The following is a 72,089-nucleotide window of genomic DNA, read 5'->3' as shown; positions in this document are numbered from 1 at the left end:
GCAGAAATGGACAACAAATTCCTCTTGATATCTGGCACATAAAGAACATCGGACAACTATTTTACAACTCCATCTGACTTGAGAGCAATCGTACCTTTTCCTTTTGCTAGACATTTTGCATCATTGCCGACAGCTACCAGGATGTCATTTCCTATTGGATATAGAGAGGTATACCAATCCTTCCAATTGGTCATGTGGCGCGATGCACCACTGTCAATAATCCAAGGTTCATCCGCAGGTACATGAACTACCTCCATGCAAATCTCCTCAATTACTATGAACACCTCTACTGGTACTACCTGCGCATTGTTGCTGGACTCTTTCTTTACTCCGTTCTTCTCATTTGCAATCTTCTTCCAGCACTCATTCTGCTTGTGCCTTGCCTTGTTGTAATAGAAGCACTTGATCTTCTTCTTTCTCTTTTTATCATCAGAAGAAAATGGGTTACCAGAGTCCTTACCCTTACCTTTCTTTGATCCAGCCGAGAAAGCCGAATCTTCTCATGTCCTCGTCTTTTGACGCATCTCCTCCTCTAGAAGCATAGCGCTGAAATCCTCAAAGTTGAGGGGTGGATTTCTGTTCTACGTATTCAACGTCATAACAAAACCATCGTACTTTGGTGGGAGAATCCGTATGTACCTTCGTGCTAAATTCTCGCTGGTGATGGTGATGCCAATCACAGTCATCTGATTTCATAGATTCTTCACCCTGATGATGAACTTCTCTGTCGTTTCAGACTCAGACAGTTTCTCGTTCGCGAGTTGAGTCTCTAGATTTTGAATCCGCATCTTATTCGTGGTCTCATACTGATTTTTCAAGACCGTCCATGCCTCCTCCGCTGTGGTGACATGTTGAATTAACGCCATGATAGAATCAGTTACACTGCAGACAATAGAACACTGCGCATTTGCATTTCTTCTTGTCCACGTGAGAATCTGATCTGCAGTTGGTACTATCTGTTGTCCTACATTGGCTAGATTTGGTCTCGCAACCGGCTTCATGTCCACCCCATTAGTAGTATCCCAAAGCTCGTATGCACTTAGGATGGTCTTCATCTTGAACTTCCAGAGTGGATAGTTAGTGCCATCCAACTTTCTACTTTTGCCGAACGGTGGGATTTGTAGTTTTGTGGGCTGGGCCATCTCTCACAATTTGCTCACAAACAAAAACACACTACCAAATCTTCTTGCTAGAGCCCAAGCTCTGATATCATGTAAGAAAACAATACAACGTCTGTGCTCAATAGATAACAGGATCTCGTATGCAAGAGAGAAAAGCAGATAGTATGGAGAATCAAAAATTTGATTACTGTAAAACTGATACAATAGATGGCGCTGCCTCAAAACCGTGCGCTCCTGTGTGAGAAGTTTTGATGGCATGTTGGAAACAGTAGAGGACGGAGGCTGGGTGCTAAGGAATCAAGGTTGCTATAGCCAGTGATGAATATGGGCTTCAATGGCTTGCTCTTATATAGCCACTAGTCAGTTAGACCCAATTGGGAGACCGACCCAATCGGCCCAAAAAGGCCGACTGGAGGTGGGTCCCGAAATAGGCCACCAACCACACGTTAGAACCGTGGTGTAGAATAGAGCAACTAACCTACGGTCTTCGTTCGATGGCCCAGAGCCATCCGGGATCATCTGGGGCCCCAAACGGGCCCCGCAGCCCGAGAGTGGGGGCTGCCCCAAGAAATGCTCCGTCTACCCTCAGTGCAAAATTTAGTCAAGGGATGCCTTCCCACACTTGCATGTAGCCTAGTAGGCAGTGTGCCAACTCTATCTGAAGCTGTCCAGCCATCAGGCCACACATGGCCCCCATCTGGTGTCCAAACCAGGACCTACCAGATAACCGAGCTACTCAAATGCCTTCTCCTCATATGGGGGGTTACAAGTAGAGTTAGTTGGATCTCGCATAGTTACATGAGAGTGGAGCATTGATATCTAACAAGGAGTTCATCAATGCCATGTGGAGAAACTTTCTGTGGATAACCACAAAGCGCCCTTTTGCTTGGCCAAGGTAATGTGCCAGTGAGTGATCTCGGCTGAAGCTACTGCGAACAAGGCGTTGCTGAGATGAGAATAGGTCGACCTCAAATGCCTCCTGCAATAGTCCAACATTACATTAGAATTCCATTAAAGCAAAAGTATACCAAGAGAGAAGAAATTCAAAGCTCATAGTTTCTTACCACTATGGAGTTATCATGCTCAATCCCTTCCTCTTTGTCAATGAGGATGGATCCAGAGGTCTCCTGCTGTCTGGAGTGAGATGTGGAGGCTTCTTCTGGAACATCAGGTAGGTCAGAGTAGATTGATGTCTCCGCATCTTTGATTTGGGCCAGTGTTAAAGTAAGAACCTCTTCTATTGAATCATCTGCTCCCAAAAACCCAGGTTCTTGCATAGTCATGTCCACCTCGTATCCACACAGGATACCAAGAGCTTCATCCTCTCGAAGACCAAACATAACCTCTATGTCATGGAGAAAGAGGTATTGTTCTCCATCAACAAGAAGGGGAGCAAGAAACCATATCATTGTTACGGGGTCAACAGAGGTGGTGCCCAAGGTGGATGGAATTTGAGAAGTAGAATGGGGTTTAGGAGGTCATTGAAGCACTTCCAGGGCCAATGTAGCTTCCCGCTCCTCAGCTTCTTCATCTATGGGCTCTTCATTGTAGATGTTGGGCTAATCTATAGAAATAAGAGGATCGGAAAGGGCAGGGGCAAGGTCAGGGCTTGAGGTCGAGGCCTCCTCTTCCATTTGTCCCTCCTGGAGAAGAAAAATAAAGGTCATTTCCCAAGATAGGAACCTATTTCCTGTGTTTCTGATGACTCCACATGCTAGGAGGTTATCAGTGTCCACCTCCCTAAACCCTAGGGGTGTGAGCTAGGCTCAAAAGCAATCTAAACGCTTCACGAACCTAGGTTCTTGATTGAACAAGTACTTCAAATAATCAATTGGGACCCATCTTTTTGTAGACTCATCAAGTTGATATGCAAAACTCACGATGTAGTCTTGCATGTACTTGATGAGGTCTTCAAAATCATCTCGGGCTCCCAAGTAGGTGCCTAGCACATCTATGCTCTTATCAAATATTGGAAATAACTCCTCCTCTCTATCAATTAATGGAGTATTGGAGATGAAATCGTGGAAGGCAGACCTAGCAGAATCCATGGTAGTTTGGTAGTTGGGAGAACTATGGCTATGATAGTGAAACTTTGAAGCTAAAGTAACTTTATAACCTATATATACCCAAATGTTCTAAATATAAAAAATAAAAAGAATTATAAAATTTTTGGGAAAAACTTGACATTGACATGAAACAAAACCATTCAAAACATCAATTAATTGCACCACTATTAATTGGAAAATGTCAAAATCCACAATTGTTCCACCCCACATTTTCTAGACAATCTTCAATATTGCAGGAGGGATAAAAGTGGCACTATGCACGAGCTTCTCTGCACGATTTCCTACCTTTTCACCATTTAAAGTAAAGTGAAAGGACTCAAACATGCCATCCTCAATGACCAATAGGTGTTCCCACACGTCCCTGAGAGCCCATTGTGACGTGACAGTCACATTCTTAACATCTCCTAAATGAGAACCAATACATAAACTTACCCCTGTATTATCATCATCGTTAGAGTCAAGGGGGAGCCAATTGTCACCTGTTTTCTTCCAGCACCTATATTGGAAAGCAAAATATAACATTTGGCAGGAGATGTGGTACTTGACAACCACATTGTCCTTACATACATGGCATTGAAACAAATCACTCTTTTGTTCACCTGACCTGCTTCCCCAATTCACCCCAAGCAATTCCTCAAGGGCATTCTCATGTAGGTACTTGCATGACCACATGGTTTTTTTTCTGTTCATCTGGATATTATGAAAACAAGAAGCAAAAATGTGCAGATGCATAAACCAAGACAACCTTATTGATTTAGAGCCAAATGTAAACTTCATGGCCATGCCCACATCCTTTGCAATCTTTTCCTTGTATGATTGCATTGTTCTTGTGTCCACCATGCTGCAACCCATGTCTTCAAGTTGTGGTGTTGCAATGCATTGAAGATGGCCATAGCCTGATGCCATCCTTGGAGTAATGTACTTGGCATTATACCAATAGATATTTCTCTGTTTCAAAGCAGAGGACTTCTCTCCAGCATGCATTTGCCTTCCTAAATCCTCATGAATGGCAGTAAACTTACCTAAGAAGCACTCGACTGGTTCCCACTCCTCAAAGTCTGAAGGAAATACATCTGCTATGCATAAGTGCTATTTCAAAATACAATTTCAAACTGACTCATTACACTGGTTCTATTTTAAAATACAATTTCAAGCTGACTCATTACACTTCAAAATCTTACACAAACTGTAGACTTACAATGCGATGGTATTGTCGATTGATTGCTTAACAGAGGAAGGCCCATGTCCTTCCCTTTGTCCTAGGGGCTACGATTCCACTGGGCTGGTAGTTAATTACTAGCCACCACAGTGGCCTACTCACCCAGCACCGAGCTTAAGCATGCATGATCACTATGAGTGCAGTAAAAATTACTAGTCGTCGGGCTTGCCATGCTTAGTAGAGTACTAGAGTGCCTAGTAATGAGTGATAAGTGGTGATTAGGCTTCATGAGTGGCTGCTACAAATTGCTCTACTGTGGTGTCTGGAACTTGCTCCACCGTGGTGATTGGAACATGTGTGGCTACTCTCTGCATCCTTCTTGGCCTGGGGAGCTGCCTCGTTGTCTTCTCCACCTCGACTGCTCTCTACCCCATCCTTCCTGGCCTTGAAGCTCTCTTGTAGTTCCTACATCACCTTTCTAGTTTCTACATTCTCCCTTTTTTTGTGGGAATTACTTCTCGATTATGGTGGCTCTCATCAGCCATGTCTGTCATGGCTAAGATTCCATTGGGCTGGCAGTTAATTATACTAGCCACCCAATTGGCCTACTCACCCACCATCGGGTGTCTGCTTCATGATTACCAGCCCGTCTGGGCTAGGTGGCACCTAAGATTCAACCGTAGTGGCCTACAATTAATATGGATGGAACCCCGAGCTCCAGCCACCATTGTGGCTTGAACTTTATAATATATAAGATCTGTGGCATTTGGCATTTTACTATGTTGCTCTCATCTGCCCCTCCTCTACTACTTTGCTCCACACCCCTCCTCTAGCTCTCTTTCGCCCCTACTCTACTTTGCTCCATGCTCCCTCCTCCAACTCTCATCACTCATCTGCTCCCCTTCTCATCTGCTGCTGCTCACCCACTCATCTTCACCATGCCTACTACCTACCCTCCTTGATGCACTATGATCCCAATGTTATCTGCCTTCTAATATAAGGTGATTGCATTGCACTCACCTGAAGTACAAATGCCGGCACCACCGGAGACCCTTCATTCCCACAATCGTTTCCCCCCATATCTGCATGTCACCACCTTAGATGACATGCTCATCTCTGGCCTCTTTATGGTTGTGCTATATGGGTTCCCCCTTGATGTCGATGAAGGCCTTAGTATTTTCACAATAGAGTACTCTCGACTTGTTGGGCGGGGGCATAATCTGAGTCTTGGCAATGTGCATGGTCTTCGGTCTCTCCATCATCTCCGCCTTTAGCTCCCTAAAAATTTTTAATGCAACGAGCTAGACTGGAGGAAATATTGAGTTGTAAAAATTTCATCTTGCTTATAGACGAGGCTCATAACGACTTAGCAATGGCTGGATGTAATCTTTTGGCCTCTAAGGCTCTCAATGGTCTTTTGGCTCACTGGATATTGTAATGATTTAGTCTTTAAGGCTCTCATCAATTGCTGAGTTTTTATTACATTTATGTAATCTTTCGGCCTCTAAGGCTCTCAATGGTATTTTGGCTCACTGGATGCAATGTTTTAGTCTTTAAGGCTCTCATCAATTACTGAGTTTTTATTACATTTATGTAATCTCTTTTTATTCAATTTGAGGCTCTCAGTATGCACTGTTGTTAACTTTTATATTTGAATGGTTATGGTTGCTAGCTGTAATCTTTTGGCCTTTAAGGCTCTCAACAATTTTGCGGAGATTTTATAAATGTAAGATCCTCTATTTACTTTTTGCTCAGTATAAGTTGTTAATTTTTATATAACCTCTTTTTGGATGTAGGTGTACATTGTAATCTCTTTCGCTCAATTTTCACTCCATGAATTATAGTTGAGTATCTATATGGCACCACTGAGCCTCCAGTCACCATGAAGGCTCAGAATACTTTTGCCTTCATTTATATTTACTTCAATAAGGACTAAATACCAGTAAAGCAGGATTACAATTTCCTTAGTTTATGACCAAAATAGCACTAAAATAGCTCCAACGACCCACCGTTGTGGTTGCATCATGGAGAAAAATACAATTAAACTTTCAAAAAATGCAATTGACGATATGGCCCTTGAGGGTCCCCTCTAGGGCAAGGCCCATATCGACATGCATTATACAATATCCAAGATGCCACTGGACATATATGGCATGTCGATATATGGCCCTTGCCCCTAAAGGGGACCCCTTAAGGGCCATATTGTCAATTACATTTTGCTTAGTTGCATAAGGAAATACATTTTCCTTGGTACACAAATATATAACTCCAAGAACCAATGTGATGGCTATCATAGATCTCCTTCTACTTGCCAGTGCACTGGTCCTCATACACCTCCTTCTATAATACGTAAAAATAGGTAACAGAGCTATAACTCCAAGAACCAGTGCAGTGGTCACTCCAAGACAACCTTGAATTTTGGGCGATGACAAGTCGTCAGGCCAGAGATTGCGGTGAGGCGATGCTTAGAATGATAGATTGCATCTCATTACTATGCCAAAAACCAGCACGGTGGTCTCTTCAAGCCAACATATGATTTGCATGGGCAAAGCTGTGGCAAAAGGCTATGCGATGACAGTTGGTCATGCCAGAGACTACACTGCCGCAGTGTTCAGAATGATAGATTGCATCTCATTATTACACCAAGAACTAGCATGGTGGTCTCTCCAAGCCAACCTTGAATTTTAATGATCTGCATGGGTGCGGTGCCCAGTGATAGGTAGCAAAGCAAAAGGCTACGCGATGATAAGTGGTCTGCACTATGTGAAGCAGTGCAAAGATGCATGATGTAGTGCAGAGCTGCCATGTGTCGAGCTCTGCAGTGTTCAGAATAAATAGATTGTCTCATTATTAGCTAGTGTGGCATCATGACGTCGGGAAAATTTTCAGCGAGAGCTCAAATCCACGCAAAATTTAAAATTTCACCCAGTAGTGCATCGCATTAAGGCCCCAAAATAGCCCTGAAAATAGTTTCACTTTGGTACACCCAAGCAAACGTTGACCTGCCACCTATGATACAAGGGTAAGTCCTAACCAAAGCACATTGCATACCCCTTTTTTTACAGGTATCAAGCCTCGTTGCACTACTCATGTGGGCCGGGGTAACAGGGGGGATTGACCCTATTTATGCAACACTTAACCCACATTTATTCAAAAAAACACTTAGCTCTTATTAATCCAGGTTTATCAGTCAAGCTAATCCTCTTAGGCATAACATTTGCCCCTACTGTTGGAGACTCCACATGAGAGAATTTAAATTTGCCAAGGTCCTTCTCTACAGAACCAATTCTATGATGCAATCTTTCTAACCTCCGTATTGAATTCATGGCAAAAGAATTGTACATAGCTTGTCTAACCTCCATCTAAAAAATACAGCACAAAATTTCCACATATTTACTCCCAACAAGCTTTGTTTCTAACTTAATGAGTCTGCCATGCCTAAGCCGTAACATGGTTACCTCGTTCCCAAGATTAGGTATGCCCTGGATAGAAAGTAAAAGCTTTACTGCATACCAATTAAAATCACTAAGAGGATATTATAGTGCTTAGATGAACCAGGCAAGAAGAATAGAACTGTAGTGAAAGTAGAGATATTGTTTGCGTTTTCAACCAACATAGAGAGAGATGGCCAATGGGAGCTCTGTAGAATGATGAATTCTATTGAAGCATCAGAAGGTAGAAGAGTTGATAGTAATAAAACTTGCACTGGAGGCCTTGAGGAGATTCAGCATAACCGAAACTTTGCAAACTATTTTCAAAACATAGAGGGCATTTGTTGAGTCAATCTTGTCAAAGGGTTGTTACAAACACTATCTAACTTAGCTACTATAATGGAGAACCTTTGGATAGCCAAAAAGCCCTTCTTTCTAAAACAACAAGAGCAAATGCTCCATTGCATGCAAAAGATTCCTGAACAATTGTATAGAAGGGGACTGAAATTGCAAAAAGGGCTAGTTGCAATTGAAGAGCCAAGTGTTAGGTGAGATTACGTCCCCATGGGGGGGACAGGTGTCAACAGTTGGAAAACTAGGTGGCATTATTTCCATTAGCGAGCAACCCACCAAAGATTACAAAGAAATCCTAGGCACCTTCCTCAAATTTTAGCATAAAAGATAATCACACTTTGTAAGGCTGCTATGGCTAGGCACATATTGGCTCATTTCATGCATGATTGATTGCTTTATTATAATGCATCATACATCATGCTCAATATGTATCAAAAAATAAAATATACAGATTGTGTGCACTCTTAAAAACAACATTTTAAATGACAAACACGAGTATGTCTAGGCTAAAGCATTTCTGTTTGGAGGCAGTGCCAACAAAGGCACTAACGCGCATGATGCATTAACTTAGTGAAACTTGAAAAAATATAATCCAGAATATGAACAGATACTTCTGAGTCTGGTCATACTGGAGAATCAGTCTTTGGTGTTGAATCATCACAATTTTCTGATATTGTCTCTTTTAGTGCCAAGCGTTCTTCCTCGTCTTCCTGAGCAACTTTCTGTGGCACCTGCTTTGCCTTCAGTTTCTGCAGTTTTGCGTGATTGTAGAAACATACACCCAGAAAAGCAAGCCCGTAACCAACCAAATTGATTGTTGTCACCCTATCTCGGATGACAGACCACGAAAACGCAATTAGAATCCAATCCTTTACCACTCCCGCAACATTCATCGTAAGGGCAGACGTCTTTCCAATCAATAAGAACACAGCCAAGTTTAGCGCAAACGCGCACAGAGAATTTCCTCCGAAAATCATGTAATCGAAGTTGAACGACGATCTTTCCTTCAAGACCGGAAACTCCATGAATAGCCACGGGACTGTTAGGAACGCAAAGCAGCAGGGAGCGACATAGTAGAGGGACGTGATCGGATTTAAGGTAATTCCTTTGGACGTGAGCAGAATTTGAATCAGTACAAGCCGAGTCGCCTCAAAGGCCACTGCACCCAACTGAAGCGTCACTCCCCAAACATTGAATTGTGCTTCTCCGTATGCTGCAATGGCGACGCCGATCGAAATGGCGACCATATTCGCCATAGTTTGAGGCACGTATGTGTCTTTCTTGAGAGCAACACCAATGGAATACACGGCTACGGGCATGAGAGCTTTGAGCATCTGGATGAACGAAACGGAGAGGTAGATGTAGGCAGAATTGGAGAACCAGAGGCTGAGGGAAAAGAGACCACCGATGGGAACGATGGAGGATAAGAAGAGTTCACGAGTCATGTCAACGGGTTCGACGAGCTTGAAAACTTTGACGAGGAAGAAAGCAATGACGGAGCAGAAGCTCATATGGATCATGGTGAGGCTGATGGGGAAAGGCCAATCGTACATCTTCTTGTCCAAGATGTACTTGTTGAAGATGATGACAGTGAAGCTGAGGAAGATCCAAATCGCGACATAGACGTAGCTCAAGAGCACCTTGGCGATGATGGAGGTACCTGCCGAGGATCCTTTTCCCATGATGCTCGCCAAACGTTTTGCTCGATTGCTATGTCCACACAATGCCTTCGCAGCTGAAATCTCTCCTGGCTTCCAAGTTCGCTGAATCAAGCAAAACTCGTTCGGTCGAAAGATGGCAGGAAAAATGAGACGACGCTGAATATATCAAGCTTCCGCAGACCTTGCAAAATTCAAAACTCCGTCGATCGAAAGAGAGCAGCAGGCAAAATGAGACGACGCTGAATCAAGCTTCCAGCTCAGACCTCGCAAATAATTCAAAACTGCTTCGCACGGTAAGCTTGCGCAGGCGTCGCAAATCGACAGTTCCTTGGATGGAATTAAACACTGCAGGAAAATTAATGTGTGCCCCTCTGCCGTTCCGCAGCAGCAACTCGAATGGATGTGACCTCTAAACCTCCATTCTCGATTCGAAAGGAGCTGAAGCCTGGACGAGACGGCGCCGAATCAAGATCACCGGGCAAATTCAGAGACGTTCTGTCGATCAACTCGATCGCTGCGAAATCTTTCCATCAAATTGTTGGAGATGCGCGAGATCCAATAATTCTGATCGCAGCGTTCCAATGCTCTTCTCCTCCTCACACTTGCACGATCGTCAATTCTCATCAAAATTGTGCGGGAGATGAGAATTGCGAGGATCGTGCAAGTTCAGGTTTCCAATGCTCGAAGGCTATATATAACGTGGCTCTTCCACGCTCCGGAATGCATTCCCACAAAAACGTGCCTACAACGTGTTATGGAATGCATTCCCTCTCCGCATAAAGTGTCCGAGGAGATTTAATTTCCGCCCTCCGATCCCACCACATTCAGAATCTCAATAGGAGTGCAGGAGGTCGGATTCCCAGCCCGATTTTCCAAAAAGCTGCAGCCATTTGTTGTATGAACACACTCCGCACACACTGCGAGCACCAATGAGCTCGCAACGGCCAGGCTGCGCACATGCCTCTCGCTACGTCACCGTCCGAACTCATCTACACTGTTCAATTGCCCCGTGCGATCTACCACCATTTCACCTCCCCAAAGCCCTCTACATGGGATAATGCGCTGTCGTCGGCCATTCTAGATTGAAAAGCAGTCGAAAAATGACTCGCGGCCGCCGATCTCTTGCCATTTTCAGGAAGCTTTCCTTCCGAAATGGCCTCCCCCCAGACGCGAGGAAGAAGATGCAGGCCCTGGAGCAGAAGATGGAAGACCACACGTACAAAGAACAAGATCCCAAGCTGGCTCAAATGGAGGAGAACCTAGTCAAACAAGAAGAAATCCTTGTAGCCCTATCACTACTCAAAAATCAGATCTTAAACTTGTTGTAGACTGTGCTAGCAAAATCCTCTTTAGAGGAGAGACACTAGCACCTCCCTTTTGAATAGGACTTTCCTTTGGTAATCCCCCCAGCATGTTGGGGATGTTGACTCTGCCTCCGGGCAGCGCTGTAATCTTTCTCTTTTCTTCCAATTTAATATAATCGCAGCTTTTCGGAAAAAAAAAAAAAGAAATGGCCTCCCCCCCTATACATCAAGGTGGTAACACTAGAAATTCGAAGAGCAAGGAATCCGCTCCGAGAGGTGGTTCCTACGAGGATGAAATTGGGCACCCAGCAACCGGTTGGTCGAGAGCAAGTTTCATTGGTTTTCAACCCGTTGCCAATGTCTACAACCGATGTCAGTTTTTGACTCTTGATGAGTGTGGGGGCTTGTTTCCACAGGCTGCGATGCGGTGTTTCTCTTCAAACCTGCTGGTGGCAGGAGGGTTGTTGTCACGCTTCAAAATGTAAAGACAGTAGCGAAGCTATACAAATGAACAGTGAGGAAGATTGGGCAGACTGCAACACCCAAGTGGCAAGATGAGTTCATGGGCCCAAGCTCGCACCCAAGTGCTCAAACACCCATCGCATCCAAATGTGTGATTGCCATGTGAATCAAACAAATGCTCTCACCCGCACCTAGATGTGTGCATTTGGATTGTGGGGAAACAGGACCTAGGAGCAAGAGTGATACTTGTCGGGCAGGGATAGGCGCATATGGAAAGTAGTGATGGATGGGTGCCAAGTGCCGAAGAGGAAGTGGTGGAGTCTATGGGTGATATTAACATATATGGTGGCTGGTATTGAATGGTAGCGCACATGGTGGGCGAGTATTGAATGGTGGTGCATATGGCAGGTGGGTATTAAATGGTGGTGCACATTGTGGGAGGGTATTAAATGACGACTGAGTATTGAATGGTGGGCGGGCAAATTTACTAGCACTCATGGCAATGCGGCAATCATGTTTGTGACATATTCGATCAATATAGACTTTGGTTTTTACCATTACAGAAGCTCGTTTGGTCCAACGGACCCTAGCCGTTGGCAACGCCAAAATAGAAGCACTGCCCAAGCTTATGGGCACTCCCAATTTTGTGCAATGAAGCAAAAAAAGTCCACAAAATTTAAGGATTTCATGTATTTGTTAAGTTGTCCCTATAATATTGGACTTCTATGACAAAATGTTACTTGAATTTGGATTTAATGGGAGATTATCATCGTTCTATTCCAATTGGAAGACTCTCTCCAATTTGTCTCTATTTCCACCCCATAAGCATACAATGTCATCTCATGATGGTGTATCAAATATCAAATCACACATAGGTTAAATTCCCTTAACGAGGGGAGTTGGACACTCTTTTGGGATTACGTTGATTTTTACATATGGCATTCCTATTGTTGAATTCCTTCACTAGATAGATTAAAATAGGCTTGATGAAATTTGGCTTTCCATAATCCATTTTGTGGTGAAACTTGGAGAGCAATGCACTTCCACTTCTTCACCTCATCCACTCAATTGCCTCCACATTCTCCACTTCTCATCTAAGGTCAAGATTTACCTGTCCACATCTAATGGTGTAAATATTCAACAGAGTCCTCTCTCCCACCTTCTCCACTTCTCTTCTAAAGTGAAGATCTACCCATGGGCCATGACCTATGCAATAAATCTTTCACCTATTCCTCTATCACATAATCGTGTTTCCATAATGCAAGTTACATGTTTTAATTGATCTAAAAACATATAGCACTATTGTAGACATGAAAATTCTTACCTAGAATTGAATACAAGGTTTCCATGGATAGTAATATCCATGGAAGTTGTCAACAACAATGGAGATCTAAATGTCTTACCCTAATAGGTTGCATTACAAACAAAGACCAATTATCACATAGGCAGTTGAGGCAAGGGAACATGAGACTCCAAAATATTTGACTTTTTGAGGTATGCATTTATGGATAGTAACATCCATGGCAGTTGTCAACAAAAGTGTAGATTTAAATGTCTTCATTACTACGAACAAAGATGAATGATCACATAATAAGTTAAGACAAAACTAGAGACTTGAAAAGATTTGACTTTTGATGTATGCATTCATGGATAATAACATCCATGGAAAAAATATATATGTAACTTGATCGGAGGTTGCATTACAAACAAAGATCAATGATCACATAAGACAAATGTCTTAACTTAATAGGAGGTTGCATTACAAACAAAGACCAATGATCATGTGAATCAAATGTCTTAACTTGAAAGGAGGTTGCATTGCAAACAAAGACCACCAATGATCACATAATACCAATGTCTTAACGAATAGGAGGTTGCATTACAAATAAAGACCAATGATCATAGAAGCACTTGCGAGAAGAGACCGAAAGGTTTGACTTTTGTGGAATGCATTTCCAATCATGATGTGCTATTATCATTATTAGAACATCTTCAATAGAATGGATGATACAAATACTTAGTTATTTAATTAAAGCAATGTCTTGGAAAATTTTCATCTATTGAAGGAGGTTTGCATAACATTAAGGGCTTCCCCCTTTTAGGCCCAATTTCTAGAAATTAAGGAATGACATAAAGTTGCCAACTTGGAGTGGACCAACTCTAAATCTTGCCATTGGATCTCTTTGATTTTTCATAAGAAATAAAGAACAATATTGAAGCACAACTTGATCAGAGGAATAATCCAGATCATATATATTTGCAACACACCAAACTTTGCACTAGATCCTAGATTTTAGGTAGATTCCAAGACTAAGAGATAGCCATTGGTGGAAGGTGTGAGGCCATCCTCAACCTACAAATGGTCATTTCGTCTCTTCTTGAGGTGGAGTCCAACACACTGTGTTGTAGCTACTCGTTCATTGGTGTTAAGATCCTTCTCACTTGAGTAATGTTCTCTCTATATAGGGTCCTTAGTGTGTATTTAAGGTTGTTTGCCTAATGTAAGACAGAGAGGAGAGACCACATCATTTGGTATCAAAAGCCTAGCTAGGGAGGGTGGTCTCCTTTTCTCATCCCATAGAAACAATGTTCTACTCCTCTTGAGCCTACAAGCTAGAGGTCCTTTAGATGATGAGGAGGATAATTCCTCTATGTGGGCAACCCAGTATTGCATAATGGGTGTGAGCACATGGCAACATGGGTTGTCCCTTGTGTGACCATTGTGTTTGGATGTAAAAGCTTTTGTGATGATTTTTTTGTAATCTAAAAGTTGCTTTCTGGCAATAGACATGATAAAGAAGAACAATCAAAATAAGTGCATAGAGTGTAGTAAAAATATGCACATAAGGCAAATATAGAGCTAGATTAGTTGTTGCCTAAGGAAAAATATGTAAACCATGAAGAGACCTTTGCACCAGTTGCAAAGATGACCATCGTCAAAAGTCTAATTTCTTTGCGACTCATTTTGATTGACCTTATTCCATCCATAGTGGATGTAAAAAGAGGCATTCTTAAAAGGTTGTCTAGAAGAAGTGATCTACATGACACAACTTGAAGGGAGTTTTGTAAAGGCAAGAGAAAAAAGTTTGCAAATTACTCAAACCCTAGTATGGATTGAAGCAAACATCAAGGGAATGGAATATTAGGACTCAAAATTGTTTTTTTAGTATGAAATTTCAACCCTAGAGATCCATTACTTTACATCAAGAACAAAACAAAAATATTACTTTTGTTGTGCTCGATGTTGAGGACTTATCATCACAAGCTCAGATGCTAGCTCATTTCAAAAGTCAAATGTCAACTCACATTTGAGTTTGAGATGAAAGATAAAGGATATCTCCATCAGTTTCTTGGCAAAAAAAATATGTAGAAATGAAAATGGCATCATGTTGCCATAGAGAAAGCACAACCAAAATGCCTTGATGCAGTTTTCAATTGCAGGATTACAAAGCCTTTCCATGGTAATGACACAAGCAACATACAACTAGCAAAGAATCCATTTTTTTCATTCCATAACAAACCACATTGAGGTGCATTATCATTTCATCATAGAAAAAGTACTTAGTGGTGAGAGAAATCTTGTTCATGCTTTGACACAAGAACAAGTTGCCAATATCTCCAAGAAGACACTCTCCCTCATCAAATCATCTACTTCCAAAATTTGTAACTTGGTATCTTCCAAAATTAGCTTAAATTTAATACACGTGATTATCTAGTCAAAATCTTCACCTTAATGAAGCTTGACTTTGTATACACATTTGCAACCTGTGTGTTTTTTATCAGATGGAATATTTGTCGATGGCTAAGTACAATTTTCAGGAGAGCATTGTATTCTTATCCTTGACATGATGTCATTTCAAATATTTGGTTACTTCTTTAAAGAATGATGGTTCCTTCTTGATTTCAATGACTTTGCACATTTTTGTTTACTTTTTGTCATGCAAAGACCTTGTAGTGTCATGTAACTTTCAAGCATTCCAATAATGGCTATGATGGTCAATGGTTTCCTAAATCTTTACCTCCCTTTGCTTTTTTTAGTCATGATATATTGGTAGATTGTCACTACAAGAATGTGCTAGTAAGGAAATCCTTTCTATCTCACTAGAGCGTTTGACATTGTAGGCACCAATGTCTAACACTAGAATGCTCAACATTGTAGGCACCAACACGGTTGTTGAATTATTAAAATATGATGATATTTAGCTAATAATGACATCTTTGGAGGCAAGAAGTCTTCTCTGATGGGGTCTTAAATGTGGTATGTCTTTAATTCTTCTTCATTGTGTAAACCATGAAAGCACATGGTAGATTTGGCATCAAGTTGATTTCTAAGCTCATCTGGAATACAAACATAGGCAAAAACTCTAAGGGTGGGTGCACTATTGGTGGATCCCTTGATGAGCTTAATGGAAGCAATATACTGGTTGTCTACCTTAGAAACAAGTTGAGACTTGAGTTAGAGAGAGAGCTTCTTCTATCATTTATCCAGCTTTGCAAGGTTCAAGAAACCATCAAATGTAGTGAGGTCCAAGGTTGTATCAATCTTGAAGCACTTGACCAAGTGAGTTCCTTGAGAACTTAAGTGGGAACCTCAAATACAAGCAATTAAATGTGTGTCCGCCTTAAAAATAGATTGAGACTTCAAGTAGATAGAGAGGCTCTTCTCCCATCGATCCAACTTCCCACGGTTCAAGAAACCTTCAAATGTTGTGAGGTACGAGGTTGTATCAATCTTGAAGCACTTGGCCAAGATATCTCCTTGAAAACTTAAGTGGGAATCTCATGGATGAGAGGATCCTTCTTGTAATGAAGAGTTGGCTCCTCCATGTATAGTAGAGCCATTGCCTTTTTTGAGAATGTGAGTTGGCTCCTCCATGTATAGTAGAGCCAATCGCCTTTTTTGAGAATGTGACATCCACCATTTCTTGCTCTATTTAGTACTTGCTAAGGAAGGGAGTTTGGAGTGCCACTTGAATGCTTGGTGGTCCCTCTTGCAAAGTGAGCTAGCTGGTCCATTGTTCACATCACTTTCCTTCTTGAGGTTGGAGACTTTTTGTTAGAGCGCTAAATGCCCATCTTCAACTTGAACTTGCATGGATGATTGAGCAACCTTATTTACTTGATATCAAACTTCATCTTGAACACCCGAAGTCCCTAGGGTCCATTCAAATACAATAAAACCCCTCGCGATGGTGGATTGAAGAATCCCATGCCCCTACTACCCAAGTTTTGGACAGTTAGTGTGTAAACACCCTTACTTTCACAAGCTAATCTTGCAATAGTGCATGGGTTAGTTATCCTCCACACAAACCCTCCCAATACTGTTGGGATATCTCGAGGTGTATGCCTCAGGCACACCTTATGTTTCTATGTGTGAGTGCTAGAGGCACAGTTAGGTGCCCACAAGCACAGTTAGGTGGTGGAGAGCCACATAGGATGATTGAGAGAATCTAGGAGCAGATTGAGGAGATGATTGTGGAGCTCTGAGGTCATTAGTGATGTCAATGAGCTTGTATGAGGTGCCTACTTAAGGACCTCACTTTTCTTCATTCTATAAGCAAGTATTCTGATTTTGTGTCCACTCTACTCTTTCCTTTCAGTATTCCAACATGGTATCAGAGCCATTTGATCCCCCTTGAGCCCATTTTTGCCACATCATCATCTTCTTCCTCTTCTTCTTCTTCACCATCTCTCCCTCTTCTTCCAAAAATTTGCTTGAGCTTGTTCTCCTCTGATTCTCACCCATTTCCCACGCCCTTCCAGCTGGAGATCCCTCTTGTTAGGGCGAATTTCGGGCTGCAAGCAATTCGAGAATAACCCGCGCTGCTGGTCGCCATTGCACGAAAATCGTCGATCCTTCTTCCTGCAAGTTCTCTGCGCCTGCTCTGTCTTTGCCTAATTCCTTCCAGGGCAAGCTTCTCCATACCTAGAGCTACCTTGTGCTGAAATATGAGCAGCAATGGCTGCATATTGAAGGAGAAAACAGAGAAAAACCAGTCGACATTATTCAAGAAGGTGAAGGCGACCTGACGCATATTTTCACCTCTTCTTCCCAGAGGATCTACTGTGGTATACCAGCTTTCTTTTTCCTCAGAAAGCCCCCTTTCTTTTGCTTTGAAGAGTGTGATATGAGCCCTCCAAGTTCAGCTCTCTAGTTTTGACAGTTTTGACATACTTTTGAAAATGATGCTACATAAAATGCTACTCTAGCATTTCTGGTCTTTTGAAGTTTTCAATAACTTCACTACAAGTGTTGCTTCAGTTTTGTTTTGACTTGCTAGACCTGGTTGTGATTGGAAAGTGTTTATTTCATTCACTTCTATGAAGCATGCATAGCATCATTGTTTGAAAACTAGTCACTACTATTTGCTACATCAAGTGCCTATACTTTGGAGGTATTTCAATTCTTTTTGCCTTGTAAGAGAGATAGACACTGCCCAATATCTGGGTTAGACCCTCTCATGGCTACTTTATATAATCTTGAGAAGTTCAATGGAAAGGGCTTCCATACATGGCAAATGAAGGTAAAATTTGCATTGATGCGGGAGAACTTATGGGGACTTGTCAAACCTACTCCTACCGCTTCTTCTACGGCCTCAAATGCTGGAGAATCTTCAGCTCCGACACGACCGGCAAGGGATCCAGCAAGAGAAGAAAAAGCATATGGTATAATTGCTTTAGCTTTGGGTGATGATTACATACATCATATATCTGACTTGGAGTCTCCATCGGAAGCATGGCAGAAGCTAGATTTGATTTTTGGTGCAAGCTCTCACATATCTAAACTATCACTTAAAATCTCTTTCTTTGAATTAAAGATGGCAAGTGATACTACTTTAGCTGCTCATGTCAACTATATGCGGAGTCTTATGACTCAGATAGCTTCTATCAACTCTCCTATCACCCCTGATGATGCTATGGCAGTACTACTTAAGAGTATGCCTGAAAGTTTTGATCACATTGTAAGCACTTTGAAGAATCTTCCCAATCCAAACCTTGAAGGCATTATCTCAGCTCTCCAAGAAGAAGAAAGACATATGGAGTTACGGAAAGGCAATGACACTGCTTATGTTATGAAATTCCAGAAGGGCAAGTATTCTCCTTGCAATCACTGTGGAAAGACAAATCACCTTTCAAAGGACTGCTTCAAAGTTAATCCATGCAAGCACTGTGGCAAAAACAACCATAGTGAGAAGTTTTGCAGAAACAAAGCAAAAACAGAAAATGCAAATCTACTTACAGTGAATGAGCCTCCACAAGATGAGGCATCCTTTGAAGATTATGCATTTTAACTCATCTCTATGTATGCTCCAGATCTCTCTTTTTATGTCAAGGTACTCAGCCTGGATAGTCCTCCAAAATGAATGAAAATAAATTATTGTGTGTTGTGTGTTTTGTAAACACCTCTGGTCACCTTATGATGTAGGCCATGTGTATGTTTTGTTCCATGGTACCTCCTGCAGACATTGTGTGCATGTACATGCAGGGGAGATAACCATTGGAAGGTCTTTTTGTATCCCTTTCTGTTTACCTTTCACCCAAGGGAACCCTTGCTAGCATGATAACCTAGCCATAGATTAATCCTTGACCACCATGAGATGGCATGAGAAACTATGAGACTAGATGTATCCATGACATAGCCTGAGGCATTCCCTTGAGGGGGGGTTTGTTGGGATATCTCAAGGTGTATGCCTCAGGCACACCTTATGTTTCTATGTGTGAGTGCTAGAGGCACAGTTAGGTGCCCACAAGCACAGTTAGGTGGTGGAGAGCCACATAGGATGATCGAGAGAATCTAGGAGCAGATTGAGGAGATGATTGTGGAGCTCTGAGGTCATCAGTTATGTCAATGAGCTTGTATGAGGTGCCTACTTAAGGACCTCACTTTTCTTCATTCTATAAGCAAGAATTCTGATTTTGTGTCCGCTCTACTCTTTCCTTTCAGTATTCCAACAAATACCTCAAAGGCTCACAAGCCACTCTTTGATCATAAGTATCAACTTTGACATTACTCCTCGAGGTGGAAACTACCAGATGGCAGAGAAAAATGCACACATGGAAGGAGTACGGATGTAGGGCAGCAAAAAAAACAAGCAATTGATCATATTTATGGTAGGCATGCATCCACATTTCAGCACCAAAATTATTCATAGCATTGCCAGGTGAAGTACCCACTTTAGTTATCTCCATGACATATACACCTCTGCATTGGTGATTCAAAATTTGAGCTTTAGGGAGTATGATCATGTGCATCTAAGATGATTTTGGAGAGTTGGGGGAATTTGCGATGATGCCATAGGCTGAACCCCTCTACACCTGCATTTATTGTGGGGTGGAGTGCTTTGAGACATTGGTCCTCAAAGTTGAAGGGCTTCTCAAAAGATTACCTTTGACTTATTCTCTTTAATGGGTATTTGGAATTCGACTGCAAAGCAACTTGCTTGCATGAGAGTGTTCTTTATTCATACAATAGAGATCCAATACTCTACCACTCTAGGACCTTTACATTGGTGTGGATGATGGATTTGCTCTAATAAAACTTCTCTTTTTTGGCACACCTTTCATGGGATTGTACTTTTATGGAATAAATTGCGAGCTAGTTTCTCTCTCTTACATTATTTCAAATGTAGCCCCATTTGTGAATATTTTCTTGGTGTGGAAAGTGTTAGTAAATGAGGAATAAGTTGGTAGTTGACATGTTTGTAATAGCAAGTCTTTATGCAACAAGTACTCATGTTATTGCTACGTATGCAAAACTTTTTCATGTTAGGCCTTATGTATTTGTATGCTATATTTGAGAAAATTTGCCCTAACTTCCACTTGTTCAATGCTAAGAACCTTGCACTTCAATGGTGCATTGTAATTTGCCAAGGTGAAACGTCCTTGAAGAGGGTAAGTGAAGAGTATGAAAGATATGTGACCACAAGTAAGTATGAAATATATATGACAAGTAAGTATGTTCTTCCTTAATGGGATTACAAGGTGTAACATGTTGCACAAGATCTGTGACCACAAGTATGTTCATCCACAAGTAAGTATGTTCTTCCTTAAGCATGTCCATCCTTAAGGGGATTGCAAGGTCTAAGGTGTTGTGGTAATGAAGACTGAGGGGTAGGAGGTGGTTTTTGGGAACCCATAAAATGTCTACCGATCACACTCCTTTTGAGTTGGTGTACAGTACTGAGGTAGATTTACCACTAGAGATAGAGATTCCCATCTTGAGGTTGGCACAAGAAAAACGAATCACAGAAGATGAACATGTAGAGGCCAGGTTGGTACAACTTGATAAGTTAGATGAGACCTGACACCCTGCACTACATCAAACAGAGATCCAAAATAGTCAAAGGGCCCACTTAGATGCTAAGATTTGCAAGGGATGGGAAAGACACTTTGCTGAGGGAGATGCTATGCTATGCTTTGATAATAGATTGGACCACCAAATGGATAAAAAGTTCCTTCCAATGTGGACCGGTCCATACAAAGTCATTAAGGAACATAGCAATGGGTCTGTACAAGTTTAGGAACTGCATGAGCCATATGGCAAGAAGGTGATCAACAAGTGTTAACTCAAGCCCTTCTTTGTGTGTGATGGTCCCAGGCATGGAAATGCTGTGCATTCCCTGTCGAGGGGGGGGAGTTGTTATGGATAAATTTGACCAAGGTAAAAGGCATAAATATGTGTGTGTGCTTGTATGTGTGGCAATAGTATAATAAAATATGGTGTGCATAGGGCTCAGGGTTGAGGTGGCAGGTGCCACCCTTCCACCCATAGGTGTGTTGTACATACTCCATGGTAGTAATATTATAAAATTTTGAGGTGGCATGGTTCCTCCATGTGCCACCCCTCCACCTAGTGGCCCCATGCCTGCATTTAGTGATACATGGCCCAAGGACCATGGGAAAAGTAATGTAAAATAGGTGGAGATGGATATTATATTGGATTATTCCCTCCATGTAGGATAGGCCCATGTGGGGGGGGTGTAGATAGTCCAAGAATGCAAGTTAAATAATGGGGAAAGTAGGATGAGGTGGCAAGATTCCTTGTGCCAACCCTCCACTTGTCCTCCTAGATGTTTGAACATATTATAAAAATGAGGAGGGACCAATGGGGTATCTTAGACTTGGGATATGGGGTTTGATTTATGTGGGAAAATGAGGCAAAGTGTTGTCACACACAATTGAGAGTGTGTACTCACCTAGCCCACATGGGAGATTCCTCCAGATACACCATGCATGTGGGAGGATGCATTTATTGGGAGAGACCCCCTCTCTTGGCTATATAAGGAGGGGGCTATTCCTTGATGTGACACACTCATTCTTCTATAGCCACCATGCTAGTATTTTGATTTCCCTCATCCTTCCTTTCAAAAAAGCATGACTCTCTTCCCTTGATGTCTCCATCTCTCCCACCATGTACATGCTCCTCTACACCCTCTCCCTTCCTCCTTGTCCCATAGTGTCCCTCTTCATTCCCACCCCTCTTAATCCCTTTTTCCCTCCCATGTTAATGCTTCTCCCCTCATATTCCCTTTCCCCCATGTCTCTCGAGCGTCGCCATGTCTAGATTCTAGCCTCATGCCTTGCTCTTGAGACCAAGACTTGCAAAGAAGCTGTCCACTTGTTCTAAAGAGTAATGAACACGTGGGTCTCCATTAATCACATTGTCTATTATCCATTCTTTGTCCTTCTTTATAAGCTCAATATGTCTAGAGACCTTCTCAAGAATGTATCTAGAATCCTTTACATCTCTTTTAGAATCCAACCTAATGCATAGACATCTGCTACTCGAGAATAGCATACACTTTTTAGTGGATTATGTAGTTTTGGGGCTATCCACTTCATTCCACACCGCCTTTGTACTTCTATTGCAACTCGAGCTTGGAAAGTTTCATCACTCTCTTTTTCATTCTTTCTCATTACGTCAAATTCCACTCTATCCTTTGTGACATCAAGTGCCCTTCCCCAATCTATGATGCCTATTCTAGAACCCCCACTAGAAGTGAGGTCCAGGATGATGTTGCTTGTATGCAAATCGTGCCATGCATCCATTGTCCATCATGTAGTGCATGCATTCCTTGTACAAGGGCATGCAAGAAGCTTGGTAAAGCCTTACCAAAATTGCAAATTTTTTCAAGGTCCTTTGGTGCAATCTCCGGTTCAGGAAGCTTCCCTTGAAACCTTTCAAACTTTCTTTTTTCACTTCCTTTTCTATGGATGTATCTATTGTAACTCCCCTTGCTGAATGGAAGTTTAAGCATGAATTGGTGCAAGCTTCCTCCATTAAAGAATGGTGTAATATTCCAAAAAGGTCTTACACTAGTGGCTGCAATCACATGGACAAGAACAGGATGCATAATGTGCATCGATTATTCTCATCGTGCTTTACTAGCTTGCCTAGAGAGAGAGAGAGAGAGAGAGAGAGAACAATCAAATGAAGGGCCAAACACCAACGACTTGCAACAAGCAGGAGGCTACTCCAACGTCTCCAACAAGCTCATATAGCAGACACAACATCCGAAGTAGACAAATTAGGTCATACAATATCATTGCCCTCATTCAACCAGGGGAGTGGTAGTTTATAAGATAGTATTTAAAGGCCCAGTCAGTTGTTGACAGCTAATAGTGTCCCAAAGCAAAGTCTAGTTGCAGGCATAAAACTACCCTAAAGGTTGAGCAGATGCAAATGTGGAAGCCTTCAACAAAAATACAACTAGTCTCATTGCTTTGCATGTCATAAACCCACAAGGACGTTCATTCAAGGCCATGGTCCATCATCAAGTGCAAAGAACAAATAATGTAGTCTGTTTTGATAGCCATAAGGTTATGGAAACATAGAGAACAATTGGGTGTGTAGGCCTAGCAAGAAACTATATACACTGTGCATATTGCATATACACAACAGCGTAACATTTTAGAAGGGGCCTAGCAAGATGTAAGCCACATCGGGCCTCAGACCCAAAGACTTTGTCAGCATCACGTCGATTCTCGGAATGGCTATTCCGATTAAGGTTGCCACCACCAAATGGGTGATTTCGAAGGTGGGATGCCCCCACTCTTTGATGGCCTCGATGACTGCCTCGTGTGCCAGCTTGGGGACCTCCTCTATAAAGATGGCAGTCCTCTGCTCCAAGCTCGACTCTCCTGGGGTGCACCTAAAGTAGGTCTAGTAGCTAGGAGACTGGCTCTTCCTCAATGCGAAGCAGAAGTAGAAGTGAAGTGTGACGTACAAATCGGGAGACCACGCTACATCATGACACACACATAATTTTGCATGACAACATGCTACCCAATCGTTCCATCAACATAGCATCCATGAATGTGCAAGCTATTAGTGTGCCTGGGGAGATATATTTTGACATAGTAGCAAGTAAAGCAAAGCACCTAGGTGGCCTAATTTTGACAGAGTTCCACAAATACCCCAGTGTAGAGAGCTTACACTAAAAGCCGAGTCTATAATGTGAGAGATGTTTGGATGCCGGGGACATTTGCAATGTCAGTAATGGTTATACACCATTAACAGTGTATCTCGAGCAGGCTTGTCTCTCCTACCTCAAAATGTGAAGGCCGTCATGCTCATGCATCCACTTGCTTGGCATCTATACTCTCTTTAAGAGCCTGAGAGCACTCAATCTCGTTCTAATCGCTCGCAGAGAAATGAAGAGCGAACACAGAGAGCACTCAATCTCATTCGGTATTTATAGTCTATTTAAGAGCCCGAGAGCACTCAATATATCTAATTGCTCGCAGAGAAATAAAAGAGCAAACATAGATCGGATTGAACAACAAAATCGAGCATAGGATTGGACTCACCTAGAGGATGTTGGCGTAGAGCTTTTTATCCCCGATGCTTCAAATGTATGCAGCATGCAGTGACGGGTAGTAAATGATGAAGCTCGCCTACAAGCCAAGAAAAGAGCCATGAAGAAAACACATATGTCAAAGGGAGCCAGAAATTATCTTCACGAAGTAAAGGCAAGCACCTCGGCCAAAAAACATGAGGACGGACCCGCACATCAACAATCTGTAAGCACGTGAAGGGTTGAATGGTGGAGAGAAGAGTCTCCTAAGGGTTTTTACACACTGTGGGCACCCAAGATGCAATAAATGCATCTCAACCATGGGCAGGGGTAGGTAATCTTGGCCGTCCATGAGCCTTGGGTGTGCCTATGAGTGGGCAAGTGTGTAAACACCCTAAGTCAAAGAAGGGAAGAGGCTTTAGCTTTTGAACAAGATTGGAGATGTAGTAGCTTATAGCATGGCAGAGACCATTATGGTCCCTTAACTCCAAAAAATTCCCTCAAACAATTATGCTAGAGAACATAAGTATATCACTATGGGAAGATTGAGTACATGCAACACATGGAAAATCTAGTGAACTTTAACTTGATTGATATCAAATTCTAACCATTTCAAGTATTGGTACTACAACAATTGATAGAAATCATTCAAGTTTTAGCCCATGCTAGGCTTTCCGCTTACTTTTGGTTGTCTAGAAACCTGTGAAATATTTGGTGTAAATAATCAAATCTAGGGCTAGGGGTGCACCCAGGTACCTAACAATTTCACCTTACTTAATGAACTATACCTAAAAGTCTTTCGACCAAATCCGAAGGCATGCATCTATTAGTTCTTAGGAAAAAAGTCTTAGTGCTTAGCAATTGATATAAGTTTTTTTTTTGGTTCCATCGAATCATGTTTTGAAGGGATGTGCAAGAACACCTGGTGGTCATGAATGATGCACTAGCTACAAGTGTGTGTCATGAAGCAAAGCACTTGCTTTTCCAAACATGGAGATACTATTGCAGAACATGGATGTATATATTATTCTTCAGCATGTAATACAATCTAGTCATGTAGCCATCCAAAGAATGAGTACTAACTAGCAATACTACTGATAGTAATTGGAAGGTTAAAGGGAATTCCCAAGGGAGCATTATAGGCGACCATCTTTGAGATGGTTCCATTGATGAAAACTTCTCTATATCCACACCAATATGCACCTAACACCACCAATGTTTTTTAGTACCTTGATGCTAGCACTACTCATAATAAGATTGAAATAAAGCTGACAACTAAGTGCTAGAGAGATAGACTTTTCCATAACCATTCACATGAGGTTCAAATGTACCACATGGTAGTTGATGCGCGGTCCATAGCTAAGTTTTTATATGAACAAGTCATTACATGGTCCGGGTGTTCCCCCCTTGGAACTAGTCAACGATCGAAGAACTCATTTCCTCAATGAAACCATAGCAATCCTAGCTAGCAAATTCATGATCATACATAGGAAATCGACACCATACTATCCCAGAGCAAATGGCCTGGCCGAAAGCTCGAACAAAACCTGCTGCTGCACAATTCTAATTAGCACAATCGAAGCATGTCATATGGACTGGGAGCACATGCTCATCGCAGTATTGTGGGCCTACTGAATGTCTTACAAAGTGGCAACGAGCTGCACCCCCTTCAACTTAGCCTTTGGGGTAGAAGCAGTTATGCCGATGGAGTATGTCTAGCCTTCGTATCATAGTCAAGGAAAGGCTTACCGAGAATGTATTGGCAGAGCGTTTAATCGATCTTGAATGACTAGATGAGACGAGATTACGCGCTGCCTATTGCATTCGAGGGGAGAAGGCACGGCATAAAAAATGGTTCGACCACAACCTCAAGAACAAGGACATCGAGGAGGGGGTTCTGGCACTCCTCTATAGCATCTATAACACCAAGTATAAACTTAAATATAGGGGCATGGGTCCCTACCGCGTAGTGGAGATTACTCCGTAAGGTGCATGCTTAATAGCCACCCTAGATGGAGTAGAGATGGACAGCTTCCTCGATGGTAGCAAATTGAAAAGATACTATGGCCCCCTCACTCTACAGACCCTCCAGGCCATACATAGGGAAATGAGCTCAAGGTCGAGGTAGCCCGGATGAAATGCCAAGCCATCGAAGAAGCCAAGGCACATAATGCCAAAATCAAACAACGAAAGCAAATGGCTTTGTTTAAAGCACTAGTAGGACACCTAGGCTTGATTGATGAACTAACAGTAGATTTGGCTAGGTTGGGTGCCCAATTGGAGGGCCCAAGTACAAACGTCGAGGCACTCATGGATCCAAGAGCAAGCCATAACTTCATCTCCCACAATGCAGGGGAAGTGCTACAGGTACCTTAACCATTAATGTTGCTTTAGTTTTAATTATCATCAATAGTCAACTCTTAAGTACATTGGGGTATGTAGAGTTGAAACTAATTGTTGTCTGCCAGATGGTAGAGATTCATTTTTATGTTCTTTCCACAGATATGACCGATGAACAAACAATCTTGGGAAGGACCTGGTGCTATGCCGTAAACTACCAAATTGATTGGAGATTTAGAATCACAACTCTCACAAGAATCATAGTAATTCCTATCTATAAAGGCCCTTCCACTTTCCCAGTGGTACAACCACCTGCAAGAGGCAATGAAAGTTTAAATGAAAGCGATTCCAAAGCTCCAGAGGTCTTCAGTGCCTCCTAGTCCAATCCTCAGGAGGAAATCCATCCCAATGCAACTCGAAGTCCTAACCCTAATCTCAATAAAGGCAAACCCTTGCCATAAACTACTCTCCCACCTCTACTTCCCACGCCTAATGCTATGAGCACCACCCCGAGATTCCGCAAACTATGGGTGCACAAGGTCGTCCCTCGTGCACAATGCTATGCTGGTGGCAAAGGACAACCACCTTGGAAGACGGAAGGGTTTCCGACCCCTTCTTGCCCCACGCCATTATGGGCAATTCCATCAAGGAGCAGGGCTCGGCGACCCCAATCGCCTCCTCTGCAAGGACAAATTCCAACACTCCATGGGCAAAAGTTTCACAAGCATTAGGTTGCAACAAGGCTCTTGGAAGCCTGAGACTACTATCAAGGCAAGCAATACATTTGGGTTCCAAATATTTGAACGACACCAAATAGACAACCTCAACTCATTGGGATTCATAAGGTAGTAACACAAGGACCTGCGTTAACTCCTGATGCAGTCCCACAAGAACCTACCCTCGAGCCTAGCATGACAAACAATTATGTAGGCCCAAGGAATGTCATGATTCTGTATATATTGCAACTCAATGAGAAAGTCACCAAGGTCATCGAGGAAGCAACATAAGAACCAACCCCTAAAAGTGGGGTAGTTACATAAGAACCTTCCTTCAAGCCTGTGCGAACACCATCGAACGTCATCATACTCAAGGGAGCATCCACGGTATCACCCGGACCTACACCTCCTATCAAATCAAAGGTCGCGATACCACAAGAACCTACCCCCGCTTCAGGTACAGCCACACAAGAACCCGTGTGCCTTATTTTGAGAGAGGTCTATCAAAGCAAACACAACAATGCTGATGCACACCTGACAACCATAATGATGCACAAATTCAGCACATGCTCTACTTGGCTGATGACGAGGTATGCTGATGTTTGGTATTCAACTCCATTGCATTCCACATAATTGACCCCCCCAAGGTGCACAATCATCAAGTACAGGTCTAGGTGAGTCTATACGGTAGGCACATGCACTAGCAACTCACAAGTCCTTGGTATTCCAATGCACCCACTCACATTCACGGTCAGCATTAGGTGAATACGACCAACACATTTTTGTGCATTTTCTTCATATTTTGCATCCTTGCATGCTGACCTCATGAGTCCTTGCATCCCCAAGTCTATCCACCATGTTTCCCCTCCTAGTAGTACCCTCAGCATTAGCAGCCCCCCCCTCAACATCTCTGACAATAGCCATCCCAGCGGATCGTTGCCATACTGCCATCCTGCCTGATCGTCACCATACTGCCATATGAACATACTCTCTAAAGCTCAAATCTTGAATCAGGAATGCGGAAGTGGCTATCTCACGTAACAACAACTGAAGTGACGATGATGTGACAATGAAAGTGTGTACCTTGCATGACGATGATGTGAACAATTTTGGCGTTGTAGTGTGGATGCGTGCCTACCTTAAATCCAGTCAATTGCTTGTTCTTTTTGTTGTCTTGCATACCTACTCCTTGTGTTTGTGCACGTTGCTCCACCATTTGGCATCCTCCACCTGAGGGGTAATGTGAGGTTGATACTTATGTTCAAAGAGTGACTTGTCAGCCTATGAGGTCTTGGGAGGGTTCATGTGGAGGACGACTAACCCATGCACCATTGCAAGATCAGCGTGTAAAATTAAGGGTGTTTACACATCGACTGCCCAAAGATGGGTCATCGAGGTGTTGGAAGGGGTGGATGCCATCTTGCAAAATATCATTGGATTCAAGGTGGGCAAAATCTTGGGCAGTCAAACTTCCCCGTCCACCCCCCGCCTGATTCTTGAACCATGGACCCCATGAGCAAAAGATAGGAGTTCAACAAATAGGCTATAACAAACCTATTGATAGACGTAGGGTCTGTTTGTGGATTTTCTTGTGTGTGTATAAGGGGCCCTTCATGCTTGCTACTGGTGCTCACCAAGCCCCACCAGCTAGCAACTCTAGGATTTCAAAAACTTGGCATTCTAGCATCAAAAACTGACGATTCCAACCCAGCATTCCAGCATTGGATTGGGAAATTTGGTGGTTCCCTCTATGAGAGACAATGAAGTCTCTCTCTCTTGTGAGGTACGTTTGTCTGTGACAGTGTTGCTTTGTGCGTTGGTAAGAATTCTTGGTCAGGGTGATGGCAGCCATTGAAGCCCTCTACTTAGGGGGAGCTCACAACATGCAACGCTATAAGGCTGGGTTCACACCATCCGACAGCCATCGTCCAAAAGGTAGCTACCATCCTAGTTGGCCCAATAGGAGGGTCGAGCTCGGACACTGACACAAAAGATCCATGAAGGCTGCCCACTCCATGAACAACTCCTCCAACTGCTACATTATTGCCCCATTCCATCTTCTACAAATCACGTTGGTGACATAAATTAAACCACCAGACTTTGGCGGCCATCCTCCACTCTCTCCACTTCTTACAGTGTTGGATATGGGAGTCCTGAGGGTAGACAGTGGTTCGCACAATGGCGTTGATGGGTTGGTAGACAGTAATCAGGTAACAACATTAGTGAACGAAGCGGAACGAGTTAGTGGGTGGGCGGGTGGTGTGAAACCATCCTAATTTGCATCCAGAGGTGAGCCATCTAGGCGGCAGCAGGGGATAGGCAGGGCACGCTGGTGAAGCGCACGTGTACGCACTCTAAGGGAGACATCTAAGTGCCTGAGACAGCAGTCACAAAACATCTAGGGAGTTAGGATAAAGGGAGGGAGTGGACAGACAGTTAGCTGACCAGCTCACATATCATCACTCTCAGTTGATGAGTAAGTAGCTGTTATGGCAGCTCTTGCCTGCTTCCCATCCACCCCCAACCCCCCCTTGCCTCCCTTTTCTTCCTCTCCCTCTCACCTCCATCACCTTCCTCCTCTCCTTCAGCCTTCTCGTCTTCTCAAACGCTCCAGATCTCCCCCCTTTCAGCTCAAACGATCCAGAACGCCCACACGAGTTTATTCCCTCTGGACCCAGTTCCCCAATTCCCCCTTCAAAAAAAAAGAGGATAGCCCACCCAGCGAGCTGGAGGCTATCGCCAGCGAGGAGCAGTTCGATTCTGCTCTTTCCGACGCTCAGCAGCGTTCCAAGCCGATGATTGTGGATTGGTGGGCGCTTCTTATCATGCTGCTCGCTTTGTCTTGTATTGTATTATTCAATGATAGCGGATTGGTGGGCGCTTCTCATCGTGTCACTTCCTAGAATAACGGTTATTGCTGCTTGATTATTTAAAGTATAATCACTTTTGTTTAAACCTGAAAGCAATGCGTGAATTTGTAATGATGTCGAGACATGCTTGTTTTTTCCCGTGCAAAGGATGGCAGCATGGTGCAGAAAATGCATCTATCTAAAGCCTAAGCTAGAAAAGCTTGCGGCAGAGTTTCAGCCAGAGTGAGTCAATTCGTAATTCGTCTTGTATTTTGTTCCTTTAATTATTCTTATATACATAATAAGCGGACTGATAATTCGATGTTTTGACTATTATGCAGTGTCAAATTTTACTATGTTGATGTCAACACTGTTTCTCAAGCTTTGGTAAAACGAGCTGATGTCACGGTAAAGTTCGCAGCTTCCACTCTTACTATTTTTGGCCTGCCCGTGATCAGTTGGTTTTGGTGGAGATGATAAAATGCTATTTTTGGCATGCTCGTTTTTGTCCTCATCCAATTGGTGGTTGCTATTTTTGTCCCCATTTTTTTCTCCCCCTGTCTCTCTCTCTTCTTCTTGTTCTTGTTCTTGTTCTTCTTGTTCTCTCTCTCAGCTTCCAGGGCAGGCCTTTTGAATGTATTCAACTTGTTTTGGGTTGATTTAGCAACAAACGTATATCTTTTGTCAATGATGGGTTCAGCATACAGCTCTCTAGCAATGTAACAGAAATCAGTTCATATTTAATCCAGCTTCTCTCTCTACGGGCATGTTTCCCCCTCGCCCTCATGTTAACGTAAATGATGATCACTCACAAAGCTTAAAATTTTATAACTTTTTAATGCTTGCAAGGCAATGTGCATCAATTGTCTTAGATCCTCAAATCCAAAAGAAAGAAAGGCAATACATATCTCTTCAAAATAGGATTAAAATACTTAAAACGTCACTAAAAACAAAAAAAAGCTGACAGGTTTGCAACACTTGGTGGTATACTTCAGAACACCCTCTCCAATCAAAACTCTTTATCTTACTGAGCTTGCAGTGGTAAAATGTGATAACCCTTTACAGAACACATGGATGCACTCACAGATGAACCCACAGAATTGTGATTCTGGAACATAAGAGAAGTAGATCAGGAAAGACTGAAACACTGAGTTCTGTATGGAGCTACGTGCTCACTCACTCGCCTTTCTGCAGTGCCTGGACAGGGGCTTTGGTGGGATAAATGGGAGTGAACGAGTGCTCACCTATTTACAGGTATAGAGGCCTTCTTTGGACAGCCGACTGAGTCAGCCCACCAGGGTCTGTAACCGATCCTACTGCAGGCCGACCAGGTCTGTGCAGCATGCGTGCTCCACTGAGCATCTGTGAAAGCCAGCCTAGGTGGGCTGCCACTCTGACCCACGAGGTGAGACCTCGACATGACCATGACCCGGAGCCTGTGAGCCGACAGCTCAGACAGAGGGTTGACTCACATATCATACTTGGGGACATCCCCTCCTTGTTTAGGGTCGCGGAGCCCGACCAACGGGGGTCACAATGGCCCTTGTTAGATGCAGAGCTACGACCAGGAGACGTACCATGACTGCACCCTTGGGGGGGCGACAGCGCTCTATTGTTGACCTCATGCCTCCACTTCCACAGCCTCATCCATCCTGATGTCCTGCTGCTGCTACTGATGATGATGATGGTTATGATGATGTCGACGATGATGCTGAGATTGATTGATATATACAGTCGAGATATAACTATGTTGTACTTAGGATTTAGTATTGCCATTGCATTTTTTGCATTCTGCATTGGTGTGGATGCTCGTTTAGTAGCTCCGCTACCACAGCTTATTGTATCAAGTTTTCACAGTCTCATAGACCCGTCGGTTTTCTGAAGACTTTAATAAACTTTCTTTCTTTCTTTCTTTCTTTCTAAGCTAAGTTTGCAGCATTTATAGGTCTCCTTCACCTCCTGGATGTAGACCCAAGGATGTCCTCCTGCTGCTCCTTCCTGCTCCTGAACTGGCTGCTCCAAGTGATGAAGAATGGGGGCCCAAATGCCCCCTTATAACGAGCTGTTTGCCCCCCCAAAATCGGTGACTGGAATCTGTGATCTGCCAGGTATCTCCTCTCTCTCTTTGCTGCCCACATGGCAGCCCATGTACTGCCCATGTGGCCGCCCCATGCCTACTCCTATCATTCTATGGTTCACCCCCCGATGCACTCCTCATCTGGGGGCTCACAGGTGGGGAGGTGACCAACCCTAATCCAACAACCCCCTCTAACCGACCCACATGGGCCTGATCCAAAATCTGTCGATGAATATGCTCCAGTAGCTCCCATGTCGTAGCCCTCTGGAACACTCTGGTGTTGTCATAGTCTTTATCTAGATTTTAAACCAATGGCTCCTGCTCCACCAGGTCTGGTTTCGCTTTTGCACACCAATCTGGTGCACAGGTCCATCCTTCACAGCACCTAATGGCAGCGCCACTTTCTGTCACGGGGGCGTGAAATTCTAAGTACTTTAATGTACTACAAGACCGTGAGAACTTTGGTTTTAAAAGTCCAAGCGTGGGCTTAATAATGTGTAATTAAACGCGGCATGGTGCCTAGCACATAAGCGTAATTAATCCCTAGGCCCAAAGGCATTCCAAGGAATTAAAAGAGTGGTTCTTGGGAAATGATGATGGTGGCATTTTTAATGGGCCCCCTAGAGGGCCATGTACCTTCAGTGGCCCCCCTAGAGTTCCAGGTGGCTCTAGTGCCTTCTACATGCTCCTTTGCCATTCCTGGACCTTGCTGGGCCTTCTAAACTTCACATGTGTGGTTTTCTCTCTCATCTCCTCCCTTTGTTGAGATTTTGGATTGGTTTTTCAGCCTCCTTCAGCTGAATTCCGTTTTTCTTCATAACTCCTCACCCGTTTGGATTCCTCGACTTCCGTTTGGCCCGATGGCTTCCCCTCTGCCTCCCCTTCGTAGTGATATGCTTTTCCCTTCGTGCGTTTGGTAGAACGGGCAGAGCTGAGCACTTCTTTTGCTGGTCGAATTTGCAAAAGTGGCTTTTTCTGGACCTTTTTTCTTCTACCGCCTCCTGGGCCTCTCCTCTTGCAAAGCTACAGCTTTCTGTTGAATTTCGAGTGGTCCGACGCGCTGGTTGACTGGTTTTTCTCAGTTTTGGAGGACTTTCCGGCGATGAAACTTCTCCAAAACCTTCTCAATGCATTCCTCTCTGAAGCACGCTTCTTTTGAGCCCAAGAACTCCCACTTCTTCGCGACAGAAGTGCTTCTTTTCGCATTTTTCAGTGGAATTCTTGTTGGTCGGCTCTTGTAAATGCTCTTTCTTCATGCCTTTGCACTCCTCTTTGGCTGAGCATGCAATTGGGCATTGGCTACTATGTCCTCTTGGCGATTGAGGACTTGGTTCGAGTTTTCAGGGCTTGGTGAGTTGTGATTTTGCTACTGCAATTTCTTTTTGCCATAAGCTATTGGTTGGCCTCGTGTGCCGCCTCTTTCTTGGCTCACAGGTGCCCAGGCAGTGCTACATGAGTCATTCCTTGGTTGAGTACTTTGCTGATTTTATTTTGGAGCTTTGAAAAGCTTTGTGAATGCCATTTGGAAACCACTCAAAGAGAGTGCAGTTGGGGTGCAGTGTGATTGCATCTGGACAGCCAATGGAATTGCACTCGGAAAAGAGAATGCCTTTGGGTTGAGCCTACGGGTTAAGTGCACTTATGTGATGGTGTTATATGCTTGAAAGCCTTGCGAAGGCTTAGTGAATTGGGGTTGCGTGCTCAGTTGCGGGGAAGGTCTCCCAGATGCAACTTGTAATCATTTCACTGTGAAATATAAAGAAATACCGAAAGGGGCGCCACGGTGTTTGGGGCCAATCGGGTGCACTTGTCTATGTCTGTTGAGCAGGGGCATTCTAGCCTCCATCCCTTTTTCAGTGGTTTTGTTTGTGAACAAATGGGTAAATGCCAAATGGTGATCATGCAATGGTTAATGGTTGTGATATATGCTTTGTGAGCTGTAAATAAGTGCTGAAGTGATTAAAGGTTTAGTTCCACTGCCCTTTGAGTGATTAGAGGCCGGTTTCATTGGTTCCATTGCCGGGATACCACACACTCTTTCTCAAGAGGTGGGCCTCGGTAGTTTGGTGGAAGGATATCTTTGCTGCACTTTTTGACAGCTGAATATTACAACCATAAACATGGTGAGTATCCATGAGCAAGAGAGCTCCACAACTCCTCAAAGGAGAAGGCAGGAAAGCCTTCATGATCCAGCTAGTATACAGCTGCAGGGAGCACAACAAAGGCCTTTTGAGCAGGCCACACATGAAGCTACAACTGAGCTCAACGGTGATACTAGTTCTAGCAGTGAGTCAGATGATGCTACTATGTTGAATGCACAGCTTGCAAGTGCAGTGACTGCTTTGACTCAGCTGGCTCAAAATTTGGCTCAGATTGTGCAAACAAATGCCAAGAAGAAGAAGAAATCAAGAAAGCACAAGCACGGAAAGAGTGAGTACACACATGCATCAGCTTCTCATGGCGGACCGCACACTCATGCATCAGTTTCCCATGAGGGACAGCCATCAAAAATGACTCAGAAAGTGACTTTCAAGAGAAAGGAATCGCCCAAAAGAGCACTTGAGAAAGAGGTACAAAAAGTACATTCAGTGCAACAGTATGAGCAGCCAGCACAAGGCCTTGGTTTGGGTATTTCTACTCCTCAAAATAATAATGTGCAGTCCATAAATGTGGCTCAACCACCTCAGCCATATTTGAGGCAGCAACCTGAATATTTTGGTACAGATTCTATCTTTGATGCTATGTTGATTTCACCGCCAATTGGGCATAGAAAGCAAGCCATGTATGACAATGTGGGAATGCAGCTAGGCATGCAAGCCACAGCATATGCTCCCATGCCTAATGTTCAGCCAAGCATGGCTCTCCCTAGTGAAGGGAATGCTGTAAATATAAAGCCATCTTTGGGACAGCCAATATCAAATGTATATAAAGAATTTAAGGATGGTGGTTCTCATGTCAAGTTTGATACATATAATGGAGTACAGGACAGGTACAAAGCCCTCACATTCCTTCAACAGTTTGATGCTGCATTTCTTGGGGGTTTGTTTACAGAAGCATCCAAGATGAGGAAGGTTGCCACATTTTTGAAGGGCAATGCACTTAAGTGGTACACTAACCTTATGCTTCATGGAGATGCACCTGCTACTTGGCTGGAATTTAAGCAAGTGTTCTCTTCTACTTGGCTTACTCCAACTTTTGGCATGACTTGTCATACAAACTTTGCAAGAATCTTGATGATTACACCCATAGGTTTTGGGATGTTTTGCTGCCATTGAGCTCTTACAGGCATGTTTCTTTGAAAGAGCAAATAGAGAGGTACTGTTGTGGATTGCCTAGTGAGCTACGTGATTATTGCATCAAAACCAAGGTGGGTTCTATGACTCAATTAATTGAGAATGCAAGGACAGCATATGCATGGATGCAGGAGAAGAATTTGGGCTTTATGGACAGCAAGAAAGAAGACAACAAACGGGCTGCCAAACACCAGGATAAGGACATCAAATCTGAAAATAAAAATTATGGCAAACGACTGTTTCAAAAGGGAGGAAAAGCCCAATTCAAAGCTGGTCAAAAGCGTGGACAGCCTAATAAACAGCCCCGTACCAAGTTATCTGATGAAGAGAAAAAGTCACTCATGGAGCAAAACAAATGTTTTATATGCAAAGGAGAGGGGCACCGCTCTTATGATTGCCCATTCAAGAAAAGAGACAGGTCAGATGATGATAAGAATGGTGATAAACAGGCTGATCGGAAGGGCAAAAAGCCTAAACCTTCTGCAGGACTTCTTCCAGATGTGATTGGGAGTTTGCCACATGCACATGATGAAGAGGAAATGAAAAAGACTGAGATGTGCAGAGCATGGGGAAAAATCAGAAATCAGAATGGTTTGTTTTTCTTTGATTCTGGGGCAAAGGCAAATTTCATAACTCCTGATATGGCAGGAAGGCTTGGCATCGAGCCTGAGGAAATGGGGCCATCCGGCATGTGTGATATGGCCAACCCTGAACTCAACACACCTGTCACTCCTATCATTGGCAAGTTGAGGATGCATATCCAGGGATATCAGGATGCAGAGGACTTCTACATTATGCCTTTGCCAGAGTGTGATGCTTTGCTTGGGATGCCTTGGATGTACAGGGTGGGGGCTGATGTGCAGATGAGAAATAAGAAGATTTCTTTAACTCATAGAGGCAAAAATCATGTACTTGATGTAAAGTTGAAAGGGGAGTCCATCCTTATAGTTTCAGCTTCTTGTATTTCCAATGTAATAAAGCGTCATATTTCAGCGTACTTGATTTTTGTCAAAGAGGACAGCCAACCAGTTCAGGAAGGCTCTACTCTTTCTGCTTTAGATAGAGAAAGGGCTGCTTTTATTTCAGATTTTCAGGATTGTTTCTCAGATGAACTTCCTCAAGAATTACCTCCCAAGAGGCCCGAGGATCATCAAATTGATATAATTCCAGGAAGCTCACCGCCTAATATACCTCCCTATCGTGTCAGTAAGGCACAACAGGAAGAGATAATGTCACAAGTGAAGGAACTCTTGGAAAAGGAATTAATACAGCCAAGTAATTCTCCTTACTGTTCCCCTGTGTTGCTTGTGCAAAAGAAGGATGGCAGTTGGAGAATGTGTATTGATTATAGGGCTTTGAATAAAGTCACAATTAAGAACCGTTTTCCAATTCCACGCATTGATGATATATTGGATCGGTTGGAAGGTTCCTCAATGTTCAGTCGTATTGACCTTAAAAGTGGATACCATCAGATAAGGATACGGCCTGAAGATGTCTACAAGACTGCCTTCCGCACTTCATTTGGCTTATATGAGTTCCTTGTGATGCCTTTTGGTTTGACTAATGCACCTGCCACTTTCAATAGAATGATGGACAGAATTTTTAGAGCACACAGAAAGTTTGTGGGCACTTTCTTCGATGACATCATTGTGTTCTCTAAAAATGAGCAGGAGCACAGGAAACACCTCACTATTGTGTTTCAAGAGTTGAAAAGACACAAGCTATTAATAAACACCAAGAAAAGTGAGTTCTTTATGCACGAGATTCATTTTCTCGGTCATATAGTGTCAAAGGATGGAGTCAAGATGGATCCTGCAAAAGTTGAGGCCATAAGGAGTTGGCCAATTTTGAAAAATCTGCATGAAGTCAGAAGCTTTCTTGGGTTGTGTTCATACTATTGGAGGTTTATAAAGTACTTTGCAGAAATTGCTTCTCCTTGCATGCTTTACAAAAGAAAGCTGTACCGTTTCGGTGGGGACCAAAGGAAAATGCAGCTTTTGAAGAGCTGAAGCAAAAATTGTGTTCTGAACCCGTTATTATCTTGCCAGATCTTGCAAAACCCTTCGCTGTAACTTGTGATGCATGTGGGAACAGCATAGGAGGCACTTTGATGCAGGATGGGAGAGTGGTTGCATATGAGAGTAGAGTTCTCAAAGATGCTGAATTGTACTTGCAGACATACGAGAAGGAAATGTTAGCAGTGATACATGCTTTGACCACATGGAAACATTACCTTCTTGGAGCTGATTTTTATGTGCAAACTGATCATCAGTCACTTAGATATTTTCTCATTCAGAGAAAATTATCTGAAAAGCACATGAGATGGGCTAACTTCCTCTCAATGTTTCATTTTCAAATTGTACATGTGCCGGGTAACAAAAATGTCGTGGCTGATGCACTTTCCAGGAAACCACAGCCTGAAGCAGTCTCCAAGAAACCCAGTGTTTCAGCAGTGAGCATTGCTTACAACAATGTGTTAGATGTGATGAAAGATCAGTATGTTAATGATGCTGATTTTTCAACTATTTATGAACAGCTTTCTGATGGTCAAAGGCATGATCACTATATGTTGAAAGAGGGTTTCATTTTGATGCATGGACGACTCTGTGTCAGTGATCAGATGCGACAGAAAGTCATAATGGAAAGTCATGCTCCTCCATATGCAGGACATAGGGGAATTACAGCAACAATTACAGCAGTGGAGCAATACTTTCAATGGCCATTTTTGAGGAAAGATGTGGAAGAATATGTGAGAACATGCATGGTTTGTCAGAAAGTAAAGTTTGACAGGCAGAAGGCACCTGGGTTGTTACACCCTTTGCCAATTCCGGATAGACCATGGCAAAGTATAGCTATGGATTTTGTGTTTGATCTTCCACGTACTCCTACTGGACATGATGGATTGTGGACAATAATTTGCAGGTTTAGCAAACAAGCCCACTTTGTGCCAGTAAGAAAGAAAATTACAGCAGATCAAATGGCCAAATTGTTTTTGCAGCATGTCTTCAAGTATCATGGGATGCCTGAATCCATAATCAGTGATAGAGATCCGAGGATGACCAGCCTCTTTTGGAGAGGACTGTTTGAAAATATGGGCACTACGCTGAATTTTTCGTCATCTTTTTACCCTCAGTCTGATGGACAATCGGAGCAGGAAAACTCTACCATCTTGGATATGATTAAATGCTATGTCTCAGACCACAAAAGCAAATGGGAGCATTATTTGCCTTTGCTGGAATATGCTTACAATAATACGGTGCACACATCCACAGGTAAAGCACCTTTTGAAATAGTGGAAGGTGCCAGGAAGATACCTCCCATTTTGCATACAAAAGATCTTCGAAGCTGATCGTTTTGTGGAAAGCCTTGAAGAGGCTTACAAGAAGATCAAATATGCCTTGCAAAGAAGTCAAGACAAGCAGAAAAGAGCAGCAGATAAGCACCGCAGGGAATTGGTATTCACAGAAGGTGATTGGGTTTTGCTGCGTTTTCAGAAGGCAAGGCTGGAAAATAAGAAAGGCAAGGAAAGGTTGTACACAAAGCTGAACATGCGTTACTATGGTCCTTTCCAGGTTTCTGCAAAGATAAACGAGGTAGCTTACAGGCTGAAGTTGCCTCCGCATTGGAAGATACATAATGCCTTTCATGTGAGCTTATTAAAGCAATATCATGGAGATATTCCCGAGGATGTACCTGATGAGGTGCAGCCTGAAGTGGAAGAACAGAATGAACTTCTGGTCCCAGAGCAGATTCTGGCACACAGAGATAGAAAGCTCAAGGGTAAAGTTATCCGTCGCTACTTGGTAAAATTTCAGAATTACCCATCACTTGATGCGAAATGGATGGAGGAAGGTGAACTGGCAGATTCACGTGGGATATTGCAGCTTTACCTTGATGCTTTCCAATTAGAGCCGACTGCGGTCCAGGCTCCTACAGGTAGTTCAGCAGAGCGAGCGTCTGGAGCATTACCTGATGTTCGAGAGGGGGGTAGCACCTCCACTTCCTCAGTACAGACGGGCTCACTATGATTTCATAAGGTCGCTTGATGACACTGTGTATGTTTCATCCCGAGATACTGAGCTGATAGTATTTCTGCTGTGAGACTTCATGATATTGATGCATCTTGACTATTGATCGCCGAGGATCACATAGATTTTGAGCAGTATATATGGATGGATGCATGCCTCTCCTAGCCATATTTTCACTGTCTCTGTATACTATAGCTATGGCTTTCTTGTATACTCTTTTATGCTATATTTCATGCTCGCTCCTGTGTTTTGGGGCAGCAAACTGTGGTTTGCTGTTTCAAGAGAAGGGTATGTCACGGGGGCGTGAAATTCTAAGTACTTTAATGTACTACAAGACCGTGACAACTTTGGTTTTAAAAGTCCAAGCATGGGCTTAATAATGTGTAATTAAACGCGGCATGGTGCCTAGCACATAAGCGTAATTAATCCCTAGGCCCAAAGGCATTCCAAGGAATTAAAAGAGTGGTTGTTAGGAAATGATGATGTGGCATTTTTAATGGGCCCCCTAGAGGGCCATGTACCTTCAGTGGCCCCCCTAGAGTTCCAGGTGGCTCTAGTGCCTTCTACATGCTCCTTTGCCATTCCTGGACCTTGCTGGGCCTTCTAAACTTCACATGTGTGGTTTTCTCTCTCATCTCCTCCCTTTGTTGAGATTTTGGACTGGTTTTTCAGCCTCCCTCCTTCAGCTGAATTCCGTTTTTCTTCATAACTTCTTACCCGTTTGGATTCCTCGACTTCCGTTTGGCCCGATGGCTTCCCCTCTGCCTCCCCTTCGTAGTGATATGCTTTTCCCTCCGTGCGTTTGGTAGAACGGGCAGAGCTGAGCACTTCTTTTGCTGGTCGAATTTGCAAAAGTGGCTTTTTCTGGACCTTTTTTCTTCTACCGCCTCCTGGGCCTCTCCTCTTGCTACAGCTTTCTGTTGAATTTCGAGTGGTCCGACGCGCTGGTTGATTGGTTTTTCTCAGTTTTGGAGGACTTTCCGACGATGAAACTTCTCCAAAACCTTCTCAATGCATTCCTCTCTGAAGCACGCTTCTTTTGAGCCCAAGAACTCCCACTTCTTCGCGATAGAAGTGCTTCTTTTCGCATTTTTCAGTGGAATTCTTGCTGGTCGGCTCTTGTAAATGCTCTTTCTTCATGCCTTTGCACTCCTCTTTGGCTGAGCATGCAATTGGGCATTGGCTACTATGTCCTCTTGGCGATTGAGGATTGATGGGTGAACAACTTGAAGTCATCCAGGCACCAAGCTCTTAGGGGCTGTTTCAATCTTTCCTCCATCTGGCTAGGTCTGCAACCAAACAACATACCCAAGACATCATATCCCAGGCATAAATCCAGATTACATGGACCGTTAAGCTCCAACCGTGGTTCTGTGTTGTTGTCATAGCCTTTGTCTAACCCTGAGTCCTCAGGTCCTGTCGAACAATCCCCCTCTGCTTTAGCAACACCAGCCAAGCACTCGTCACTGTCCATCACCGTCACAAAGTTTTTTTACTCCTCTCCTGACCAATCCTCAATGTTTGACATCTTGACAGTAACACCGGGGTCCATATCCCTAATCTCAGCAGCACTCTGACTTGCCACCAATAAAAGTTCCTCTGTCACTACAAGCTGAACTGAACCCTCTGACTCTGAGCTGGCACCCTTCTTCTTTTTGCAATCCTTCACAAAATGTCCTGGCTCATCACAATAGAAGCTCTTCTTCTCTTTCTTTCTCTTCTTCTTGTTGTCTTCATTTGAAGAGTTCGTTCCGTTGTCATATTTCTGAGTCTGCAGCACTTGTAAGTCTCCTTCACCTCTTGGATGTAGGCCCAAGGATGCCCTCCTGCTCCTGAACTGGATGCTCCAAGTGATGAAGAATGGGGGCCCAAATGCCCCCTTTAATAGGGGCTGGTTACCCCACTGGAACAGACCCTCCAGCTGACTCAAACAGGCCTCCCACCGACCCCTTCTGTTCAGCCTATAAATCCCCTCCTGGGGGCACAATCTCAGGCCTGGCTGGCCCTGCCTGGCCACGTGACAGGCTGCCACTGGCCCAGGCAGGCCCGCCCACCCATATCCAGTCTCATTCCCAAGCCCTTTGGCACTCCATAACAGCCATGATTGCTGTCTTTTCTGTCTGCAACAGATCCGCCTCTGTTCAGCCCTGTTCTAGGCCCTGGAAAGCTTCCAACCAGTCAGTACTGAGGTTTCCCTGCAGATACTTGTCCTTTCCATCCATGGACAGCCCTATGGCACTCCTGCACCACTTCAGCCCACCATGGTGGCCCTGATCTGCCAGGTATCTCCTCTCTCTCTGCTGTTCACATGGCAGCCCATGTGGCAGCCCCATGCCTACTCCTATTGTTCTATGGTCCAGCCCCCCAATGCACTCCTCATATGGGGGCTCATAGGTGGGGAGGTGACCAACCCTAATCCAACAGCTAGATGGCGAGACTAGAGTGGCCACAGGTGGAACATGGTGACTGCCCATCACTAGGCTGCAGCGCACAACCCAGATGTTCCACGTTGTGATGCTGGCCATTGTCCCCCACCACACATCCTTTGTAGAAGAGAGGGGATGATACTGAGGTGTGAGATTGCCTCATGTAGCTCGTTCCTATGGATGCTTTGTCCATGTGTCCTATAGGCTAGGGAGACCCCATCAATGTGGAAGGCTCTCTCTCTCTCTCTCTCTCTCTCTCTCTCTCTTTGCTGCCCACATGGCAGCCCATGTACTGCCCATGTGGCAGCCCCATGCCTACTCCTATGATTCTATGGTCCACACCCCCGATGCACTCCTCATATGGGGGGCTCACAGGTGGGGAGGTGACCAACCCTAATCCAACAGCCAGATGGCGACGAGAGTGGCCACAGGTGGAACATCACTAGGTTGCAATGTAAAACTGAGATGTTCCATGCTGTGATGCTGGCCATTGTCCCCCACCACACATCCTCTAGAGAAGAGAGGGGTCGATGCTGATGTATGGGATTGCCTCACGTCGCTCGTTTGTGTGGATGCTTTGTCCATGTATCTTGTAGGCTAGGGAGACCTCATCAATGTGGAAGGCATGACTCCCCTTGTCAAATAGGCTGCCATGCCACAAGTGAAGTCTTGCTAGATCCTATGCATGTGAGCCACAATCTGTATGGATCCCAACCAGATCCTCTGAGCAATAGGGTCAACTCCTTAAATAGTATGGGATCGTCTCCAAAACTCCATCCGTGCAGCGGTGGCATCGCCCATCCATCCGAATCTGCTTCAGGCAAGGGCCTATAGGTAAACCCCTGTTGTGGGTGACCAACCAGAAGAAGTAAGAAATTTTCCATGGCCACAGGCTAGACCATAATCGAGTCCAGAATCTAGATCTAACCTCTTGGGATACCTGTTGCTCAGCCTGGTGTCTCTTTTGAAGGAGTCCACGCCGATGCCTCCATCTAGAGCTGCCATCTTATCCGTGTCGTGTAAGAGAAGAGGGCCACCTCACCCACTCGCTCTGTGTGGCTTACTCTAGATGGCCAAAACCGCTCTCCAGGATCCCAACTGGACCTCCCAAAAGGACTATCCTTCCTAGAGCTAAAGGCTCCACTAAGGGCCATCCTGATCTGAGACACTAGGAGGGTCGATGAACCACTCCTTGCCCAAACGGCATGCTACCGTGATCATCTGCCAATGAAGTGAATCCATCTTTCTATCTATCTCTGCATCTCTCTTGGCCACTGGCTCGAGGAGTCTCCTGGCCCCTCTTTGAAGAAACTGGCTGGGTCACTGCCATGCCTAATCATAATCCTGAGGGGTACCCCTGTCCTGAAAATTGACCTAGCCACGTGCTATTTGCCCATGTCTGAAGTGTTGCCTGCCACAACTCAAGGATGGCTGCATTTGCCCTACCCCTCGAAAATGAGAGATAGCTTCGAGCTGTGCCTGTGCCTTGTTGGGAAGCCTACTCCATAAAAGAGCTAGTTGGGCCACTGTCCTACTGTGCCCACCCTACGTGAATCTGCTGTCTAAGCACGAGACCTTTCTAATCTCGAATCTTCGGATGCCAAATAAGGTGTTGACGCTAGAACTCCTTGCAACGAGGTTGAGCCGAGATGAGTCCTCCTGCCAGTCTTTGTTAGGCTTTGTACAGGCTCCACATCAATGGGGGGCCCTTCCCCGTGAGAGAGGCTGGAAAAGATCCAACGATGAGATTGTTGCCACTATCCACCTATGCGTGGGGTATTCCTGAGAAGCCTCTGCTAGAGGAGGAGCTTCCATGACTTTGTGCCTGGAGTGAGACCGCACACCACTAGCTTGCCTAGGAGGGCTCTACTCTGCATCTCCAAATCAATGATGCCCAAGCCTCCTCATGCCTGTGGCATGATCACTGTCTACCATGCATCTCTGGCTTTGTATCCCTTGTGCCATCCGATGTGGCCCATAAGAAGTTGTGCACCAAGCACCTGAGCTACCCATGCAGCCCCTATGAAAGCACTAGCAAGAGGCTATGTACCAAGCCGTGGCGTGAAGGACCTAGTTCGCCACTAAAGTGCTACTTGCTAGGAGAGTTTGGCCGAGCTCCAACACAGAAGCTTGCGCCGAACACACTCCAGAACCAGGGTGATTTGTTGCTGTGTTGAAATATCAATACCCACCTGGCAGCCATGGTATCTCACTGTGTGCCCCCGCAAAATCAGGGTCAAGGTGTTATGTGATATGTATCAAATGCCAGATTAGATCTCTGTATAAGTTTCAACTTACTCAGCAACAAATTTGGTCCAATTGATCCGAGCCCCAAAGGCCTCGCAATATACAGCCAAGGCTCCCTAACCGTCTCAAGGCTCGTTGTTGTTCTGTCCACATACAAGGTGCCGTGCGAATTATGAATCCAACAGCTCCTTTTGCCAAATCGACAGCCTCATCTTGGTTAGGCCTGTAGCCCGATAGTGCAAAAAGTAACCCAGCGCCTCAACTATGAAAAGGAAAAGGAAGGGTGCAAGGGGACAACCCTGTCATACTAAGCGGGAAAGAGAAAATGCCTCACCCGTGTGGCCACCAATAAGCACTTGACTAGAACTTCTTGCATAAAGAGCGGAGTCCCCTCAGATCCACCTTTCTGAGAAGCCCAACTTTTGTATAGTTTCCTCCAAGGACCACTTAACCCTGTCACATAAGCCTTCTCGAAATCTAAGAGAAGGATAGCTGGAGGTTGTGACGACTTCTGAGCCCAATCCTCGGTCTCCCAAATTGTGAAGATGTTGTCCAGGATGCCATGCTTCTCAAGAAAACTGGTTTGCTTGTTGTGAATGATGTTAGATAGGTGGGGTCTCCACCGCAAGCTCAAGACCTTAGCTAAGATCTTGTATGCGGTATCCAACGAGGTGATTGGTCTCCACTGGTGGATGTCTACCTATCCCCCCCCCTTTCGGGACCAAGCAAATCCAGCCCCAACTCAAGGATTAAGTGAGCCTGAGTCGAAAATCTCCTGACAAGCCAACCGCAGTGGGTGTGGGAATATGCTCCCAAAGGATTTGAAAGAAGGCCGGGGTCAGACCATGCAGTTCTAAGGTGGGGGGGCCTCCTAGAGCTCCTCATTAATGAACAGTGCCTCTAACCACTTGCTTAAGTTCGGTGGGACTACTATTGGGACCTAATCCCACATTGTCTCTCAGGTTACAAGACTCGAGGCAAACTCCACCTTGGACTAGAATGACTGTCGATAGAAGTCCGTGGTCATCTCAAGAATCTCATGAGGGTCCATGTGCATCTGCCCTTGCACATCATGCAACCCCTACTGAAGCTGCATCCCAGCTGGGCGTGACCCAACGGTTTTGAAGAATTGTCTGGTCATCTTGTCTACTTGTTGCACCCATCTGGCTTGGAAGAAGTGGTACAAGAACTCGGCTTGCCAGACCTCTGTGGCATGGAAGTCAATCTTTGCACTCTCATATCGATCACTGAGCCAGTGGGAGCTTGTATCTTGCTCTTTGAGTCCTCTATGGATGCTGAGTCCCATCTCAATGCTCTTTCTCGCTCCTGCAGAGCATATCTTCGTCTAAGTGCTTGGAGCTGTAGCTCCTCATTGCTCTGCTGTATCATATCCATAGCCCACTCATCCCTGGGCCCACCCTTGGGTTGCCGTTAAATCTCAGCTATTGCATACTGCACCTCCTCCTCTTGAAGTAGATCATCTGGGATGCGAACTTCTTTTGGGGAGTCCATGGTAGGACTGCTCTAGGTGAAGCATAATAGGCGAGTGATCTGACATTGTAGTGCTTGCTAGAATGCTCGTGGAGCCCCCCTGTGCATCGCCCAACGTAAACTTGTGAAGGTGCTTCAACAAGTGTTCATGCCTCCTCTGCCCGAAAGAAAAGAGGATGCTGCCAGGGAGCCTTGTGAACTCCACCTCTCTCTATGAATCTCGGTCATTGATCACGAAGGTGAACTGCTTTGAAGTACTCCTCTAGTCAACGTCTGGAAGGCATTGTGTGAACTGGATCCAAAAAGCAGGACGGTGTTGTCTACAAGTAGGTGCGCACATATTCAGGTTCCCAATCTTGGACTCACCCACGCAGAGACCCATCCAAACTGCTCGGCTTGTGACAAGCTTGCCGTGATGAAAGACCTCTGGGGCCATTGCCTGGGATATTGAAAGCAAACACCTCCACTGTGGCCTTTTGCGGGGGACCACTCCTATGGGCCTCTCCTCGGGAGCAGTTGGTGGCGGCGACTGATGTCCGATTCTGAAAACATATGCTCTTGTATCAAAAGAAAATCCATCGCCCGTCCTACCACTACCCTCTGCAACTTGTGACTATGTAACATATGTTGTGGCTGACTATGCGCACGATCGTGAAACCCATGCACGTTCCAACTCACCATGGTCCAACTCATGGGGAGGAGGATAAAGAGAACAAGGCTCGTCTATGAGTGGGGGCCTGCACCACAACCTCTGACTTTTGTGACTATGAAGGGGGCTTGGAAAGAGAGTAGTTTGTAACTGTACGTCCGTAAGACAACTTGCCGTGCCCAGTGCATCATGACGGAGACATCAGCCCCAAAGTTGTCGGCACATTGCTGAAGCGTCAAGTATGTTGGGTGTGTGAACTCCACCTCTGGCTCCAAATGGATCATTGCTATTCCATGCATGTGCCCGGCCTCTTTGCAATAAAGCCGAGCTAGAAGATAGCTGAAGTACCATTGGTGAGCTATAAATCTATTCCCTGCGGGCCCATCCACTACTCCATCAAACAATTGCTTTTCCATCATTTAATCGAATAGAGACGGGGTCCACTGCTCTCCTCCTATGGTCGTTACTCATTGCTCTAGTATGTTCTACAATTTGATCTAGTAATTGGGGAATCTCTTTATGTATTATATAGTTCCATTTATGATGTGTGTACATCAATAGTTAACTAAGGTAGAATCTACTTGATTGCTGATCCTTCTATGGACTATAGGTCACTAGTAAATTCTCTCTCTCTCTCTCTCTCTCTCTGTGTCCCTATCTCTTCCCCCTCCTTCCTACTACTTCGGGGAAACAAATTTTTTAAATATAAAAGGAACATACTTAACGGACCCCTATTTTGTTCTCCATACGATGCACGTACCGTTACGTGTGTCATACGGCACCTAACATATGGTATAACCTTGGCATTCATCATATTGATGAGCGGCATACACCATTTGGAAAGCTTATTTAGAGAGCTTTCAGCTGATGCCATGTCAACAGCACGAGTCAGCAAATATCTGATGACTGCTAGTACATATGTTGTAATTTGGACCCAATTTTTTTTGACAGGTCAGCAAATGAATCACTTCTAGAATTCTATAGAGAATTTCCCATATGTAGATGTTTATGTACAATTGTCTCAATTTTGTAGCATAGAAACTTCTACAATCTGCAAGACATCTACCTCTAAAAATCTCCACTAGCTTTATAAAAGAGTGGCACTAGAAAGGTGTCTCAATAATTGAGAAGCCAGAGTCTGCTGCCTCCACTAGAATTTTCATATTCATTTTGCCTTTCTTCCATTGCAATAGAAAACGATTAAAATTTATCGCAGCCCCTCTGTCTACGTTGAAGCTGCTTACTTGCTCTCTTGGTCTCCAAGTTGCGAGCTTGATGTTATTGCCCTCCTCTCCTTCTCTTATAGTTTCAGATGCCTTGTGCAAAATGTGGGCTTGCACATTGTCTGTTATCCCTACCATCTCCCAATATCGGTACATTGAATTCAGGAGTACATGCTGCATTTGAGGGCAGCAGCCATATTTTCAGATTTGCACCCATCATGCTAGAATTGTTTTGAATTAAGATTCCATAATGGCCAGTTGTGGCTTCAAGGCATTCGAATCTCACAATATGAAATGTTGGTGTTGAGAGAAATGCAATCTTCTTCAAGGGTGCGACATATCGAGCTAAGCATAGTTTCTATTGGGAAGGCCTTTGGAAACATGTGGTATAGTATACCTCGAAAATGTTTACCATGCACAAAGCTACGTGGACAACAAACTCCGGGTTGGGTTGTTGTAGTCATTATCCATTCTACAGGAAAGTGGACAGGTATTGCCATGGGGATACCCTCTACAGATAAGGGTGGGACATTATCTATGTGGTGATCAACAGGCTGACCAAACAAGCCCATATGATGTCCACGTGGTTATTCAGCATCTCAGGTTGCTTGGTTTGTTGATATTGTGTTTAAACATCACAGCTCTTTTAGGTGATTTGTAGCAGACGAGTAGACTATGTTCTTAACTTAGTAGTCTACATTGGCTAACTAATCGAGTATGGAATCATAATGGAGTAACTGAAGTTGAGGGAGTTACATAGATGTGTATGCATACATGTGGGTGATGGTGCAAGAATCCAAGGCTATGCAATTGGCTTCCCTCTATATGCCACGGGCTGAAGGGTACCCATGGCATGATTGTTGGTGACAGAGATGTGGACTTTATGGATCACTTTCAATAGGAGCTATTTACTATTGTGGGCACTTTGTTCACTCCGCTACAACATAACATCCTGAGACGGATGGTCAATCTGAGAGGGTGAACGAATGGATGGAGCAGTATGTGAGGTGTATATGCCATTACATTGAGAAATCTTGGAATAAATGACATGGATGTGCAGTTTTTGGACTGCCCTCTGGGTAGCCTTAGCAACGATGCAATTTTGGGAAAGCAGAAATTAGGCATTTCTTGGAAGTGCATTTTTCCTATTGGCTCTTCTTCATTGGACTTCAATGCAGACTTTAAAGTGGTTGACTCTCTCTCTCTCTCTTTTCCCTTCTTTATCTCCTCAAGTCTTCTTACATAGGATCTCCACCTTTTCTCCCACACCCTCCCTTCTCTCTCTCTCTCTCTCTCTCTCTCTCTCTCTCTCTCTCTCTCCCCTTTATCTCCTCCAGTCTTTCTCCACTCCATTTCCAGTGGATTCCTTTTTGTTTACTTTTTTGATCTTGGGCAGGCCTTATGAATGATTGAATATCATTCACCTTGTTTCTTACAATAGCACCAAGTACTTATCTATAGAGCCCATTTGAGGCCATGTATAAGATAGATTGTCTAGGCATCCGAAACCCATTCATGGGAAAGGACAACTTTCGATGCAATTTGCCTCGTATGGAGTCTTTCTCAAGAGTCAAGACCACTTTGATAATAGCCTTGCTGATTGTGCTGAAGGACCTTGGAAGATTCCTCCCCATCACCATCCTCAAACCCATCTTCATGATTGGTTAGTTCTTCCCTTTTGTGACCCCATTTTTGGTAGGATGCGCATGTTGCGATCAATGGCCCTTTGATACATTTATTCTTACAATAGGAATAGAAAGCCTCTGAGTAAAATTCACCCTTTGTTTGCTTGCGATGAGTTAGTTATTTTCATGTCGCATTCTCAATTTTAGCTTTCTATCCTTCTCAAAGGCTTGCTATTTCATTGCTAGAAAGTAAACTTCGATCATGAGATTGAATTGTCAATGAGGTTTAGGACCCTGAATTTGGAAAATTTCCGTGTTTTCTCACAGATGTCGGATGTGGTCATGAACGCAGCCTCTTTTGAGAATATGCTTGTCGATCCTCCATGCAAGTGTGGCACATTTTTTCTGCATATGTGGAAGAGTGCTATCGCTCATGCGATCAAACCTCTCTTGCCACAACTTGAGTGTGTTGCTTGATGATCGACTAGAAAGCTGTGATCTTGTAAAAGTCACCGTCTTAATCCGTCGTGCAGGCCCTTTCATGTGTCTTTTCACCTAATCACAACTTTCTTGTCGTGTAGAATTTTGGACTTTAGAACAACAAAAATCTGAGTTTGTACAAAAAGTTCATCGGAAAGTACCTTTTTCTTCATTTTTGCTGTGAGAGGAATATTTGCAAGTCCCTTGAGTGGACAGTGTGTGTTGTCTTCCACCATCATTAATGGGGTCAGATGTGTAGGCTTCAAGATCTCAAACCGCCCTTGCTTGTTGGACATTCAAACCAGCCTATCTTGTTGGACATGAGCATGGACTCCCATTGTCTCAATGTTCTCTTCTCTGTGGGAACTTGTGAGAGCCTTAAAATGCTGTACCATGAGAAGGTGGTCTACTTATAGTGAAGTTGGCTGAATCTGACTTCGATGTTTCCGTGCTTGGCTTCACCTTCTCTGGAGTATTTGTCCAGCTGCAGGGACTCGAATGGAGCCAACTACTAGGATAAAACCTGCAAATTTGCTGTTTTTAACGGTGTAAAGAGAGAATCTTGATTTTCTCTACACACTTTTTGGTGCACATGATGATAAAAACAGTCTATCGAGGAAACTATACAGCTGGAAGGACTCAGCCAAACTCCGAGGTAATGGAGAGTAAGTGCTCTCAGAAGGTTTGAAGCAGGTGTTGGTAGGCAGAAGGCAAGTCCAGGCCACAGAGGGTTACCATAGATTTGATACAATCTTAGAGGGAGGGGACTTAATGTTCCTGTAAGTTTGACAATTCCTAGATTGGACTTTTAGCTTGTGTGTTGGGGCGATGGCACCACGAGCCCATTATTTCAATGAAAGTTTGAAAGAATACTAAGCTCAGACTTCATTAAAAGAGAGATGCTGGTTTTGGAAAGGAGTTCACTGTGGTCACTCTTGCTGTAGCTTTCTTAGATGTTTAGGGTAAAACATTAGATTGAAATTTTGGTTGGTTTGCTTTTCTTGGTTTTCCAAGATGCAAATTCTGTTTGCTGCGTTGAAATGAGCCCATTAAACTTTCTGTTTATTGAATTTGTTAGTACCCTTTTGGTTTACAATCTTATTAGTTTGCCTTTGATCATGATTTGCTGAGCTTGTATCCTAGTGCATATGCTGTTAGGATTATATTGGCCAGTCAAGAAATTTGATTGTCTTCATTGTGTACTTCATATACTTACTAAGTTCTTGCTGTGTCATGTCTCAACTTGGGGTGCCAGAAAATGCCAACTATCCAGGTGATTAATACCTTTTGTTGCCATTATACTTGAGTGTTGTAAATGTAATGTCCACATAGAACGATCTCCACTTGTGTGTAAGTTTATTTAATCTTAGAATGATATTTTGGAAGCTCAATTTTGACATTGATATGTATATTTGTGTTTTAGTTATGGAAAGATGGAGAGAAATGCGACGAAGTCATTGGAGGCCACAAGGCTTGGTTGGTGATAGATGAAGTTCGAGAGATGCTGCAAAAGCATCTAAGGTAATGCAACAGGTGTATATGTGTATTTAATGTGATGAAGCTTTCATCCCGTGTATCATATTTTTCTGAAAAGAATGTTTCCATGTGAACACCTCTACAATGTTCGGTTTTTATTGTCTTTGTCCTGATCTCATTATTGGAAAGCTGTCAAGGTTGTATCATTTTGTCCCCTTTCTTTAGCTTTCCATTGCACTTGACTTGTCCCCTTGTTGATAATTAATTTCTTTGTTACTTTGAATTTGATCAAGATTCCCACCCTTGACACGTGTGGGGCATTGATTTGCAATAATTATGTGCAGATAGGTTCATGTTTAAATGACTTGGTGACATCACAATGCAAATGCTTCAGATTCCAAGTATGAATGTGTGGCATGGGTGCTTGTTTAATCAGTAGTTTTGAATGGGGTCATTTCTGAGACACAGTGATGGAAAGATGGTATACGCCTTTAGCCCTGAGTCGTCCTCCCACATACTTCCTCACTAGCAACTGTATTTTAATGCAAATTTAAAATGCACTCTAGAGGGCACACACTTGCAGAATGCTTGAAGGTACGAAGGAGACCCCAAAGTAGAATGTTGTGCCAATTGGCCTTTCTGATGCTAAATGGTGTACATGCTTGCAATCTTTTCCTGCAAGCCGTTTTTGTCAGGAATTTCATTACCTGTTTTCCTTCATTAGGCTGATGTCCGAATTTCAATTGTACGCATATTTTATGAAGAAGCAATTGCTAAGATGAAACAACCCGTGTAGTGCTGTAATCATTTGGCCTTCTTCATATGTGGCCATCAGCATTTGTCTGTGCTTTAGGTTGTAATTTAGGCAGCTAAGTTAATGGACATCTTTGGTAAATATCTTGTTCATAAGGCTTCGAATCACGTGTGTCTCATCTTGTGACATGCTTGGTTCTGGTTGGAGTTTTGATCAGTATTTCTTTTAGACATTGCAGTTTATTACAGCTTGATTGATTGCTTGGGCTAATCGCTATAGAACTGAATGCTCATTTGGCTCCACGCCTGAAAGTACATCTATTAGCATACACTCTGCAAAGCACTTTCAACGAAGGTGAAATGAAGAACCTCCAATCTGCAAACAATTTCCGATGGGCTCTGAGTTCCTGTAATGGGGACCATTGAAGAAAATGTTAATGCTTTCATTCTGTATGATAGCGTGGTTCGTTCAGAGCGCTGGTATTGTTTGACATGAGGGATTGGATGGAGTGCCTACAACATCATTGCGGCACCAAGACGATTTTTTGTGGAGTTGCAAGCGAGAGGCTAGAGTGGTATTGCAATTATGCAAAACTAATCCTTATAGAGTGTGTAACATTCCATGTTAACCCTTTTTATCTAAGGAATGTTATCACTTATGCAATCACGAGTCACAAGGTTCTCTGCCTTGGCTATGCCCAAAATGATTTGACTCCCTTGCACATGCACATATGGCATCTAACTTCTACTCAATTGCATTGTGGATTTGCACAATCCACCTCAGTGCCATGTATATGGGGGGGGGTTGCCAAGGGACATGGGTTTAAGCCATGAAGGGGTATGCCTCTTTAACTATATGTATACATGCAATGCAAGTAACAGAGAGTCAGCTACTCATTCTTCATCCCTTTTGGCTCGTGTGTACTTGATCCATGCATTGAGAGTCTCGTGTGCATGTTTATCCCCTGTTGGGGATGAGGCCCCAACAATGAATTCAGAGGCAACTTTACTATTTACCTTTAGGTCCTTCTTGTGAAATAAAGTATCAATATTTGATTTGTTAATGAAGGACCGTGTATTTCTTGGCTGGACTAGAGCTTTCACGTCCAAAGTGTGGAGGTGTCGCATCATATATTGATTTTGATAAGTTTGTCATGCTCTTGTAGATGCAGTCGTGTATGCTTGTGTTTTGCAAACGGGTGGGCCATAGACCACCATTATTCTATGCAGAGAGTAAACCTCTCTTTAAAAGGTTGAAAATTATTGCCTCCATAATGGATTTTTCCTCTTGGATTCTTGTATTGGATTGCTTGTGGTATGCTTGTATTGGAATTAAAAAAAGGGTCGTGCTCACTTCTCACTGCTTGCTCTTATTGTTTTGCTCACTTTTCATCGCTCGCTTTATCGACTGCCTTGGCATATGCATCGCCAATGAAGGTGCACCTAACTCCAACCAAAAAAATAGCCTCAAAAAATTGCACCACGATTGGATAATACATGCCCTTTGAATACTGACAAACTCGAGATGCCATTTGAGTACTGACAAAAGTACACAAAGTCATAGACAAAGCATTATAATTGACCTCCTTGTTTTTCTTCCATGCTATCACACCACCTTTTCCCTTGTCTAGGCATCACCTCCATTTGCAACAATTTAACCCATAGTGTGGAGAACAAGAGTGCCCCACCAAAATGAGGCCCACATCTGACCTAAGAAGTCCACTAGATCCACTACCCACATCCGCATCTGGTTCTTGATGGCCCATGAGCAAACTTCAACATGTCTTTTGAATGACATTGCATTGCTAGCATGCAATCTAGGTGTTTCGCTCCTACTTCACCTCCCTTTGTAAAGTACTCAGGAGAACTTCTAGCTGATCTTCATGTTACTTGACACGAAATGACCTTCAGGTACTATGCTAGGATTTTTAATGTCCTTCGGTGTAGCAACTCTGCATCTATGCTCTGGACATAATCTTCATGGAGATGGCGTTTGCCTCCCTCACTCGTGATTCCAAGACTATGAGGCGAGTCTCCATCTTTTGCATCCATTATTCTTGGATTCTCATTGTGGCGTTGTCCGTTGGTAGTGTGGCGACTTCGAACCACAAATCTGTAAGCTTTTGCTAAGATTCATGGTTGGCCACCAACCATTGGCTTGCCATATCCAACAAGAAACACACACAAGTCTCCAACTAAGAAGGCTATGAATTCGACTGTGTTAGCCTCCATGGTATGACCATCGTCATGACTTTTGTAGGTGTAAAGATGGATGAAACAAAAGAATTCGAGCAAGTCACTTGATTTGTAGACACAACTCTCTCTTCAGCTTTGTAGATGTCACTTGTGCCATGCTTGCAGCTATTGATTAAAGAACTCTCTCCCACCACTACTACAAAATGAACCTAAACCCAAGAGTGCTAACAACAATCAAACTCATTGCTATAGAACTCTCCAAATTGTTTGGCCTGATATCATAAGTGTTGTGGCTGAAGAACCTAGTGTTGTTGTGATGGTCACTGTGGACATAGGAGTAGTCGAGGAGTCCACCAGACAGACTACTAGTGTCAAAGAGGTAGGTCTAGTTGATGTTGCCTCTGTTGCATAACCCTTCACCTCATCTTGCCAGTTTTTCTTCCCATGTTTGGTGGAAGGTGCCTCTTCACGTTCTTCCCAAGGACCATCTGGCACCAAAGCATGAATCTTGACAGTGTTATGTCGTGGAACCACTCTGTTCTGCATCATGGGAAACAAGAGAGAGAGAGAGGGAGAACTTGGATGATCCTCATGTTTATAGAGTATCCTTTTGCCATCGTCGTCACTTCCCTTTACGCTTCTACATGCAACCTTTCTTTGAGCACCCATGCCCAAGCCATTGGTTGAGCCTCCACCAAAAATATCAAACTACGCGTAGAAGGGTGATCTTGTATGTCTTTGCTTGTGGGAGCACCTCCTTTTATCTAGTGAAAACACTCTTGAATCAATAGGTTAACATAATTGTTGAGCTTATACTCACCCCTAATTCCTTTTCTAAACTTGGTCGTCATGGCAATCTCGTTGAGCATCCCCTCCAACTAGCTTTCTCCAGTAGTTGTTGGTAGAAACAACTGATTATAGATGAGCTTCATTGCTCCTAAGAAAGAAACTTGGTCTCGCTTTGTGAGCTACTGACATAGATGAAGTGCTTGAGGAAGGATGTCCACCCAAGCCCAATTGATACTATTGTAGTTGTAGATGTGCAATAAGTGAAGCCAAACATCCGTGTTGATATCCTCATCTATACAACATACACCCCCATGCTGGCAAGATGAAGAATAATGAGCAACAAAAGGCAAGAGCAATAGAATTGCATGGAGATCTAGAGCAACAAAGGCGATCTAGTGGTAGAGGATGCAAGTGACCCAAATTAGTGTTTCCCACTTCTAATTGAGGGAACTTGCATGACGGTGGGGACAAGCCCTGAGGAGTAATCATAATTAAAATCACCATCATCCCATGGTCACTAGAGTCTTGCAAATTAAGAAGCCACCCTCATTTGGATTAAGGAAATGAGCACCTCCTTCTTAACCAGAAAAGGGAACTCAATGTGGCCTTCATGATAATAGTGATGCAACCAGATCCCATTAATTGGACGTGGCAACGTGTGTCCCTATAGATCCACCAAAAACAAGGATGTGGTTCTACATTCATCAAATATCTAGAATGGCCAAGACCATTGGATCTTTAGTTTACCTGGCATTCTACCCATCCAACTATTGAAAACCAACACCAGTTGGCTACGCTTGAAAAAATTCTTGTTGGATGCCAAATTGACTCTTCAATTCCTACGGGCCTAAACCACCTTTGTTAGAGAGTAACTCTTCATTTGGAATTGTTCCAATTGCTCCAACACATGTAGATGATATTCCATGGACTTTTGTCGAAGCAGCCAATCCATGCCATGTGGAAGCTTGACACACCATACTCAAGAGGAGTAATGGTCTCCATATTGAATGCCAGTTTGAAGGATGTCAAACCAATATCCACCTTTGAATGATGTGTGGTATGTCCATAGTGCTACCAAAAACTTCTCATCCCAGTCCGTGCACTGAATATTCATCAGTAATGTTGTGATCCGTTTGAACATTTTGTTGGTAGATTTCGCCTATCCATTAGAGGGTACATGTAGTAGGTAGATGAATTCTTATGGATCACCATGTAGAAGAACATCATCTTCTTGATCACCTTGTTCACGAAGTGTTTTCCCCGATCACTAACTAATTCAATTGGTCAATTAAATCAATAGAACACATCCTTATTATGTCTCTCTCACAAAGAGGGCTACTACTTCATTACTCACCCGGCCACCATGGATCCTGACAAGATCTATATCTCCTTCTATGTGTTGCCTTTTCCCCATGTAGGTCCCTTAGCGGGATAACCTCCTTTTCTAACTCACTCTAGAATCCTCCCCCTAATCCTAGTGCTTACCATGTGGAGTCTACTAGAGTGCCATGTGTCTAAATGAACCTTAAGATCTCCTACATCTCAAGGCTATACCATTTCATTCCATTTTATTGCATAGGCCTAGGATTGTCCCTAGATCTTGACCTTATGGTTTCCCGCCTAAGGCATGACTTATGTAAGATGACGGAACATTCCCTTCTCCTTAATAATGGTTTATGTCCTCGAAAACAAAATTGGGAAACATCCTATGGAGATTGCTTACTCTTTCCCATGTTGAACTCTCTTCAAGTCTATCTTTACACTTAACCAGGCATTTTTGCCATATTATATATCAGGTTCTTTTTTCTTGTCTATCTAATTTTCTTTCTGGTTCATGTGGTAAAGTAGCGGGTTCAATGAGTTATACTAGGACTTACATTTCCAATGAGATTGTCATCATCTCCTAACTTTCTTTTTAGCCTACTCACATGGAAAATTGGATGTACTCTACATCCCTCAGGTAAAGCTAATTTGTAAGCAATTTCTCCAATTCTCTTAAGTATTGTGAATGTTTCATAGTACCTAGGAGACAACAACTTCGGACATTTACCTATCTTTAGGGATTATGAAGATTCAAGTACCCTAAGATATACTTTTTCATTTTCTTCAAACTCCAACCTATCATTGGGGGTTTGCATAACTTCTTGCTCTCTCTTGAGCTCTTCTAATGCTATCTTTAGCTATCTTAAGCATTTGATTCATATCCTCGAGAAAGTATTTGGCCGCTTGAACCTTGTCTTTTTCAAGTCGCATTATGACTAAGGCTCTATGCTGAAATCCATACATCATCATGAATGGACTAAAATTTATAGGTCAATGCTTAGCACTATTATATGAAAATTCTATTTTGGGCAAATAATGTTCCCAATTAGGTTGCCATTTACTTACATATGCTCGAAGCATATCCTCAATGACCTGATTGACCCTTTTGGTTCGGCCATCACTTTGTGGATGATTCGCTATGCTCGTATTCAAAGAATTTTCCAATCTCATAAACACAACCTCCAAAAACGGCAGTTAAATTTGCTACTATCATGGTCATTAATAATACTAAACTGATAGCCCATTCAATTTATAAAAAATGCTCCACAAATAATTTTGCTAATTTTGGCATTTTAACCTCTTCATTGGTAGTAATAAAATGAGCCATCTTCATGCCCTCTCTACGTCCTAGGTAATCCAACAATAAAGTCCATGGATATACTTACGCATTGGCTAGATGGAATCTCCAATGGTTGAAGGAGACCTCCTACCTTAAGGCATTCAACCTTATTGACCTAGCATTTTTGGAACTTTAATACATAGTCTTGGACGTCCTTATCTATTCTAGGCTAAAAGAATTGCCTCTTCAGAAGCACATACATCTTCTGAATTCTTGGGTGTCCCTAGCACTCTGACTATCTTGAGTTAGAGTGTTAGAATCTCCAATGGGTGTAGAAGACCTCCTACCTTAAGGCATTCAGCCTTATTAACCTGGCATTTTCGAAACTTCAATACAGAGTCTTGGACGTCTGAATCTATTCGAGGCCAAAAGAATTGCCTCTTCAGAAGAACATACATCTTTGGAATTCCTGGGTGTCCAACACTCTATCTTTGAGTCCCTACGTCATTTATTGGCTCAAGTCTTGCAAATTGAGATGGGGGAGATGCTTGTATGCCCTTCTCACAAAATTCCAAGTGGGTATGTGTTTCTATTTCAATATTTGGCACAGAAATCCCTTGGTTGGTGGGAATCTCCTAATGAGTAAAGCCTGAGTCATGTTGACTTCATATCAGCAGCTACTTTGGAGTGACAGAAGTAGCCATGCCTTTGGAGTTCATGGAAGGATTTTGAATCATTGGCAAGACCTAAGGGAGAGGCTAAGAAAGGTGTTGAGGCCCTTGTTGACCCACTACTGAGTCACCACCACCACCACCACCACCACCACCACCATCATGTTCCCTATGCCTGGGTAGCTTTACTAGGTGCGAGTTAAGCTTAGAGAAGTCATGTGAGGAGACTGGAGCTGAGAGTAATGCACTAACTTTTCTTTAAGTCTAGTATTTACAGTTCACAAAACCTCTAATTCCTCCAAATCTTGGTAGAGCTTGGAATTTTTCGCTCTGAGTGTCACTGGCTTAGCATGTGCCTCTTAAGAGCCTGTTGGTCAGCCTACACATGTTGCACATGTTGTAGTGCTATCTGTAGCCGAGGAGCTTTGGTTGCCAATGTCTCCTAAGAATCTTGCATTTTGGAGTTAGTCACACAAATTTTAGAACTCCACCTCATACTGTAGGTTACCATGATCCCATTGTAGCTCAATTTGAGCGTGTTGGAGTTGACTATGTGACTGCACCAATTCGTCATAAATGTTGCACTGATTATACCGACTATACTATGTGACTGCACCAATTCATAAACATTGCAATGGCTATGTTGTTACTCTTGTAACATATCCTTTTTTGCAGTGAGGGTGGTCTATGCTTGTTGCCAAGGATAGCCATGTTATTCTCAAAGAACATGACCAACGGGTCCATGTATAGTGTCTGAAGGAAGATATTATGGCTCAATACCTAGAGAGGGAGCCAGTGCTGTCTGTAGCTGAGTAGTTTTGGCTGCCAATGTCTCTTAGGAAGCTTAGCATTAGGAGTTAGTCATACAAAGTTTAGAACTCCACCTCACACTGTGGGTTACCACCATGATCCTCTTGTAGCTCAATTTGATTGTGTTGGAGTTGACTATGTGACTGCACCAATTCATCATAAACATTACATTGACTATACAACTGCTCTTGCAAGGTATTTGTTTCCACACTAAGGGTGGTCTATGCTTACCAAAGGCTAGCCATGTTTTGACACATGGGTCCATGTATCGTGTTTGAAGGAATACATTGTGGCTCAGTACCTAGAGAGGGAGCTAGTGGCTGGGTATGTAAAGTGATTGGGCCACTAAGACCATGTTCTCTGATCATGTTCTCCCTCAAACAATCCCATTGCATCTCTATGGTGTACCTTTTTATATGATCATCCTTAAGTAACAATGGGTCAAGGGAAAAATTATCGGTCAAGGGTAGAGCTAGGAGAAGTTTGGGGGGCACAGATAGAGTGGCTAAACTAGCCGATGCTATGGCAACCACTTCTTTTGAGGTCTATTGCTCAACTTCTGGTCCGTCGACTCCGTTTTTTGGTTGCTATTGATGTTCTTCAAACTTCTATTCCTCCCATTGCTCGGAGCCTCCCCTATCCTCTTTGTGCCTATTCGCAAATTTGGAGTCAGAGCCGGTGTCCCTTGACTTAGAGTTCTAAGACTGAGGGGAACTTGCACTGTTAGAATCTTGAGACTTATAATCCTTTGACTCGTGCTCACTTCCCTTGTTCTTAGCACTCTGCTCCTTTGTGCCAGATGGACCTGCTCTAGTGCTAGGTGGAGGGAGAGTGTTTGGTCATTGCACTCCTGACTGAGATTAGCTTGCGATGCAACATGCAAAAATGGGGTCCGAGCTTGCAATGTGCTTGGCCCTAGCTAATAGCTTTAAGTTGTGACTCGAACCTTTTATCAAAGGTAGTTAGCCAATCTACCTCTTATGCATCCTCATAGAAACAATCATCCGAGTGATGTATAGGTGCCACATACCTAATGCTCTTCTTTAGTCCTATGAACTTGGAGATGAAATGACAAGAACTATGGAGGATCTCATCAAGGGACTTGTTGATTAGATAACCCTGTGACAACATGTAACTTCCATCCTCAAAGTACCGTTGTACCTGTTGTCTGCCAATGTGCCTATGGTGCTCGAGGTACTAATCGAAAACTTTTGTTAATCTATAGGGCCCATTCCATCCAAGTTTGAAAGCTATTTTGAGGGGTCCCAATTTGGCATTATATAGTCACACTAACATTCCTTTTCCCAAATGTTTATGCACAATATGCCTGTCATGCCATGCTTGCCTTCTCCTTTGAATCACCTACTATGAGACCAGGCTACTCAGAGATGCATTTCATCTAGGTGGCCTTGTAAATAGAGGACGATCCTCTTTGGATTCAAAGTGTGCAAGCCTATTCATACTACCTAAACTATGTAGCATATCCTATCAAGTCATAAGCACGTTCTTGTCCCACCATGCTTCCAATCTTGCTAAAGAAGATTTCAAGTGCATTTGAACCTGTAAGATGTAAAGGACACCTTAGGCTTGGACAAAATTCTCTAAAGTACTTGATCAATAGGACCACAAAATGGCATGAGAGTTGCACATCTATGAAAGATTCCTTAGTTATGAAGTTTCTATTCAATGTATAGTTGGCATGATGAACAATCCAAGACCTCCAAATCTAAAAGAAAAAAGAGACTTTGTCCGTAAGATAGACTCGATCCACAAGACTCAAATGTGGAGATAAGGAGATGACGTCCTCTTCCAAGAGGGATTCCTCAATTTCCACCAAACTAATCTCTGGTATATTGGTGAGAGTAGTGATAATAGTGCCATATTCCTCAGTTAGGCTTCTAAGTAAGATAGCAATTACAATGTCATCATCAAGATTAAACTTGATGCCAGATAACTGAGTTAGTATGCTCTTCATGGAGTTTAAATGTGAAGAGATGGATTCTCCTCTAACCAATTTCAAATCAAAGAATTTGATGAGCAAGCTAAAATTGTAACACCTCCCCTATGCTCCAAAGAAAGCTGAACTCCATGCAGCATGAGCAGTCTCACAGCCATCAATGTGGTGGATAAAAGAATCACTTAATCCAAGAGCAATTATGGCTAGTGCTTTTTCATCCTTAGGGAGCCATAAAGCTTCTCCTTCCCTAGTGGTTGGTTTCTTTTCTTTTCCATTAGCCACAATCCAGATCCCCTTTTTCGTGAGAAAAAATTTCAGTTTGGTCTGCCAAGTATGAAAACCCTCTCCCTCAAACTTATCTATCTTGGCTTTGGTGGCCATTTTGGGAAGGTCTTACCAATTTAATGGCAGTGTCTAATCCCTTTACAAAAATCTAGTCTTTCTGAACAAAGAAATCACCTTCACCATATAAATGCAAATTGTTGGATAAAAATTCTGAAAGACCTAGTTGTTTGGCATATGCATAACCAATTGGCTTCTCCCAAATCTTCTTAACTGGGATCTTCTTTACCTTGTACTTTGTCCTTCTTGTAGTCTTCTTCAAGTGCTTAGCATTGGAAGAGCATCGAGAACTTGGCATTTTGACAAGATATCAATGCCAACTGAACTTCAAACTGAAAGAGCATTCTTAGCCCCACTTCATACCTCAAGCATCAATTTTAGCATTTACTTTAGCACAAAACTTCAAGAACTGTAAAAAATGCTTGCAAAAAATAGAGCAACCTTGGAGGATGAAATTCAACCAATGCACAATGAAAGATGTACTGATAGAGAAGCCCTAGCACCAAGCTTGGGCAAAAGAACGCGTCAAGTCACCATAGCCAGAAGCTCAAATGCTGATTGGTTTTTTCCATCACTATGCCTCAGTTACTGAAACATTTGCCTTCAAACTTCATCAGCAGCTAGCTCATAAGGTCGCCTAACTTCAGCTCAGACCATTTGATGAATGGTGGCTCTAGCAAGCGGAATTATGTGAAACTTTGGTGCACTATATTCGTGTCAACATGGGCAAATGATGCAATCATTCTTCAATTCCTCCTAGCCAAGGATTTGCCCCATCACAAGCAAGCTTGGGCTCAGAGGGTGCAGGAAATGGCTTAGAGATGGAGGAGAACAAGCTTAAGAAAAAAACATGGGAAGAGAGGGAAGAAATCATTCATTTTGGGGAAGATGGCACTCAAAGAGGGCTCAAGGAGGGTGCTCTGATATCACATGTTGGAGTAGCAAGAAGGATTTAGCAAATGAAGCAAAAATGGAGGATTTAATTCTCATGAGAGATATGCCCAATATATAGGCACAAGTTACATCCAAGAGTGACATCATATGTGAGCTTAGTAGAGCATCTAGATCCACAAATCACTCCACTGATTTCTCAATCAAGCCCATAAATCTCTCAATGATACTAGAACCTTCTACCACCTAACCTGGTCACACTAACCACCATGAGGTGACACACACAAACCTTGTACCTCTAGGTACACCCCATTACATCAATTTGTCCTTCAAAATCTACTACCTCTTTTATCTAGATAATCGTAGATCATCAATGTTCTTCGTTGACTATCACCATCAAATGCATGTCCAATAATTGGACCAATCGTGGTCTTTAGCTTCTCATTCCATAAGTTTAAAATAGCATCCCATTGCTTGCGGACAAAACTTGCATCAAATCGACCGCAAGTGCAATGAAGTGCAAGAACCAAGCATGGGAGCGCATCATGCAATGGATTGGCAAGAAAAACTATTGCTCGTCCACCAATGACACAATTTTGAAATGCATCAATAATTTGATCATATCCTTTTTGTCCTTCTCCCACTTTGATCATGCATGTAATCATGCAATCATGATCATCTACTTTATATCCATCAAAACCCATGAGCATGTCATCCTTTGGATTCCACCTACAAGCAATAATAAGCACAAGTCTGTAAGCTCATATGCAATCCTCTTGCATTTAAAAACAAGATTTAGATTATGAAAATAATTTAGAGAAAAAGGAGGTTACCTTATCCGCTTCTTTATTGCAGATTTATCTTCCACTATGATGAAGGGAATCCTTGACATGATTCCATGCTTTTCTTTTCCTTTTTCATAAATTTCAGTGATTGCATCAAAAATATATCCATGCATACAGGGTACAAACTGAGTAGCAAGTATTTTCCCTCTCTTTGTCGTTAATAAAGAAGGTCCAAGTCATGTAACCTTGGACCTTCCCACATCCTTGCAACCTCAAATATTGCCTTTGTGTTCTCACTATATCTTCATCCTACACTTGACTTGATTATGTTTGTGGCAACGTCTTGTAGAAAGTCCCATAAGGCAAATTTACCACCAAACTTTTCCAATCTATGGGCTTCAATTATATTGTTGCAAAATATTTTTACATCCTTGCAATTGAGAGACTCTATGCTAGCTTCTCTTAGAGTGCAGACTCTTACTAAAAGAATGACAACCTGACACTTTGTCCACCATAGTTGCTTAGAAAGGTCTCTTACTTGCCTTTTAGCAAAAAGAGTTGCATTTCTAAGCTCACTCTTTGTAAGATAATCGAGCCTTCTTCCACAACCGGTACCCCTATCTCCTCTCTTGTTCTCAACCTTCTCTTCTCTATACAATCTCATTCTAAAGTCAGCAAGTTTAACTATCCCCTTACAATGGTGGCATGTAAAGCCTTTAAATGGTTGCCCATCTTGTGAAATGCGTATGCAACTTATGTGATGAAAGCATTCATCCACATGAATGTTAGTACCTCCATTATTTAAAGTTGCCTTAACGTGATGGTCTATAAACCAATACTTCCCACCACATTGGTCATCTAAGAAAGGCTTTATCTTGACATACTTACTACCTACTTTGACCTCATGGCTCCAAAGACCCCAACATAGCAAGTCAAAATTTAGAAAAGAAGTTTCATTTTCTCTATTAAAACTTGAATCAACAGAGAAAGCACTCGTACTTGGACTTCGATTTTTTGTTGAAACCAAAAAGTTGTTAAGAGATCCTTGCTTTGGATCATGCTAGGACACCGTCGCAAGCCATTGAGTGCTACCTTTGGACTTTCATCTTTTCTCATGAGCGACTTGATATGAGAGTTTGAATTTGTGTGTTCATTGAGAACCATGTACAAATCTGACCTTGGAGGACATAAACGCAGCCATGCATCATCATACTTGCATCGCACCTTCACTAAGCTTTTGTCCTTAAAATCATGTATTGTAGCTTCAACAACCTCAAAATCCCAACCTATTGAAATGATAGGAGATGAGTAAGAGACTTAATGTAAGAAGATGGCATATACTAATTGAGGAATAAAGGAACAAATAATACTGTCATTTGTCGACATAAAAAAAAATCATCTTCTCTATCGCATCTTCTCTCTCTCTTTTGTCATCCTTTGTCGGTTGATGCACTACTTTGGGCATATCTTCTTTTCGTAGTCCTCAAGCACCCATATACTGGAGCTTATGCGTTTTACTTTCTAAGATGTGAAATCTCATGAAGTTAGAGAAGAAATTGTAAGTTGCATGCTTGCCTTCTATCGGTCCTTTACCATGAAGTTCATTACACTCATGACACCAAATTCGCACATGGGGCACCCCATTGAAGTCCTCAGAATGCAACTCAAACTTATCATCCCTTGAAATTACCATTTCCTTTAACTTTGATCTAACTCTATCAGAGTCACGTTTTGAAAGTTCAAGAATACTTGGGCTCAGTAATCTACTAGGAAGCTTTGAAGACATGTGCACTTGGGCATCAAGATTTATGTCATCAACTTGTTGAGTGCAATGTCTTTTACATGGATAAGGAGTTTCTTCTATGCGGCATAGACTTCTCTTGATGTGCACTAACAGTTGATCATTGATTGTCCATCATTCCTCTTTCCGTTTGGTTATTGTATATTCACCCTCAACAAACTCAAAGGGTCTAATAGAAGCTCATCACCTTTAATTTGTTCATGAACATGAGAGAATGTGGGATGATCTGTGTCTCTTGTCACCCTAACAACTCCTAATTCCTCCTTATTATCATAGTCAATCACTTGAATCTTGAAATAATATGCCATGATAGGAGACCGATGTACTTCAAAATAAAATGAGAACCTTAATTATAACCTCCCCTCCACGTGTGCATGACCTACAAAATTTAGATTGCCAATTTGTGCATGACATGTGAGTTTAAATTTAATCATTATAATAAAAAATTGTGTGCATGACTCATGGGTTTGAGTTTAACCATAATAAACACAAACTCTTCCCAAATTAATACACAATTCTAATACACATATATAAAATTTTGGAAAAAAATAAAAATAAATTCTAAGACACTTTACACTTTATTAAATTCAGATACTATAAACACATATACTAGTATTCAAACTGCAAGAAGTTGCAGCACGAAGATAAAAAAATTGAGAATTTTTAAAAATATATTTTATAATACTTTATTAAATTCAAATATTATAGATGCATATTAGTACTAGTATTCAAAATGCATTGAAAGACTGACATTATAGTTTATAAACATAATTGTCCAGTTACAAAGAGTTACATTGAGTAGGATAGACATTTATGGGTAATGACTACCCTTGGTACAATAGCCTAGCCTATATTTAACTCTAAGACTCCTACCCTAGAGCACAAATCGAACGGCTACTACATCTCTTCAACCCTAGGCAAAGCTCTAAATCCCTCGCCTCCAAACGGTGGTCTTCTCCTTCACTTGCAAACTCAATTGAATTCCCTTTCCCTGAGCTCTCTAGCCTTTAGCTGTCTTTTTCTTCTCTACCGCTCGCTTCTCATCCGCTCCTTGCATCCTTCCTCTCTCCCCTTCTTCTCATGCTCGACGACATCTCTTTCCTGCCTCTAACATCATCTTTGTTGTCTACTATATAGTGTGGATGGTGTCTTTAGTGGATCCTTCTTCCATCGAGTTGTTTGAACTGTCTTGCACAGCTAATAACATTTCCTCAACATCCAAGGTGACGCTTCCTCCATCACTTTCTGCATGTAGCATGTCAAAAGCATGCTTGATTCTTGGCGGTTTCACTACTGTTTAAGTCTTGGGACTATGCCAGTGCTTCTGGCTGTCCGTGGTTGCATGCGACCTCTAAATGCATCATGGCAAGTTAATGACAATCAGTTTGGTTGATTGTCACTGTTCACGAATGCCTTTCTAGCAATGCAAATAGGTGTGTGTGTGGTCTTTTTTATTTCCAAGACGGTCTGTTGGTATTAGCGATTATGTATGGTATTCCATACATGTCGTTCATCAAAGGCAAAGTTGACACAGTCCTTTCTTATCGTGGGAGTTAGTCATCTCTTTCTTGCAACTGCTCAATAGTCTATATAGAGGAATGTTTAGCTATATGGAAATGAATGCATGTTTATTATGTTGGAAATTGCAGTCTCATCTGTAAAAAAAAATGTTGATTAACGTTTAAGAGTGTCCAAAGCGTATGGTAACCTTCCTTTTAATTTTCATTTGAAACACATTGAAACCTTGGTTCTTTTTTTCGGTATGATTCAAGATAGAATTAAGCACAAGGCCCTTACATAACTTTGGCCTGAACGTGTTCTACTTCATGAGATAGTGATAGGAGTTATCGTATCTATTTTCCTAAATTACACGATAAGTGGGTACCGAATGAGCCATTTCTATATGTTTTGTATGAAGATGCCTTGGTTGAACGTTTAAGCTGCTAGATATAAGTCGGTTGTAAGTTCGAGAGACTACATGTCACAATTATCTACATTGAGTAGGATTGTTTGGCTTTGAGAGAGTTACAGAGAGTTTCATTGAGTAGGATTGGCATTTATGGGTATTGACTACCCTTGTTACAATAGCCTAGCCTATATTTAACTCTAAGACTCCTACCCTAGAGCACAAATCGAATGGCTACTACATCTCTTCAACCCTAGGCAAAGCTCTAAATCCCTCGCCTCCATATGATCTTCTCCTTCACTTGCGAACTCGATTGAATTATGTTCCCCTGAGATCTCTAGCCTTTAACTGTCTTTTTCTTCTCTACCACTCGCTTCTCCTTTTCATCTACTCCTTGCATCCTTCCTCTCTCCCCCCTTCTTCTCACGCTCAATGACATCTCTTTCTTGCCTTTAACAACAGCTTTGTTGTCTACTATATAGCGTGGACGGCATCTTTAGTGGATCCTTCTTCCATCGAGTTGTTTGAACCGTCTTGCACAGCTGATAATGTTTCCTCAACGTCTCAGGTGACGCTTCCTCCATCACCTTCTGCATGTAGCATGTCAAAATCATGCTTGATTCTTGGCGGCTTCACTATTGTTTAAGTCTTGGGACTATGCCAGCGCTTCTGCCTGCCCGTGGTCGCATGCGAGCTCTTGACACAAGTTAATGAAGATAATCTGTTTGGGTGATTGTCATTGTTCTCACTAATGCCTTTCTAGCAATGCAAATAGCTGTGTGTGTGGTCTTTTCGATTTCCAAGACGGTCTGCTGGTATGAGAGTAGCTTTATAATCAAATCAAATTAATAAAACCGAGGCATCATCTCAACTGCAAGCCGCAAATAGGAATGGGGTGAATTTGGGTTTTGGGGGGAGAAAGATTGCGAGGGGGGATTCAAATCATGCTATGTAGAAAATACAGCAGAGTCATCACAGGGAGTAACTATATACCTCGGGGGGTCCATTTGGGAAATGTAAATATACTATGAGAGTTCAAAATGAGGGGTGTTTTAATTCTCAAGACTTACATAAATATATTTATGGCAGGGGGAATTTTATACACCATTTTTAAATTAACAGGTAGGGTGTGTTTATTCTCAGATCCAAATTACAAGTTATTTTTTAAATATTGTCTAATCTAGGACGATGTGTAAGAGCAGTCACAATTTGTTGATGGGTAGCTCAAAGTTTTAATGTGCTGACTAGCCCTCGCAGTCATGATAGGTAGATATTGGTATTGGATTTAGTCAGACACACACACACACACACACACACACACACACACACACACACATAGAGAGAGAGAGAGAGAGAGAGAGAGAGAGAGAGAGAGAGAGAGATTGTATCTTTTAAGCTATGCTTTGAGATAGTGGCAATTTAATAACCTAATATCAAGCTCTACAAAGCGGAGAAAGTGTGTTTGAAAGAACATTTGAATGTGGAATGGGCTTAAGGACAATTCTACTATAGGATGTTATTGCGAGTGATCATGTACAATTTGAATCTCCAAAAGTTCTGCCACTTGTGTACCTTTTGGGCATGACAAAACTTGACCACTTTAAAGTGGAAAAAGAGTACCACCTTACCGTATATATAACCTTCTACATAACGTTTCCCTATATTTATAACCTTCTACATTTCAAATGATAAGAAGCGCAAAATTTTGTTCATATAACATTGCTTTATGTTACACCACGAATGATTGTAATTACTTGTAAAGAAACATTGAGTTTGGTTTGATGGCATAGCCTCCTAGTTCAAAGCATGTAGACCTTGGTAGTTCACTATTCATGTCCATGTCTATTACTCATCTATTAGTCTCACTAGCTTGTGCATGATTTGGAACTTTCTTAGACCTGGACATGGCAAGGGAGAGAGCACAATAGTGCAAGGGCCATTGTAAATAGAATGTTGAGTCATAAAAATATAAAGCAAGCTGGTGCAAAGCTATAATGTGCTAGTGATGTTGTGACATTCCTATAGGCTAGCATAAAATGGATGCTTACACTTTATATCTCCTTAAGGTAGATATTTTGAATGCTTTTTCTAGGAAGTTAAAGAACAAAATGTGAATAGAGATGTCTTATGGAGCTATGATTCCATTCCTAACACTCTTTCCCTTGATTTTGTTAATGGGTACTCTTCAACACTTGCTACTATAATGCATGCTTTCAAGGTATGTGGAAGATGTGTTCTAACAAAGCACCCCTTTCATGTTGGGAACATATCACACTAGTTCCATCAAGTGATTGTCATGTTTACGATCCTTAAATCAAAGATGCAACATATCAAGTTCACCATGATGTGTTGACCGATGCTCTTGAAATTTGTGATGTTGTTGTGATCCTTCAAGCGATTGTGATGTTGGTGATCCTTCAAAGTTCAAACAAAGATGTAGCATATGAAGTTCACCATAATACATTGAGCAATGCTCTTGATATAGGAGACAAGTTTTTATGGTGAATGCCGAGGCTCAAAATATTGATGAGCATGCTAGTTCTTCTCCATCTAAAGTGCAGTGCTATCAAGCACATGACTAATCATACTTTGAAGAATGGATGGAATAATGTTATTGAACGAAATTCACTCTTTGAGAAAGGGTTATACTACCAAGAGCTAAGAGATTTGATGTTCAAATTGCTCGATCAAAATCCTAAAGGATCTAGATACTCAAATCAATGGCATTTAAATCTATAAAGTTTCCGATGGAGGTTGTTGAAGGTGATAGTGTAGTATACAAGATTTTTGAAATTGGACGTGAGGCTACATGCACACAAGGAACTTTAGACTAATGCCTATATAGGAATTTGGTGTTGAACTATGAAATTTGAGCATATTTCCTATATAAAAAGAGGGATTTTCTCCTCTTCATCTAGGAAAATCTTTTTCCTATATAGACAGCCAATGCCATCGAGGAAATTTGTCATGTAATATGGAGAATCAAGTGGATTATATGTTTTCTATATAGGAAATGACCTCTTTTTTTCAGAGCAAATTGTATTTCACATATAGATAACTCTATGCTATCTAGGAAATGTGACATCCCATATTGAGAATCAAATGAATTTTCTGTTTTCTATATAGGAAATATGGTCTCTTCTAGGAAATATGCATTTTTATATGGACAATTAAGGGGATTCTCTGTTTCGTATATTTGGAAATTAGCAAGAATGTATCTTTTGTATTGCAATTACCTACATAGGAGGAGTTTTTTGTGTAAGAAAGACTATTGATACATGAACTTATCAAATGATCCCACATTTTGGTGGGTCTACACATGGGAAGGCTGGGAGTATGGATCGGTGACATGAAGGTAAGTATTGCACGAATTTTTCAAATGATCCCAAATTTTGGTTTGCACACTCCAACAACCCACTCCATCCCCTCATTTCTATCTATGTATGCCTATGTCTATGTATGCCTACCTCTGTGTATGCACTAACTCCACGAAGACAACCATCAACATCACTTTGTAGAGCCCCTTTCAAGAATAGTTAAGGTGCAGCATGGCAAGGAGCACAAAATCCAAGGAAGAGGTGGTGGGATGTTAGAGCTAAATGAAGAAGGCATGACAGTAAACATGCGAATGTCAAAGCCTTTTATTGTTGTAAAGGAGGTGGGTAGTACTTTCCTCCTAATTCCATTTCACGATAGTATATTTAGGATTCTGAGTCCTATAGTGGCATTATGGGGATATTCTAGAGGAGTGTGTTGAGTGTAGCCAAGGTTTATTATATCTAGTTGGTCTGTCCCTCGTTTGTCCCTACCGTATAGAACCAATCTTTTTGTAAGTGGACTTGTCATTTGTTGCACTTCTCTTTTGGCATTTGTAAATATTCACTCTATCTTTCTAGTACACTTTGCTTTGCACACTTTGCACAATTGCCCAATCACCCAAAAGACAAAGAGACTATCTATCAGAGGATTGAATCACAAATGGAGTAATGGAAGGCTACATGGAGTCCTAATGTTGTAGATCCAACAATATGGGTTTTGAGGGTGGGTTCAAATCAAGGAACTTGAGATCCAACCTTGTAAGTCATGATGTAAATAGTCTTTCATAATATAAAACAAATATATCATTAAATCATTCTCTCTTTAATATAGGTTTACTAATTTATTCTAGTGTCTATAGTAGTGTAATATACATGTGTCTTTTCAATATTGCAACCGTGTGATCGCTATTTGAATAGTTAATTTCTTAATAGAAACCTTCATTCAGAATTTGTGATAGGAAGGAAGTCATGTGACCGCTATGTGTAAGTCTTGAGACATTCTATGAGAGACGATGACCCTGGAACTATCGAAGTAAAGATGTGCATTAAAGGACACCATTACAAATGCCTTAATACACTATGGATCAATGGAGGTGAACCTAATAAGTAAGGAAACCATGATAGATTTGGGCTTGGAAAAGATGTTATAAAGTTATTAGGTTAATTGTCTTGCCAACAAAAGTAGAAATTACTTGCCCTCCCAAGTGTGTGTACACATGTGGCCTATCCCATGAGTGAGGGCTTTTCATTGCACAGTTGACCATACTCACCCATGAATGTAACTTTAACCATATGTTTTCTTAACCATGGTGAAATGGAGCCAATTTTATCCCCAAAAATGGAAGGGCGAAACGGGGAAGGGCAAGAAAATGGGTTTTTCCTATCCTACACATCAGTGCTAGAAAAAAACCTCCCTTTAGTGTATTTTGCACCCATTAAATTTGGGAAAAACCAGCATAAGTTGTGCCAAGGAGGTTATTTATAAAGGCTAAATTTTATGGCAAAATGTATTTTAAAGGTATTTGAAATGTTCACCTTGAAAATCTAGGCTATGATTAAAGGTCCCTTTAGAATACCGGTTTAGTTTAAGTAGGGACTTTAAAAATTAATCATTATATTATATAATATAATATAAAATAGATAATATTTAAAGTCTAAATAGTAGATCGATTGATAGCCGTAGATCTAATTGAGTGGTAGCTGTAGATCAAGCCACCTATGACCCTATCTTCTCTTAGAAGTTAGGGCTACCGGCTACCAAAAACTTTCTTGCTCAGCCACACTATGGAAAGTTGCAAACTCCAAGACTCGATGTGACCTTTCTTGAAGCTTTCACTGTTCAAAATGCAGTCGCAAACTCCCAAACTCAAGTCTCAAGAGTCATAGTATCTCGATTCTCGATTCTCCACACTCGTACTCCAGAGTCCAGAGTAGCTACATTAGTAGATAGTAGTAAGTACAAGGTTCTACAAGCTTGCAAATTTGGATTTTGG

General features: G+C 42.6%; 1 protein-coding gene and 1 pseudogene across 5 annotated transcripts; one reads left to right on the top strand and one right to left on the bottom strand.

The window, feature by feature from the left end:
* Window positions 1–8,754: 8,754 nt before the first annotated feature.
* LOC147879684 (putative sugar phosphate/phosphate translocator At2g25520 pseudogene) lies at window positions 8,755–9,813 on the bottom strand (annotated as a pseudogene).
* Window positions 9,814–29,818: 20,005 nt separating this feature from the next.
* Window positions 29,819–52,301, top strand: LOC147879683 (thioredoxin-like 3-1, chloroplastic). Of its 5 annotated transcripts, none has more exons than XM_087371710.1 (6): window positions 29,819–30,220; window positions 30,429–30,503; window positions 30,602–30,668; window positions 51,055–51,072; window positions 51,223–51,320; window positions 52,268–52,301. In XM_087371710.1, exons 1-6 carry the CDS (start codon window positions 29,901–29,903, stop codon window positions 52,284–52,286), a joined length of 597 nt encoding a protein of 198 aa, XP_087227836.1. In that variant the 5' UTR covers window positions 29,819–29,900; the 3' UTR covers window positions 52,287–52,301. The 5 variants fall into 5 exon arrangements, with proteins under 5 accessions (XP_087227836.1, XP_087227837.1, XP_087227839.1 ...); XM_087371711.1 differs by lacking the exon at window positions 52,268–52,301 and adding an exon at window positions 51,620–52,119; XM_087371713.1 differs by lacking the exon at window positions 30,429–30,503.
* Window positions 52,302–72,089: the final 19,788 nt, after the last annotated feature.

This window comes from Dipteris shenzhenensis, chromosome 33 (genome assembly GCF_047967505.1).
Source record: "Dipteris shenzhenensis isolate YYH24624 ecotype China chromosome 33, Dip_SZ_1.0, whole genome shotgun sequence".
NCBI classification, from domain to species: Eukaryota; Viridiplantae; Streptophyta; class Polypodiopsida; order Gleicheniales; family Dipteridaceae; genus Dipteris; species Dipteris shenzhenensis.
This window is presented reverse-complemented; position numbering and strand designations above follow the sequence as displayed.

What these genes read in the sequence shown, in the direction of transcription:
- LOC147879683 (XM_087371710.1), top strand. Translation starts at nt 29,901, where the DNA reads ATGGCAGCTCTTGCCTGCTTCCCATCCACCCCCAACCCCCCCTTGCCT. An exon ending in AAGCCGATGATTGTGGATTG is followed by an intron (nt 30,221 to 30,428) that starts GTGGGCGCTTCT and finishes TCCCGTGCAAAG; the next exon opens with GATGGCAGCATGGTGCAGAA. An exon ending in GCGGCAGAGTTTCAGCCAGA is followed by an intron (nt 30,504 to 30,601) that starts GTGAGTCAATTC and finishes ACTATTATGCAG; the next exon opens with TGTCAAATTTTACTATGTTG.